The sequence below is a fragment of the Chiloscyllium plagiosum genome, chromosome 37 (genome assembly GCF_004010195.1).
Source record: "Chiloscyllium plagiosum isolate BGI_BamShark_2017 chromosome 37, ASM401019v2, whole genome shotgun sequence".
Lineage (NCBI taxonomy): Eukaryota > Metazoa > Chordata > Chondrichthyes > Orectolobiformes > Hemiscylliidae > Chiloscyllium > Chiloscyllium plagiosum.
This window is the reverse complement of record NC_057746.1, coordinates 10,247,806-10,311,079: the sequence shown is the minus strand read 5'-3', so window position 1 is coordinate 10,311,079 and position 63,274 is coordinate 10,247,806. Positions and strand designations below refer to the sequence as shown.

Here is a 63,274-nt window from a genome sequence, read left to right as displayed (position 1 = left end):
ACCTTCATTCCCCTACGCTCTCGGATCAACGAGTTCAACACGCGGCGTGACATCAAACAATTCTTCCGCCGCCTTTGCCTCCGTGCCTACTTCTTCAACCAAGATTCTCGCCCACCCTCTGATGACCCCTTCTCCCGCCTCCAACACACACCATCCACCTGGACACCCCGTGCTGGCCTCTTACCCTCCCTCGACCTCTTCATAGCCAAGTGCCGCCGTGACATTAACCACCTCAACTTCTCCACCCCTCTCACCCATTCCAAACTCTCACCCTTGAAATGTGCAGCCCTCCACTCCCTCCGTTCCAACCCCAACCTCACTATCAAACCAGCAAACAAGGGAGGCGTGGTAGTAGTTTAGCGCACTGACCTTTACACCACTGAGGCTAAATGCCAGCTCGCGGGGACCTCCTCCTACTGCCCCCTTGACCATGACCCCACCTCCCACCACCAAACCATCATCTCCCAGACAATCCAGAACCTCATCACCTCAGGGGATCTCCCATCCACCGTCTCCAACCTCATAGTCCCACTACCCCGCAACGCCCGTTTCGACCTCCTGCCCAAAATCCACAAACCTGACTGTCCCGGCCGACCCATTGTCTCAGCCTGCTCCTGCCCCACCGAACTCATCTCTGCATACCTCGACACGGTCCTGACCCCCTTAGTCCAAGAACTCCCCACCTACATTCGGGACACCACCCATGCCCTCCACCCACCATGGACATCCAATCCCTGTACACTTCCATCCCCCATCACGAAGGACTTAAAGCCCTCTGCTTCTTCCATTACCGCCGTACCAACCAGTACCCTTCTACTGACACCCTCCTTCGACTGACTGAACTGGTCCTCACCCTGAACAACTTCTCTTTCCAATCCTCCCATTTCCTCCAAACCAAAGGAGTAGCCATGGGCACCCGCATGGGCCCCAGCTATTCCTGCCTCTTCGTAGGATATGTGGAACAGTCCATCTTCCGCAGCTACACTGGCATCACCCTCCACCTTTACCTCCGCTACATCAATGACTGTATCGGCGCCGCCTCGTGCTCCCACGAGAAGGTTGAACAGTTCATCCACTTTACCAACACCTTCCACCCTGACCTCAAATTCACCTGGACCGTCTCAGACTCCTCTCTCCCCTTCCTAGACCTTTCCATTTCGATCTCGGGTGACCGAATCGACACAGACATCGACTATAAACCAACCGACTCCCACAGCTACTGAGACTACACCTCCTCCCACCCTGCCCCGTGTAAAAACGCCATACCATATTCCCAATTCCTTCGTCTCCGCCGCATCTGCTCCCAGGAGGACCAGTTCCAAAACCGTACAACCTAGATGGCCTCCTTCTTCAAAGACCACAATTTCCCCCCAGACGTGATCTCCATAGTGAGCCATTTTTCACAAGCAATCTTGGCCCAATGTATGATGTCCAGCCGTACTTACAGACCTGCTTTTGCAACTGGTCTATAATCTTATTACGGCGCTTTATTCGAGCATTTTTAACGAACAGGCAGCAATCTGAGATGTGTGAAATGGTTTTTATTGCCATCTCACACCTTCGGCAACTTTTGATCCTGTTTGGCCTTCCCCTTGATAGGGTGGCTCTTATTGGATATAGATTACTCCGCAGGAACAAGCTGTTTATGAGCTGTGAGGATTTTAGTTCAATTGCTGGTTTCAACCCAGAGTTTGACATCCTGTCATCTCTGTAATACTGAATGCCTTGCCCTGTGACATTCAAGCCTTCGCCACTTTTCGAACTCCCGCTCTCTCCATCCTGCATACCTGTTGGGGTGGTTTCTGTCGCCTGGCACCCACCTCCTGAAGTGGTCTGGATGTGAGCCATTGGGTCCATTTCCCCTTCGCTGCCGCTTTGGCTGCCAGGCAAGAAATCTTTGATTTCTTTGAGGACTGTGAATTCTCGCAGTCCTGCAACGGTGCCTCTGTTGCATTGTCCTCTATATTGAAAGGAGGCCAGTATGATCACATCCTTGGACATCTCTAGTGCCTGGTGTTTGTGGACAATCACAGATGGAATCTGCACTTCTGGCTTTGGCACGGCCAGACTGCCGTTGTTGCTGGCATACAGGATTCCATCATTGGTATGAGGTGGAAGGAGGAGGAATTATTTCGTGGCGTTGCGTATGATCTGGTCCAGCTTTATGAGTGTGCTTTGAGATGCTTCGGGCAGGATCAGATGAAAATACAATCTGGGAATGACATGAGTTTTTAGGATCTCTAGGCCTTGTCTCAGTTGGAGACAAGTTGCCTGTATTCCTCTCACCCAGGTCTTAAGCTTCTCCTTCCATTCTCCTTCAGACACACCTATCCAAGTTTCCATACAGGCACCCAGGTATTTCTCAGTATAACCTGGGGGTATATAGGGTATAGATTTGTTACGCAGCTTCCAGTTAACAAAGTGATTATGCAGGAAGGTCTTCCTCTTGAATGTAAAGTGGAAGACCTTTGACTTTGCGATGTTAATATTGAGGCTCGTACGGTCACAATATGACTGGAGCAGCTTCAGGTTCCTCCCCATATTGATGTGAGAGTCACTCAGAAGGGTGATGTCATCCAAGAAAGCCAAAGTAGAGCAGTTGACTATTCTGCCACCCAGGGGTATGGCAATCCCTGAGTTGACCTTGACCTCCCTCCACATATCGCATTTCCAAAGCCCCTCCCCCAAGTCCCTCCTCCCTACCTTTTATCTTAGCCTGCTGGACACACTTTCCTCATTCCTGAAGAAGGGCATATGCCCGAAATGTTGATTCTCATGTTCCTTGGATGCTGCCTGACCTGCTGCGCTTTTCCAGCAACAGATTTTCAGCTCTGATCTCCAGCATCTGCAGCCCTCACTTTCTCTCAATTGAAAATCAAAAAGACATCCAAGTGTAGAACATCTTGCGCTGGATGAGATATGAAATGAATATTTCATGTCAATATTTATTGTGGAGAAGAATTTGGAAGCTGGAGAACTTGCAGAAATAAACAATGATATTTTGAAATATTAAGAAGAGATGGTGCTGGACATATTAGAATGTATAAAAATGGATTAATCACTAGAAATTTATCAGGCGTACCCAGACATCTGTGGGAGGCTAGGGACATAATTTCTGGGCTCATTGCTGAGATATTTGTAGCATTGAAAGTGATCGGAGTGGTCATGTAAGACTAGAGGGTGGCTAATGTAGCGTTATTTTTTTAAAAAATGGTAAGGAAAAGCCAGGGAATCATTGATCAGGCAGTCTGATGTCAATAGTGGGTAATTTGTTGAAGAGCATTCTGAGGTGCAGGATATACGTGCACTAGGTATAGCAAGGACTCGTTCAGGATGGGCCGCATGGCTTTGTTCTTGGAAAATCATGTCTCCTTAACTTGATTGAGTTTTTGGAAGAGTTGACAAAGAAGATTGATGAAACTAGTGGATGGTGTCGACACGGATTTCAGGAAGACATTCGACATCGTTCCACATAGTAGACTGGTTAGCAAGATTAGATGACATAGAATCGAGGAAGCGATTTCCAATTAGATGCAAAGTTGGCTTGATCGTAGGATGCAACAGGTGATGGTGGAGGGTTGTTGCTCAGACTAGAGACATCTGACCAATAATGTGCAAGAAGAATGGGTCCACTGCTGTATATTAATGATGTGGATGTGAAGAATGGAAATAGTTAGTAAGTTTGCCGATTATGTCAAAATTGATGGTGCAGTGGACAGTGAAGCAGGTTATTGCAGAGTAAAACTGGACTTTATTCAAGTGGGCTCATTGGCTGAGGAGTGGAAAGTGGATTTCAACTTAGATAAATGAGGTAGGGCAAATCAGGGCAGGTCTTATACACGAATGATAAGGTACTGCAGAGTGTTGGTGAGCAAAAAGACCTTGCAGTGCAGGTTCATAGTTCATTGAAGATGGAGTCACAGGGAGACAGGATCATGAAGGCAGAGTTTGGCACACTTACATTAATTGGTCATTGAATTGAGTTTAGGATTTCGGATGTGATGTTGCAGCTGAACAGAACATTGGTTCGGCCAATTTTGGAACACTATTGTCAGCTTTTATCACCTTCCTATTGGAGAAATGTTGTGAAATTTGAAAGGTTTCAGAAAAGATATACAAGGATGTTGCTGTATTTGAAGGAATTCAGCTATAGGGAGAAGCTGCATATGGTGGGGCTATTTTCCCTGGAGCATTGGAAGTTGAGGTGTGTTCTTATACAGTTTTATAAAATCATGAGGGAGATGGATAGGGTGAATAGACAACGTTTTCTTTTTTCGCCAAGTTGGGAAATCCAAAACTAAAGGGCATGCATTCAAGGTGAAAGGGAAAAGATTTTAACAAGGTCTAACCTGCGATACTTTCATGGAGACGGTGGTGCGAATATGAAATGAGCTTCCAGAGGTTTTGGTGGATGCTGGTACAATTATAACATTCAAAAGGCATCTGCATAGGTTCATGGATCGGACTGGTTTACAATGATATGGACCAAATGCTGAAAAATAGTGCTCAACTATTTTAGGTCTGCCTGCACAATGGTCTGTTTCCTTGCTGTACAACTATATGACTGCAAGAATCTTCTCCTATAATTTACTGACCACTGATATGAGGATCACTGGATTATCCCTGTTGCCTTTCTTAAACAAAGGAACAATATTGTGTATTCTTCAATCTTCTGGGAACTCACCTTGGCTAAAGTCAATACAAAGATCTCGGTCAACACTCCAGCAGTTTCCCCCACTGCCTCCCTCAATATCCTGGTCGAGGTTACACCAGGCCCTGAGAACGTATCTACGTTAAATGTTTCTCAAGACCTCCAAAACTACCTCCTTCCTAATGTGGAAATGCCCAAGAGTAACAATGTAACCTCTCCGTAATCAATTAGTGATGAGAGACAATACAAGTGGAAAGGTACAGTTTTAAAGGTGGTGAATAAAGGACAGTTTGTTGTTTCTTTTAGTCACTTCAGGCAAAACTGAACATTCGATAAAGCATATGGGATTTTGGCTTTATAAATAGATTTATTCGGAACAGATGAAAGGAAGTTACACCAACCCTATATATAGTTGCCGCAGTTACTTCCCTCCCGATACCACAACACCTCTCTATTCCATTTTCCTCCATTAAGCTTCAAAGTATTGCGCTGTCTGACCAAGATTCTGCTGTAACGTCGCTCTCAGTGACTTCAGCCAAACTCAAGGCTGCAGAGCTCATTTTAAAAACCTGAAAGCATTTAAAGCAACGCCATCACGTTAAGAAATTCTTGTGCTTGGATCAAACAAATATTTCGATACTTTAATGTTGTGAAATGAATATTCAGCTTTTCCTTAAATAATGGCAAAGGAAGAGCACCATCACCACACAGGTTAAGAAAAAAAACGCTTTCATCATTTTCCCAAAGGAGAACTGGGCAATAACCACTTTATACTGGGTTTGCTTTTCCACAAATCAAAACTGAAATTTCAACAAGCCCTGAACATGCAAAGTTAATTAAAAGGCCATAAAGAAATTTCAGCTCCTACAATTTGACTTCTTTTACATCTAATGATCACTGTCTGTTGAACAACCTCATGGACCTTAGAACTTGCTTAGCTTTATAACCTGATTAGGAATTATTGGGTTTGCTTCATCTCCAGCTCATCAAAAGGAGCCACTTATGCCATAATGTTTTCAAGGCAATAAACAAAGCCTGAAGACAAATGAAGAAATGTTATGGCAGATGGCAGAAAGTTGAGCCAAAGGGGAAAGTTTGGAGACGTGTTTTAAGGAAATGGCAGCTACCTCTCCATCTGCACTGTAGCACAAACTGCTGTAACTAAATTGAGATAGAAATTGGATAAACACACGGAGGAGACAAAAAGAAATGTAATTACTTCGAAAGAACCTCATCTACAAATCATTATACACTCTGGCAGAAACTGATTCTTATTTGGACGTCTTGCAATTTTTTTTAGATTACTTACGGTATGAAAACAGGTCCTTCGGCTCAAGAAGTCCACACTGACCCTTCGAAGACCAACCCACCCAGACCCATTCCCCTACAGTTACCCCTTCGCCTAACACTACGGGCAATTTAGCATGGCCAATTCACCTAACCTGCATATTTTTGGATTGTGGGAGGAAACGGAAGCAACCGGGAAACTGTGCTCTGTGTACAAGGTCTGAAATAAATAAAAACAACATGTTGAAGACTTCTGAAATCTGGAATAGCATATTAAAAAATCAGAAGAACAGTAGAACACCATGACACTCAACATTCTCATGTCTAATCTTCAATCTCCAAACTGTTTTCCAGTTTCCTGCCTGCTCTTGATGTCCGAAGCATTCAGAAATCTATCCATCTCAGCCTTCAATATTGTCAATTACCTTCCATCCAGAAGTCTTTAAGATAGAAAATGCCAAAACTTTATCACTCATTGAGTGAAGTAGTTTTCTCATCTGGTTCCGAAATAATTGCTTTTGATCCTGAAGCTGTCACTTCTTGAACCAAGGCACAAAATCATATTGCGCATCCTCTCAGTATTACTCTGCAAAGCAGCTTCAGAATCTTATATATTTCCGTCAGGCGACCTCTTATTTTTCTAAACTACAGATGCCCAATTTATTGAGCATCTCCTCATAAAAAGAATTTTCTTGTTCCATTGTCCAATCTGTTGAATCTTCACTGCAGTGCCTCGAATTAGAATACATACTTCCTAAATATGAACAGCAAAACAGTACGTCCCTTTCCAATTATGATGTCATGCAAGCCCCATCAGCTGCAGAATTTACTTATGAAAAATGAAGATTAACATGCATTTTTCTTATTGCTTGGTGCACCTTCGTGATAACATTTCAATGCTTCGTATGCATAACATTTGGAAGATTGTCAGCTTTGAAAAAAAAACTTCAGCTTTCTATTTTTGTCAGCAGTGAATAATATAATATATTATTTGTCACACTGTTGCTCATTTAATTAAAACTCACACAGCTTCCTGAAGAAGGAGCAGCGCTCCAAAAACATACACTTTCAAATAAACCTGTACGACTATAACCTGATGTTGCGCGATTTTTAACTTTGTTCACCCCCATCCAACATCACCACCTCCACATCATGGCTCACTTAATTAAATTGTGTCCTTGCCAAAATTAAAACAATTATTTATTTTCTTTTACATAAGTAATGAACATAGATTCCAAATAGCAAAGGCCGCAAAGTTCCTCCTTGCAGGACTCCATTAACCACAGCCTGCCAACTCAGAAATACCCATTTAACTCTAATTTCAGGTTCTGTCTGGTAACTAATTCTTGATCTTTTCTAACACAAGGAGCTCTAAACTTTGTGTATAATCCTTTTCTGTGACAATCTATCAATATATTTTTGACGTCTTTTAATATACCATTTGCTATTCTCACAGGGTCTGAACAGATTCCTGAGACATAATCGAAAAGGGTCAGAGAAGTGTGCAGGCAGAAAGGCTTTACTGAAAACCAAACTCTCAGAAAGAAATCAGTTCGTGTTAATGTGTAATAACATGCTATCAGAAAATAGCTTAAAGAATGGAAAATAAGGCTTATTAAATGAGAGAAAGGCTTAAAAAATGAAGCTTCCAGGGAAGTTTTCTGGTAAATACAGAAAAATCATAATTGCACATCATGGAACTACACATTTCAGGTGGCTAAAGGTTGTTTGGTATCAATTACAAATTTTTAAGGTTTTGAAGAAATTATAGAAAGTAACAAGGATTCAGGCACTTCAAAAACAAATACCTAACAGGGAGAAGGCTTCAACTGCTAAAATTGACAGTTTGTTTAATAACAGATTAGTTTTCACAGTCAATATGAGGCTATTCGATCGAAAAGAAGATGACCAAAAAGGGTATTAAACGGCCAATATTTACCAGGTGTGGCTAGTAAATTGAGGAATTTGATCATTATAAGTAGAAGACGGAAGTCCACAGGACGAATACTGTACACAGGATGAGGGCCAGGAGGTTGGACCCTTGGAGTGGGAACATGAAGTACAAAGATGAAAGGCAGGAAAATGTGGGTAAGATCAAACACTGTACTTGGTAAAACATGCTCTTTAAAGTGATCACGAATTGGTAAAGAAATTCAAAGATGGAGCAGTCAAACAGTCGTGCACAAAAAGTTAGAGGTAATGGTGTAGTTTAACAATGAAATAAAAATGAAGATTGATGTTGCAGTTTCAACACAGATGCTCACGAATGGAGAAATCTCCAAACTGTAATGGGCGCATAGCAGCACTTGGCCATCTCATTTTCTTTTTACAAAGAAAGGAGTTACTTTTATATTCCACTCCCTTTGCAATAACGTGAAGCTTTGCCATCTGTGTGACCTGGTGAACTTGGATTCTACTTTATTTTGTAATTCATGCATGAGGACTCCCAGACGCATCTGATTTGAAACTTGCTGCAGTTTTTCTCCATTTAAGTAACATTCACCTCCTCCATTCTTCCTGCCAAACAGCATAACCTCGCATTTCCACACATTACATTCCATCTGATAAATTTTTCATACTCACTTAGCCTGTATAAATGCCTCTCCACACCTTTTGCATCCTCACCATTTTACTTCCTACCTATTTAGCTTACCTGCAAATTAGTTATGGCACATTCATTTTCTTCAGTCAAGTTATTGTTATTTATCGTCATAAACTATGTACCCCACCCACTCCATGGAATGCAGTTTGCTATTGTAATTATACCCCATTTGTACCAATTCGGAAGAGGCCGAGTGTTATACTCACTGGACCATTATTTTGAGATAATGTTCGAAGCCTGGTTTGGATACAACCAAGGCTCACAGTGAAATTTTACTTTAATGAATTCTGGAATGATAGACTACTCCTATCCGTGTCTTCTTTCCCTTTTTATTCCTTTCCTTCATCCATATCGATTTAATGTGCACCAATCCAGGATTATTCCTTGGTCCCGTATTTATTCCATTCTGTACGAAACATGCTACCCTACTTCTCTTTCCTTCATACATGGTTTTGCCTAAAAGTCACATTAATCTGATTGTTTAATTCCCATTGTTGATCTGTTCCAAACAACAGTGATTACCTTTCAGTTTCTATTTCTTCACATTATTCTGAGGTTGCCATCGTCCTTTAGCAGAATCACATTCTTTGTCCGACATACTATATATATCTGTATAGGGCTAAGAGTGAGAGAACAAAACTATATGTTAATAAGTATTAAATGGAGATTTCTATTTACACCGCAAGAAAATCCCCAATTTCATCAATTGCCACACGGGTGTTAGAATTGGAGCATTTTTGAAAGGAGTCATAAATGAACAAGTATCAGTCAGATAATAAAAAGGAAAAGGGCAAACAGAGCCAAGCGAAGATATGTTTAAAGAATCCCTAACTGGGTGACTAATTTTGTAAACAGAGTATGCATCTGTTTCTTACATTTATTCGAAACAAGATCAAAACTTGGATAATTGGATATCTGTGCATTATAACTTGGTGTGAAGAGGCATTTGTCTGTATTCAGGTAAGTTTTCAATCCAGCCAGTCAAGAAATGAAACGGTTGCATAAATGATGGATAAGTTAGACTCAAGACTTCAGTAGTGAATAATTAGATGTACCGTCCTGAATCTTGCATTGGGCAACAAAGATGCCTGAGGGAACTTGCTCAATTACAGAAAAAGGAAACGATAACATTACGAAAACGAAAATGCTGAAAATGCACAACAACTTCTGCGGGTGCGGAAACACCTTTTGTGGCTGATCACAATAAATCCGACGATTGCGAAGAGCCAACCAGTAATCGCAAGTTCAATACCCACGATGCTCTGTGATTGAGTAAGTACTCTGCCCAAACATTTGAGTTTGATGGTGCCGAAAGGGCGCATGCCCACCAGGACGGGCAGCGGGGCATTCTGGATGCTCCTTTGTCTCAAGCCAGATGCGGTTGACAGGAGAAAAGGGATCCATGGTTGGTGGCGAGAGTACAGCTGACGCACGAGAGCGCCAAGTGAATGATAACCTTGCTCCCTTTGGACGCAGACGCTAAATGGCCAGGCGGAGAAACTCTGATTCGACCTCCGAGACCCGCTATCATCACCTCTAAAACACACTCACTGCTATCCCCTCCCCTCAAATACCGACCCGAGTCAATTTCCGGTAGGCCGAATGTGCATGCTCGTCTATGGGCCCTTCTTCCCGAGATAAAGCAGGGCTTTATGCGCCTGTGCTTTGCCGCCCTCCTGCTGTTTGTATTCTGCAGCGTCCGGAATCGTAGAGTGCACCATTATCCTGCAACATTAAAAAAATCGCCGAAAATAGCCATCCCCCGTCTTCTGTGTATGTGCAAATAGTTTTTGATTCTTTCTCACATTATCTCTCATTGAAACTATTCCAGTTTGAAAGGTAAATCGGTCTACGTTTCTGATTCAGTGCTCTTAGGAATCACCTTGGAAGACTCGAGCTCATTCAGGCGCCATGCAAATACTCCCAGGGAGCGAGGTCATGAGCATTGATTTGGCCAGGATAAAAGCTGAATGGTGCAACAGTCTGAATGGCTTCCTCTGTTTTTCTTACAGACTTGGCTTTTATGATCAGAATTTATTGAGTAATTGCAAGCCAGTTTTTGATTTACTTAATGGTATATGGGCATTTCTGTCAAGGCCATTACATGTTGGCCATCCTTAATTTCGTTTGAGAAAGCAGATTACATTTGTCCTGTCTGTCTGACTCAGTTTTACACTGGACAGGGATTTATTTTTATTCACTTGACATATCTAATTTCTAGCAGGTATATTGTAAGTGTCAGGCGTCAGCTAATGAAAGCGGAATAGTCTGTTGACTCACATTTCCGATTATCACACAGATAGATTGGGCACAGAATCTCATACGGAAGATAAAGTGTCATGCACAGAACTTGACATAACCAGATTAAGAATATTTGGGGGAGCCAGCAAGTGGACAAATGAATAGATCCAGACACAGTCCATAAGGGAAAAAGGGAAATTCAACCAAAAGAGAAATAGGTTTTGGATGCAGTGATAGGTTTGGATGTTGACATCGAGTAGAGGCAGATTTGATTTGATTTGATTTGATTTATCATTGTCACATGTGTTGAAGTACAGTTAACAGTGTTACCTTACATGCTTTGCAGCCAGACCATTCTGTACAAATGCACTGGGATAACAATAGAATGCAGGATATAGTATTCCACCTGCTGAGATGGTGCAGAGAGAGATCAACACGAACACTAAACAGGTCAATTCAAAAGTATGGTAATGACAGGGAAAAAACTGTTTTTCCAATACAAACAAAGTTTGTATGAATTGTATATATTCTGCCTGACGGAAGAGGGTCGAACAGAAAATGTTCAGAGTGGGAGGGGCCTTGATTATTTTTCTGCTTTTCCAAAGCATCAGAAAGTACAGATGAAGTCAATGGATAGGAAAATGGTTTGCAAGATAGATTGGGCTGTTCATTAATCCATAATGTCTTTTGGTCTTGGGAAGAGCAGTTGCTGTATCATGCTGGGATGCAGACAGATAGAATGAGTGAATGGGAAGTAAATGTTGAGCTGAAAGTAAACAAGTTGGAACTATAAATGCACAATTAAACTTCACTCTGTTGTAACACTGATAACCTTTATGATTTCCTTTAACAGGGCATTGGAAAAAGAACGTTTGCAGATGGGCAATTCAAACAAATATCATATCAAGATCTGACAGAATCAATCAGTTCATCAGAACCCATATGCCATCTACCTTTGTATGTGGAAGGACATCATTTTTCTCAGTTCTGTTTGTGAGAAACACCGGAGAAGCACCAACACACAGAAACTCAAATGAGTCTATTCCAGTAGATTGACTGTGAAATAGCGTTTTATAATTTATGCAGCCTCAAAAATAGAATTTACGATGCAGAATAATTATTCAACTGTTTTGTGTGTAGATGAGATTCAATTGATTATCCAAGCAAGAGAGATGCAATGACATATACACAATGGAGAAGCCTTGGAAATGTTGGGGCTGTAGGAAAGGATTCAGTTATCCATCCAAACTGGAAATTCATCAACGCAGCCATTCACCTGCTCTGTGGTAAAGGTTTCAATTACCCATCTGAACTGAAAAATCATTGACGCAGCCACACTGGGGCGAGGTCATTCACCTGCTCTGTATGTAGGAAAGGATTCGGTCAATTCTCGATCCTCCAGACACATCAGCGGGTTCACACTGATGAGAGACCATTCACTTGCATTCACTGTGGGAAGGGATTCGGACAGTCACCTCATATAATTGCACACCAGAGAATTCACACAGCGGAAAGCCCGTATACATGCTCTATGTATGGGAAGAAATTCACCCCGTGTATCCCACCAGCTGACGACCAGCGCGTACACAGTGGGGAGCGGCCTTTTACCTGCCCTGTGCGTGAGAAGAGAGTTACACCGGCATCTGAGCTTTTGACACATCAGCGGGTTCACACTGGAGAAAGGCCATTCATCTGCACAGTGCGTGAGAAGGGATTTAATCGATCTTCGAATTTACAGAGACACCAGCAAGTTCACGTGAGTTTGAAGGGGTTTGAATCTTCTATTATTGCTAGTGTTAATTATGCACAAGACTGCATCATATGAATTCAATCAGTACTTGTTTTGGCTTCTGTTCATACTGGGGCCTCTGTTTGGAATACTGGATCATTGGTTGCTTTAATTCTCAGAACTTCAGTATCCCTTTCAGAGGCCCTGTTCAACAGAGAAACACGTCAACAGGAGATTTATAAATGCATTTTTGATAAAGAAAAAGGGATCTAAAACTAATCCAATAAATTACGTATAAGGAACTATATAATAGTGATGTGAAATCTATATTCAAATAGAGAATTGACTCCAAGAACCAGAAATTAGTATTTAAAATAAAACCGGCAGTGCTTATTTCAAAACGGAAAGTGCCCAGTCTTAATACTTTGAAGAGTAACAGGAAAGGTAGATAAAGGTAACGCAGTAGATGTAATATGTTTGTGTTTTTAAAAGCTCTTCAGTCAGTTAGAATATAATACATTCATGACGAAAGTCAGAGCATGTGAAGTGAAGGAGCAGGTTTAATTGACAAGAAGCTCTCTGTACAGCAGAATATTCATGAAGGTGGGAAGCTTTGTTCCATATAGTTTGACCCGAGGAACGTTGTTACTCACTGTTTATGTAAGGGATTTAGACTTTTGAATCATAAATTAAATTTTATAATTTAAAGAATAAAGTAAAATGGAAGTAATGTTTGATATTAGTGAAGAGAATTTGATCTCATTTTTCTAGAATAATTCACTTGTTTTAAGTGAACAAAAATTGTTTAGTACATTTGTCCCCTTGAAAATGTGCAGCCTTTTAATGAGATCCTATCTGATCTGATTGTGAAACCGTAGGTGGTATGGTGGCACAGTGGTTAGCACTGCTGCCTCACAGCACCAGAGACCCGGGTTCAATTCCTGCCTCAGTCGACTGACTGTGTGGAGTTTGCACGTTCTCCCCATGTCTGAGTGGGTTTGCTCCGGTTTCTTCCCACAGTTCAAAGATGTGCAGGTCAGGTGAATTGGCCATAATAAATTGCCCGGGGTGTTAGGTTAGCGGTACGTGTGGGTTGCGCTTCGGCATAGTCGGTGTGGACTTGGCCGAAGGGCCTGTTTCCACACTGTAAGTAATCTACTCTAAAATCCTGCGTTTAATCTTGTCCTCGTGTAAGGAAAGGATATCTTTTTCTGGGACCACCATTACACACTTTGAGGAGAAATTTTCAAAGATTATGAACTCTTGGACAAAAATAATTCTCTCCATCTCTATTTGAAATTCGACACCTTTTGTTTTTGAACTGCATGGTAATGTCTCTCACAAAGTCAAAGAACATTTCATCATCCCCTCTCAAGGCCCCTAAGTTTGTTTGTTAAATGCAGTAATGGAGTGCTCCCTGAGTTTATATATTTTAGCAGAACAAATAAGTGACTCTGTCCTCACTTTTCTAACCTTCAAATATTTTGGATATAATGCTGGAAAATAGTAATTGTGTGCAAAGCTTTTCCGTATATGAGTTGCCCACAGAACTGTGAAGATACCTGAATTGTGCAAACGTCATTTAGCTTTCTGAGAATTAAGACTTCACCTTTAACAGATGAAAATGTTTGATCCTTAACCAAGATTTTTAAAAAATTGTTGGAAGATTGTCTAAATATTTTGCATTCAGCCCAACTATTAACACAATGTAGAGGCATTTGACAGTAGGGGTTGATTCTGCTGATAGTACTTTCGTTAAACACATCCAGGACTCTACTATAATAATGAGCTGTGCACAAGTTCTTGCAATCATACTGAATTTTATACATTGGCTCTCTGGCTCAAGATTCCATTTAATCATAGTACATAATTTCTGTTCACGTGATAGAAGAATTCAGTGGCAGTGCCAGTATTCCCTGTGGAACAGAATTTTCCCTGTCTTTAGTACGGGAACCTCTTGTATTTTGTAAGTCAATATGACCTTCGGTTTATGGAGTGTATAATGGGAAACAACAGTTGAGGGATTTTACAGCAGATGGAGTCATACAGCAAGAAAACAGGTATTTCTGCCGACGTTATCTAAACTGACCAGGTTTCAGAAACTGCACTAGTCCCATTTGATTGTATTTGGCCGATATCCCGCTAAAACATTCCTATCCATGCAGCTGATGGAATGTCTATTAACATTTGCAACTGTACCCGCCTCCACCAATTCCATTGACACCTTGATCCAGACACGCACCACCATATGTGTGAAAATTTGTCCCTTCGTTCGCTTTTAAATCTTTCCACTCAGATTAAACCAATGCCCTGTAGGTTTGGAGTCCCATACCGGAGTGAAACGACCTTGTCTATTCACCTTACCTATCTTCCTCAATTTAATAAAACTCCACACGATCACCTGTCGGCCTCCTACGCTCTTCGGGAAAACGTCCCAGACTCGTCAACCTCTGCTTATAATTCAAGACTTCCAGTCTCAGTAACATCCTTGTAAATCAATTTGTTTTGCACACTGTCCAATGTAATATCATCCTTCCTACAGTACTCCAAATATTGCCTCACCAATGTCTTTTACAGCTGTAACATGACATCTCAACTCCTCGACTGAAGACTTTGTTTGATGAAGGCATGTGTGCTCAGTGCCATCTTCAACAGCCTTTCTACCTGTATCACCACTTCAAAGAAACTACGTCCCAATCACCCAAGAGTGATTTGACAACACTCCTCAGGGCCCTACCATTAACTACAAGTCCTGTCCTGGTGTGTCTTCACAAAATGCAATGTCAGAAATTTATATGCATTAAACTTCATCTGCTATTCCTCTGCCCACTGCTCTAGTTCATCTAGATTCTGTTATACTCCGAGGTGATCTTCTTTATTGTTCACTATGCAGCCAATTATGGTGTCATCCACTAATTTACTAATCATGTCTCCTACATTCTCGTCAAAATCGGTGGTATAATTCATGAACAACAACAAACCCAGCATTGATCCTTGTCGCACACTGCTGGTCACAGGCCTCAAGTCTAAATAATAATCTTCACTCTGTCACCTACCTTCAAATCAAGTTTGTATCCAACTGGCTATCTGTCCATGGATCCTATGTGATCTAACCCTATTAATCAGTCTACCATCTGGAATCTTGTCAAAGATGTCAGTAAAGTCCATGTCGGCAAAATCTACCGCTGTGCCTTCATCTAGATATTTTGACACCTCTTAAAAAGAATCAGTCAAATGTTTGAGAAATGATTTCTGAATACAAAGCTATGATGACTATTTCATAATTAGTCCTTGCCTTTCCAAATGCTTGTCAATGCCATCTCTAATAATCCCTTCTAATAATTTATAACCACTGACAATATTTTCACCAGTCTGTAGTGCCATGTTTTTTCCTTGCTAACTTTCTTCTAAAATTACACAACTTTAGCCACCCTGCATTCTTCTAGCACATCACCTGTGGATATTAATGATACAAATGTCTCTGGCAGGGGCCCAGCAATTTCTTCGTTAGCTTCCCACATTGTCCTGAGATATACCTGACCATGTTCAAGAATTTATCCGCCTTGATGCATTTTATGACTTCCAGCAACTGACGTTCTGCAATGTGGACTCTTTTCATGGCATTACTATTTATTTCCTAGAATTCCCTAATTTCCATATCTTTCTCCATGATAAATACGGACAAGAACTATTCATTTAGGATATTCCCTGTTTCATGTGGCATCACAAATAGACGACCTCATTGCTCTTTAAGGGGTCCTATTCTGTCCCTGATTACACTTTTGCAGGGGTAGTCTCATGCAGCTGAACGATGTGGAGATGTATTGGAAGAGAATAGTGCGATGAATTCTTTCCAAATCCGAAGATAGATTAAGAAATTGAATCAATCAGACGGTTCTGCTGATTTTGACAACAGATATTTTGGTACTGAGACAGAGATAGAAATATGATTGGAAAAGTTTGAGTGTGGCTTTTTAGGAAAGGAGGTTCGAAAAAGTGTTGAATATAAGATGGAGGTTTGTAACGGTAGTGAGTTTCAGGCTTATTCTTTTGGGACATTCAAAATAGTGGCAATTTTGGGGGTGAGAATGAGAGCACAGTTAACAGACTGCAGCGTATGCAACGGCTTTGCGTGGTCAACCAAGGAGCAGGAGAATCGGTGTTTCCAGCATAAGCTCGACATCAGAAATTTCTGAAGAAAAGCTTATGCTCGAAACGTCAATTCTCCTGCTCCTCGTATGCTGCCTGGCCTGCTGTGCTTGTCCAACATCACATTTCAATTCTTATACAGAAAGGCTGGATGGTCTGGGACATTTTACACTGGTGTGTAAGAGGTTGAGAGGCGACCTGACAGGAGTTTATAAAATAATGAGAGGTCGAGATAAAGTGAATGATGGTTGGCTTTTCTGAACGATTGGGGATTTAAAGATGATAATTTTAAGGTGAGAGGGAAGAGAACTAAAAATGGCATAAGGGGGAATTATTTTTATGCAGAGCGTGGTTCTTGTGTGGAATGAACTTCCTGAGGAAGTGATGGATGTTAGCACAATTATCATGTTTAATTGACATGTTAATAGATATAGAAATAGGAATGGTTTGGAAGGAAATGGTCTCGGAGCAACTAGTTTGGGATTAGTTTAGTTTGGGATTATATTCGGCATGACTGTTGGGACTGAAGGGTGTTTCCATGGAGTGTATCTGTGCTCTGGAGAATGTAGATGTGATGGGGATATGTATGGGGATATAAACATGAGATTGTGTCCAGGGATTGAATTGTGTGCAATAGTTTAAGATGCAATCTCTTAAAGGGGCAAGCACATTTCGTCACAACAGAATATAGATTGATACAGATTCAGAAAATGCTTGAGAAACATTTGAAATGTTTGAGTCTGGTGTGATTGAAATCAGATGTGAAAAGTTCTTATTGGACTCAAAATGTTATCTCTTTCTTTCTCTCCAAATGCTGCCAGACGTGTTGGGTTTCTCCAGCATTCTGTTTCAGATTTTGAAAAGTCACAGCATTATGCGAATATTAGATGTTGGAGAATGCTCATAGTGTAATTGCCTCATGGAGCAAGTGCACGTGTTCTCAATCCCCACGCATCCTGGCCAATCATACCATTCCAGTTAGTGAATTTGCAAATGTTTTTTTTTCACTTTAGCGAGGTCATTGCACGATTGGTTAGGCCCTTTTTTGGAATATCGTGTGCGGTTCTAACTACTTCCCATAGGAGGGATGTTCTGAAACTTGAAAGGGTTAAGAAATGTTTTACAAGGATGTTGCCAGGGTTGGAGGATTTGAGCGAAAGGGAGAAGCTGAAGAGGCTGGGGCTGTTATCCCTCAAGCGTATGAGGCTGAGGCATGACCTTATAGAGGATTATAAAATCATGAGGGGCATGGATAGGGTAAATACACAGAGTCATTTCCCTGGGGTGGGGGAGTCCAGAATTAGAGGGCATTGGTATAGGGTGAGAGGGGAAAGATTTAAAAGGGACCCAAGAGGCAATGTTTTCAAGCAGAGGATGGTGCACATAAGGAATGTTTCCAAAGGAACTTGTGGAGGCTGGTGCACTGACAACTTTTTAAAGGCATTCAGATGAATATCTGAATAGGAAGCATTTGGAGGGATATGGTCTGAATGCTGGCAAATGATTGGCATAGACGAGTTGGACCCAAGGGTCTGTTCCCACGTTGTGTAACTCTGTGATCCTACGAATTGCAGCTGGTGTGGGGAATCCAGACAAGTGCCAAACCAAGTGTTAATTGAAAACAAAACAGGGACTGTTGGCCGGTGGTGTCACCATGAGCGTCTCCTGGATTCCATGGAGTAGCCACATTCAGGGTCTTTCTGTTGGACTCAGACATCCCCAGGCCCAGAGCTCAGGATGCCCTTGGCGAACAGAGGTGATCTCCACTAAAATCAAGAAAATGCTGTGCAGTTGACAATATCTTTAGAGAACTGATGTGGTGGGTGTGGGGTGAGTTGTAAATAAAGGGGGAGGCAGGGGCATGGTGCTGAAGTGCGGTTACGTGCAGATAGGTCGAGGGTATGACCTGTTTGGTCAATGGGAGGAATGGATCCAATTGGTGGCATGGAGCAGTGATAGTGAGGCGGAGGGCCTGAGAAGGGAATTGGGGGATGGGGTGGGATGTTATTTTAAATTGGAGAATGCAATTTTGAGTCTTCAGGGCTGTAGGGTGCCCAGGCAGAAGATAAGTTTTGTTCCTCAAATGCGCACTATGGTTTGTTTTGGCAATAGAGGAGGCCAAGGATAGTCATGTTGGAAAGTGAGTGGTTGGGGGAATTGATTTAGGTGGTGACTGATATGTCCGGCTGGCCCGTGCACACCTGGCTGTGATTCCCGGTGAGTCATTGCCTAAGTTTATATTCGGGTTTCCTGATGTAGAGAAGACCACATTGGGATACCTATGCAATAACGTAGGTTGGAAGAGAGGCAGGTGAACCTCTATGTTACCTGAAAGGACTTTTTGGGGCCCTGGATGGAGGAGAGGCGGGTGGTGTACGAGTAGGCTTTGCATTTTTTCTGGGTGCCATGAACCATGAACTGTCGAAGGGAACATAGCTTGTGGAAGGCAGAGTGGGATGGGGAGGGGAAGATGTTCTTGGTGGTGGCATCTTGGAGTTGTCGGAAATGTTTGTGGATGATGTGTTGGATGCGGACTCTGGTGGGGTCATTGGAGGAGGTAAGGGGGACTCTGTCCTTACTGTGCCGTGAAGCAGATTTTAGAGTGGTGGAAAAGAGAATGGAGTTGGTGTGGCGGAGGGCTGTCTCGAAGGTTGAGGGAGGAAATGCAGTTGCTCAAAATAGTTCGATATCTGGAATGCTCGGGAGTGGAATGTCTACTCGTCCAAGCAGATGTGGTGGAGGAGGAGAAATTGGGCAAATGGAGTGGGGTTTTTACAGGTTACTGGGTGGGAGGAGGTGTAGTCCAGGTAGTTATAGGAGTCTGTAGGTTTGTAGTAGATGCCCGTCTGCAGGCGCTTGCCACAGATGGTAATGTTGAGATTAAGGAAGGGGAGGGAGACGTTTGAGGTGGAGTACTGAATTTGACGGTGGGGTGGAAGTTGTGGGCGAGGTCAATAAACTGCTCCATTTCAGCCTGGGGGCAGGACACTGGCCTGGTGCAATGCTTGATGTAATGGTGAAAGAGTTGAGGGACTGTTCGATCTGGCCAACAGAGGCTGGGACCCATCCGGGTACCCTTGGACAGCTCCTTGATTTGGAGGAAATGGGAGAAGTTAACAGAAATGGTATTAAGGGTGAGGACCAGTTTAGTGAAGCTGAGGAGGGTGTTGTTGGAGAGGGGCTGGATGGGTCTCTTGGAGAGGAAGAAGCCGAGTGCATGGTGGCTGTCCTTGTTGGGTATGGACGTGTATAATAACTGCACTTACATAATAAAGTGAAAGCGCCGTGGATCTGGAAACTGAAAGTTGTTGAAGATATGAAGGGCGTGGGTGGTGTCACGGATGTCAGTAGGAAGGACCTGAACATGTGGGGAGAGAATGGAGTCACGGTAGGTCAAGATGAGTTCGGTGGGCAGCAGCATATGAGATAACAGGTCGGCCAGTGTAGTTGGGCTTGTGGATCTTAGGAAGCACTTGGAAATGTCAGGGAGCGGCTTGGGGGTGGGGGCTGGGGTTTTTGGAGTGGCGCTATGAGTTTGAAGGCAGCACTGGGGAGATCTTCAGCGGCACTGAGGACACGGACGTGTCTTGGATTTGGCCATAATGGTTTATGGGCAAGGGGGAGGGTGGATATGGTGTTGGAGAGTAGGCATTTGGCCTCTGCGATCTACAGGTCTATCCTCCAGACTACCACCAGTCAGCTGGTTTGATGGTGCACCGGGGGTTGCAGTGGAGCGAGTGGAGTGCTGCACGTTCGGAGGATTGCTATCTCGCCTTTCTCAGCAAAGTTCGTGGAAGAGAGTGAGGACCTCAGATGCTGGAGAGTCAAGAGTCGATAAAGTGTGCCTCTGGAAAATATACAACAGGATGCTGTCTTACCTGCTGTGCTTTTTCCAGTGCCACACTTGATCGACTTTTTCCAGTGCCACACTTGATCCCTCTCCAGCTTTTCGGTTTCCTCAGTATCAATGTTCAATGTCTTCCTCCCTGTCAAACACTGACGACTGTGTTCGTTCCTGCACGCCTATTCACAGAAGTGGACTATCAGTCCCTGACTTTACATCGAGCTAAATTCTTCAGAGGATTCACGGAAGGAAATCCGGACATTCATGGATGCTTTTTTACTTTGCCTTTCTTTCTCTTTACCTTTGATTCCTTTCTCCTATTTTCTTTTTGTTTTGCTTTCGGCAATGGATCTGTGAAATGCCAATCGAAGTAAGTGAATAGATGATTGAGCATTCATCCTCTTACACCCTATTATAATGTAATTTGCTCAAACCTGTAATGAAAAGGATAGCTTTGTATGATCAGACTGCTGTGGAAAAGTTGATTTTAAATTGTCAAACGTTTGATTTTTCTTTATATTTTGATGCAATAACACATTAGCCACAACAATGTAGCACGCAAGTTCCCTGTCTGGGAATCAAACCCGGACAGTGGTGGTGAAAACGCCGAATTTTAATCACTTGACCACCAATGAGAGCTCATTCGCCACTCACCGACTGGCAAAGTTAAATGCATAATGCATATTTCTGTATAATTTATTTTTGTGGAATGGGTGCAAATTAATTTCCTGACTTCGACTGTTATGGGACACTTTTGCATATATTTCCAATCATTGTTTTCGGATCGACTGCATCAGATTTCATTCGAAACAATTTTGTTACTTCTTTATTTTTGAATATCGTTTCAATCACTAAAGATATTGATACTCAATTCAGCTGCATTCATGCGTTTAGAGGAACTCACTCACACCGCAATCTGTTTACAAAACTATTAACCATAAATATTTATACGTTTCGAACTGGATGCAATCAAATTCCGGTGTGTTGCACGAGAATGCACTTGGAGATGCCATTTTGATTCCAACAGCTTTATTTGAAACCCTTAGCTCTCCGAGCCCCCGTTCCCCCGGCAGACAGTTAGTGAGAGAGGATGCATCCGGCAAAGAATTTGTAAGTTAAAATAAAAAAGGATCTTACCACTTAAGCGAATGTCCCGATCAAACTTCAGTGGCTATTACGTATGTAATCCGTTAAAATGGAGGTGCAGGTTTCGGGAAAATAATATGTAAATCCCAGAATTTATTTTAAGTCACTGTCCTAAGATAACTCCACCCAAATTAAGGGTGACATCTCAGACAGACAATGCATTTTAGTTCTGACGTCACGTTTCATATCTGGGCGAAACTGAGGATTGCAGATGCTGTAGTTTAGAGTGGACAGTGTGGTGATGGAAAAGCCCAGCAGGTTAAGCAGCATCCAAAGAGCAGGAGAATCGACGTTTCAGGTACGTCTGTTTGTATCTGAAGCAGAAGCCAGACTGGTTTTATTGACAAAGTAGATTTTTTAAGCCCCCGAGACTGTCTAAAAATCGTGTGGTTTTTGAACAAAATAAAATGTGTCTGCAAATACAAATTCACTCCAAACAGTTATGTGCGTGTGTGCACGTGCATGTGTATGAGTATGTGTGAAAGAGAGAGAGTGTGTGTGAGTGAGATTACGTGTTTCTTTGAGGGAGAGACGGAGAGAGAGTGTGGGTGTTTGCGCTCTTCAGTGTGTGTATGCTTGAGATCGTGTGTGCGTGAGTGTGAGGGATTACAGAATAACACTGTGAGAGAGTATAAGTACGACCGTGTGTGTTTGAGGAAGGGTCTCTGCGTGTGTGTGTGTGTGAGAGTGTGTGTGTGTGTGTGTGAAAGTGTGTTCACTGTCATGTGACTAGTATGGTGCAGTCACCCTGTTGCTGCGTGTCCCGAACTTTGCCTTGGATGATGTTTACTTGCAGATCCAAGGGAGAATTTGGGTGATTGCTTTCCTGTCAGAATCATACAACACAGAAAAGGCCCATTGAATCTGTAGCCAACTTTTCTTCAGATGAATAAAATAGAGAAAAGCAAGTCATGTTATTGCATTCTGTTGAGCAAAATGCCACCTCAGGCATGATACATCCCAAATCTCTTCGGTTGAAAATACTGGGTCGTGAACAGTATGTGTCATAATTGACTGGATTCAAACATCCGCAAGGAAGCACCAATTGATTTCTCACCCATCGCCTTCACCACTCAGCCATGAGCAAATTAAAACCCAACCAACTTCAGCCGTGTCTTTCTCTAGTTATACACGTAAATCTCGTTTGGTTCTTTTGTGAAGTGTTCTCCTGCCGCTGAGCAACAATTATATCAAAACGCATCGGCATTACCTTCCAGTTATAAGACGGAAGCATCCCGTAATTCGATTCCGCCAATAAGCAAAACGTCCAAGGGGAGTCATCCGAAAGTGAAAATGAGTGCAGCTCAAGTGCACGCCATTGAATGAGAGAACATTCATTCATCTGAGTTGCCACGTTAGTCTTCTTTGGAGCAGTCTTCTTCAATATTTGTATCTTTTTGCTTCCTTTAACATTTAATGAATTACAAAGAATGCCCGTCGGCGAGTGAAACAACAGCAACAAAAGGGAAGGACGAGGTAAAGAGGGAGGAGATTGAATGAAAATGAAGTTGGAGGTGAAGGAATTGGCTTGCAACCTCGCCACATATCAGATGTAAGGGAAGACTAAGTTTTCCGATGATCCATTACAGACTTTGATTTCACAGGATTGAACAACTCATTACATTAATCTGTGTGCAATAAACATGAGGGAAGCAAAAGCATGATGGTTGTCTGACTGACTACTTTGCACCGGGACAGAGTGAGATTAGAATCAAAGACAATCGTTGTCAACATTTTTTCCTGGTCTGAGGCGGTCAGTGAGCAGCCATGAATTCTGGTATACCAAGTCGCATTTTAATTGCGCTCTGTTCGTGATATATCTCCGGCAAGCTCGGATGGTGCTCTTATTTTTAACCTTATAATTTCTTCCTGTGGACTTTTTTAAAAACGTGCACCAGAATGTAAACCCAAGTAGCAACGTACTCGTCGAGAATTGCACCCTGGTCTCCCGCGTGACAGGCGGGGATACTAACCTCTATACTAATGAGCAAAAGACAAAGTTCACATTAATATAGTACAAAACAAATAAAAACACAAAATGTTCTGCTGTTTGATTGAATTTTACATGCAATATTTTCATGGAATCAGAATAAAAATCTATGCGGCGAAAGAAGGAAGGAGTTAAGACAGGGCCAGGGACAAATTGTTGAAGGAGGTCCACATTCACCTTAACAGCAGGTACTTTCGTGTGTGCAATAAGGCTACGTCACAAAATGCCCTGTTTCTCGGAGAAGAAAACTTGAAGCTCCAAATGCCCTAATGAAAGTCCAAAAATAAAAGAATCACAGGAAAATCAGAAAAAGAACAGGGCACCAAATAATCCAAGGATACGTGCTTAGATACAAAGTCCAGATGGCAGTTAGGATGGACGGAAAACTGATTGACTCAAAGTTAGATCCCCGAGAATTTGAATGCTTCAGCAAGTTCATGCTCCTTTCTTGTTGGTCAAGAATTGCGAATATTCAATACTTCGTCCGAAGTTCTGCTGACACTATTGAACAACAACCGTCAATGAGTTAAGTTGCGTTCAAAATTGACGAAGAAAGACGACATGTGATTGATTAGTTTTGCCATTACCTGGTATGGAACATCAGATGGCCGCGTAATACTTGCCGGAAGGACATTTTGCCAAAGGTTGGGGAGTGATTAGCTGAGGCGGAGGGAGGGAACGGATGAAGGCACGTGGGACTAGTCTATTCATTCGAGAGTTATTTCGGACAATTAACGAAAGAGTTAGAACCAGAAAAATTAAAGAAAGATTGTGCAGAATTGGGACAGAATTTGTCTTGGCGCATTAAATGTCGAGTTTGATGGAGGAGAGTTATCTGAGCAAGTTGGAAGAAAGTGGTTGAGTCAGGAGTAACTTCAAGGCACAGGGTTAACGAGCAGGAGGTCATGCAGGATGTGTATGAAACATTTTTAAGGACGAACCTAGAATATTGCGTGCAGATCTGGAATACACATTGCATGAGGGATATTTTAGAAATTGAAATATTGCCGGGGTGATTGATCAGGTCATGGACTGGGCTAGAAAGTTTCAATTATAAAGAGAGATTGGATAAACTAGCGTTGTCTTCCAGAGAGCAGAGGAATTTGAAACAGGACATGCTTAATATGCATAAAATAGTAAGGGGTTCGATCGGGCCGACAGGAAGAGACGTTTCACCGGTATGGAGTCCTCGAACCCCAAGGAGCACAGACTTAAATTCCGGGGCAGAAGTTTTTGGAGATGCAAGGAAAATCATTTTCCCTCAGAGAGTGATGGGAATCTGGAACTCCTTGATAATCAGTGTGGTTGAGGCAGACGTTTTCATAAAATTTCACAAAACAAATCATTTGCCCACTTGCATATAAGCATAGGATCCAAATGCTGGAATGAATCGAATTGCTTCAAGCTTAGCATATGGAGCAGGGTGAGTTGGATCATTTACTTGACACTTCTGGCTGAAGATCATTGTGAATGCTTTTGACTTATCTTTTGGAAAGATGTGCTGAGATCTTCTATCATTGAAGATGAGGTGTTTGTGGAACATCCTCCTCGAGTGAATTGTTTATCAACAATCACAACTGGATGTGGCAGGACTGAAGAATTCACATCTGATCTGTATTTTATGGCATCGCTTATCCCTGTCTATTACTTTTTTTTGTGCTGTTTCGTAGCTTCACCACTTTGACACCTCAGTTTTAGAAATGCCTGGTACTGCTACTGGCGTCACTTCCTCCATTCTCCAGTGAACCACCTTTGATTTTCTGACTTGATAGTAATGGTTAAGTGGAGGATATGTCGGTCCATGATTGTGCTGGAGTATGATTCCATTGATTCTGATTGTCATAGCATCTCAAGGATACCCAGACTTCAGTTGCTAGATGTGTTCAAAATCTATCTCCTTTAGCATTGTGATAGTGCTAAAGAACAGGATGGATCACGTTTTAAATGGAAATAATCTGCCATGCTAAGATTCCACCCCCGCTCCGCCCCCCATGTTGTCTTTGCATTACCAAGGTTATTTAATAGACAATGCAGTGATAATTCCACTCACATATCACCACACCCAAGTTGATAACGACATTAGACTGTTCTTTTACCTGATTGTGAGACAGCTGTCTCAATTTCAGTGTAAACTCCCAAATGTTGTTCACAACGAAGGATGGTTTGTGCGTAGAATATAGGAATAAAAGTGGGGCAGCCATATAGTTAGGACAGTAATATAGCCGCAAGCGAATGGGCAACTGAGGGGAAGATATACAATCAATTCACGACCACGTGAAAACAAATATTAACAGAGTAATTATTTCAGGTGACTTACACTATCCTAATGTTGGTTGGGATAATCATAAATAATAATATTTCTTGTGAATTATACAGGAGAGGTTTTTTGAAATGACTATGTAAGTTGTTGAACAAGAATTGTGTCATTCTCGATTGAATTTTGGGAAAGGAAACTGCACATACATTTGAGGCAAAAATGGAGGATCATTTTAATGACAACGGTCACAATATGGTTTAAGTTTGCCATCATAAAAGAGAGAACTGATCAGCAAAAAGGGGTTTCAGACTGGCCCAAACAGATTTTCTTAAAACCATTTAGATCTGGCGAAAATGTATAGTTAATGAAATATAGATCTGACTAATGTGAGGCGTTCAAAAATAAACTATTGGAATAAAGGCTGTTGTCCCTTCATGTTAAATGCAGGAACAATAATCTTAGATGCCCATGGAAAATTCGTGATTCATTTAAAAAGGAAAGAGAAGTGTATAACAGGTTCAATGGAAGAAAAACAATGGAAGGCTGACAATGACACAGGAAATGTGGGAGCAATTATGTGAACTAGGCAGGATCCTGATAAAATGGTGGCTGACAGGGAGAGGGAGAATTATGAGAAAATGTGGACTGCAGATGGTAGAGATCAGAGTCGAAAGTGTAGTGCTGAGAAATTATTGAGGTTGAGGAGCAGTTCAGCCAACTGAATGAGAGTATCAGAGAAGGACTATTGGTGGGACCGTCGGAAGAGGAAGAAACGGAGGGCTTGGAGGCCTTCGTCATGGAAGTTAGAAGAGTATAGTGACTGGATGTCCATGGTGAAGGTGTGACTTTGGGGAACAGGGAAATTAACGTCTTGGAGGAAGTGGAGGGCCTGGTTGCAAGGCAAGGTACTTGGGGGTTCGGTGGCGGGGTGGCATGAAACAAGGACTGTCCAAGGGAACGGACATTGTGGAAGACAGAGATGGGTGGGGAGAGGGAGATGTTGTTGGTTGTGGGGTCTATTTTGAGTAGAATGCGGAGAGCAGTGGGGTGCTGGTGGGGACAAAGTGGACTCTTTTCTTATTGCATTGGAAGACAGAGTTTAGAGTGGTGGAACTGGGAATGAAGGTGGTGTGGCAGGATGTTTTCTGGCAGATGGAGGGAAGGAAAACAAATGCTCAAAATGGACTTCTGGGCTGACTGCGAGTGGAATATCTCCTCGTCAATGCAGATGCAGCACAAGTGGAGGAATTGGGCAAATGGGATGTGGATTTTGCAGGTTTCTGAGTGGGAGGAGGTACAGTCCAGGTAGTTATACGAGTCTGCAGATTTGTTGTAGACGTCCGTCTGCAGGTTATTGCCGGAGATCGAAATGGTGAGATCAAGAAAGGGACGGGAGGTGTCCGAGGTGGATTAAGTGAAATTGAAGGTCGAGTTGAAGTTGTTTGTGAAGTTGATCTACTGCTCCAATTCAGCATGGGTGCAGGACACTGCACCGATGCAGTGCTTGATGTAACAGCAAAAGAGTCGAGAGACAGTGCCAACGTACGTGCTGAAGAGGGACTTTTTGATGTGGCAATGAGGCAAGCGTAGCTGGGGCCCATCCGGAGACCCATGGTCCATCCCTTGGTTTGGAGGAAATGGGATTAGTTCACAGAGAAGTTTTGAATGGTGATGACCGGTTTAGTGAGGCGGAAGAGGGTATTGCTGAAGGGGAACTGGATGGGTCTATTGGAGAGGAAGAAGCGGATGGCCTACAGGGCATCTTTGTGGGGTATGGACGTGTATAAGGATGGCACATCCATCATGAAGAGAAAGCGTTATGAACTTTTGTGATGGTCCACACCTCCTAAAGCCTTCTTGTGACAAATTCATTTCTCCAATCTGTATTAAAATTACCATTTTTTAAAATGTAGTCATGGGACATGGGCTTGCTGGCTGGACCAGAATGTATTGCATGTCCCTAGATTTCCATGAGAAGGCGTTAATGAGCCGACTTCTCGAATGCAGTCACGTGCTCTATGCAGACTCACAATGCTGTTAGCAAAGGGATCCTAGGATTTTGACACATTGACAATGAAACAACGGCAATGTTTGCTCAAGTCAGGAATGAGAAGAACTTGCAGATGGTGTAATTCCCATATATGTGCTGGACTTGTCCTTCTACATGGAAATGATCGCGAGTTTAGAGGGAGCTGTCTAAGGATCTTCCATGAATTTCTGCAGTGCATCTCATAGATCGTGTAAATTTTCTGCTCCTTATTGTCGGTGGTGGTGCAAATGGATGTTTATGGAGGTGGTACAATCAAACCAGCTGCATTGTTCTGGATATCGTCAAACGTCCTGAATATTGTCGGAGCTGCAATTATCCAGAAAAGGGGGTAGTATCACAGAAAACTCAGGACAGTGTCCCGAGGAACTCCAGCATCGATATCCTAGAGTTGAGAATGTCTGAACTACAACAGCCACAACCATTTTCCTCTGTGTCAGGTATGATTCCAGTCATTGAAAAATGTGCATCCTATTCACATTGATTCCATTTTCTTATCCCTGTTTGTATCTGATGCAACATTCAATCAAATGACGGCTGAAATGAAGCTCATCTCTGAAATTCAACTTTTCCATCCATGTTTCAACGATGAACATTGAACGCCTATAATGATGTCACAAGCTCAGCAGCTATGGTCGAGCCCAAACTGTGCGTCAGTGAGCAGGCCATTGCTAAGCAGGTGTTGCATAATAGCCCTGCTGATGACGCTTTCCACCGATTTGCTGATGATTGAGAGTTGACTGATTAGTTGCTATTGTTTGGGTTAGAGCTGTCAAACTGTTTGTGCACAAAACATACCTGGCGAGTTCGTCACATTGTTGGATTATTCTCGTGTTGTAGCAGTACAGGAACAGCTTGGCTGGGGAATGATAGATACTGCAATAATTCTATCTTAAAGCTATATTATTTGTGATTTACTTTCGGTCTCTGCGTTTGCTATTTGTCCACGAGGTATTCCCACAGTAATGCGTTTTCTTTGCTCTTTATTAGCACCATCCACGGTAATTCCACATTTTCATTCTTGGAATTGAGATCCTTTCTTGCAAACAAACATTCCATTTATTGGTTCTCCTCTTTCCAAAATGCAAACATAAACCTCGAACATCCTGCTGCCAGCCGTGGTAACTTTAATTCCATTTATCATCACTTTCCTTCCAAAATTCCATGAAATCAGAAAAATATCTTCGAATTTTGTCTTTGTTGCATGCTGCTAGCAATGTTCACATGTGTTGTCCGTGCAATGGATTATTCAAACGGGACTTGAAGAAGAAACACCTTCCCCAACCACTCTAATTCAGCAGACAGAGAAATTCAAATGTTAACGGAGAAATCAAACTGATTAATTGGAAGGATGACTTCTGGGACTGGACCTTAAAAGCACAGATACAGTTGATGGCGTGGGCAAAACGGTTGCAGAACTCGGTTCAATTGCTTTATTTGCAAACCTTTCCCTCGTAAAAGTGACATGTGAGCATTTCCCAAATTCCCACATGACTTAACTCTTTGTATCTCTATTCTTTTGAGAAAAAGTATTATTGGCAGGAATCCACGTGTTTGAGTGAGGGAATTGAAATCTCCTTCCCCTATTTTGTAAGGCTGGCTCTCCCGTATGAACGTTGCTCTAGCAGATCAGAGGAGATCATCTACGGAGTATTTTTGTACTGCTAAATGCTCTTCTCACACGAATACTTGTACTGGCATATCTTCGCTCAGGGAGGGCTTCCAGGTTTATGCTTTTATATCACCTCACTCCAGACTTCACCAAATATTCTGGTGTTACGATAACATCGTCATCTAATGTGAAACCGCCAGCAGTATTCACGATTACCATGGCTGGATATGTGTAAACTGGATGTCTTCGGGCACTTAATTGAAGTCAAAATGGCAGAAAGTGTAATAAAAAAACTCATGAAAATTTGTCACGTCATTGATCTTGGTTTCCACTGTTGTTTGTAGTCAACAGCTGCTGTTTAATTTTGTTTGTCAAACTTCCTGTCAGGCCTGATTTTCTGCTTTGGGTCATTTTAGAATTTTTGTCCGGCAATCACTTGACCACTGTGCCTCCTGTTGACATCTTAAAGTATGCAGTGAAAATGGAATTACAGTCTCGGGTTCTGATCTCATCAGGCATGAATGAATACTCAGACAGATAGACCAAGTGCCAGAGAATCTAGGTTCCCAAATGTACATGGCCAACAATACACAGTATACTAAGTAACTTCCTTTAGCAAATCAACAAGTTGAACTTACCACATGAATTAATAATTATCCACTAATTGCATGCGCTGTGTCAGCTTGAAGCCATTTCATTTATTCATAGCACTTGGTCGAGTAAAAGTCATACCGTGCAACCATTCAAATTATCCTTTTGTGACACAGTTCAAGTTTTTAAAATATCATATTTGAATATTAATCCATATTTCTTTTTCCAGCGGATGAAATTAACTGTGAGGATGATTAGATATAACGAAGTAAAGCTGGAGGCACAGTGCAGGCAGGTGTGACAGGCAACAGATACATGGGTGTATCTGCGCTTTTAAGGTACAGTCCCAGAAGTCATCCTACCAATTAATCAGTGTGATATCTCCGCTAACATTTGAATTTCTGTGTCTGCTGTATTACAGTAGTTAAAAATCTTATGCACATTTCTCAATTGTGTCACGACCTGCCACATGTTTTGTTATGGACCAGGCCAGATCCCTCAGAGTATTTCAAGAAGGTATCACAGAACCTAACTTTGCTATTTGATTTAAGCAAGTGTACAGTGGATATTCTAGAAGAGAAACAGCTGATCAAACTACTTAGTTTTAACAAAACAGAATTTATTTATGAGATTACTGATTGAAACATAAATAACAGACAACAGAATATCAAACAACTTATCATACACAAAAAGCCCAACAGACTATCCTAACATAATGATGCTGCTGCAAAATACTTGCAACAATCCCCATTAACATCCCTTGACACAAAAGGAAAGATCAAACAAGTTCTTACAGTAGAGAAGTCAGAGACAGGAGGAGACAGGTGGTCCAGCAGTGTTACTTCACACATACACTGCTGCATTAAAACTAAACTATAGTATTAGCTGAGATGCGAGAACTGACCACTCCCCTTTCATGATACAATTTTTTAACAACTTGAGAGTCTTCTATCTGAGGCAGTATATTTTAACTGTAAACACATGGACCATAAAATCTATCCGAATTCAGAGTTTTTGGAACCTGTTTTGTTTGCAACCTCTATGGAAAAAAAAGAAGGAACGCCTAAACTTGTTAAAGGAACAGCTTTGTCACAGTTTCCTGGTAAAACGATTTGAAGCCCATATTATTTGACTTCCAATAATCCCATAAAGTTTGTCTGAGTTTGCTACTGATAATAATAACGTTTCACACCGCTGGTGGATATGTGCGAGTTTGATTTGTCCTACCGGAACTGATATGTGTGGCTTAATAGAAATGATTGTGCGTTGCCTGTTACTTACGAAAGTCTCGCATGGGTGTTGTTTCAAGATTTTGTGCTGCAGCATTCTCTCTTCTCCCCATAGAAAACACGGGTTATGTCAGTATCCGGATCTCTACAGAACGTTTTAAACGGATGTTTGGACAGAAACTGCCCAAAATATTTTCAATTCACACATTAAATGGCAGCACAAAACTATTTACTTTAGTCTAGCGAAATTTATCTAGTGATACCTAAAAGACATCCCTTTTCCCCAAAAGCACGGAGAAGACAGAGATCCATATGCATTCAATACTCCGTCTCAGATATTGCCAACATTTTCCCCATCACAGAAAATTAGCCGAATATGATTGGACGTTGTGATTTCGATCCTGAATAGCATCCCCATAGCTTTTCACCCATAAAATCGTCATTAAATAAAATCTTGGTCAGTTAATGTAAATTTGGAAGATCGGTGTATTTCATCCTTTTAAACAATACTTCATCCGTTCGTCGTTGATTCAAGATGGAAACTGGCCTTGCTTAGCAAGTTCGAAGTTTGATCATCCACTGTCCACAGATTCTGCACAGGGTTCTATTCGTCTGCCTCTGTGATTATCTATCCTTCCCTGGATGATATTGTATATGCTCTTCTAGCAGCATTAGTATGTATTGGTCCACCTGATTTTCGTTTGGATCTCCCTAGGACTATGATCTATCTGCCTGCCCACTCTCCGTCACTTTGCTGACTGTCCAGACTAATTATATTCGGTGTCTGTGTAACTTTATTGGTTAACTGGTTGAGTTCATTATCCAAATTACCTGCGATGTGGGTAGTTTGACAATCTGCACCCTAAGTTATTATCAAATCATTGTGTGGCCTGCTTCTTGATCTCTCTGTGTCAATCAGTTTTTTTTCTGTCAATCCATCAAATACAAGTGTAACCCATAACGTTGGGGAGGGAACCACTCTGGCAGCTGAATTCCAGACATCTAACACATCATTTCCATTTCGTTGCGTATGTTTTCACATCTGGTTTTGTCTGTGTGTATTTAAACATATCCCATCTTGCAGTTTTGTTATAGTCCTCGGACCAACGTGTAGGCCTGCACATTTGGTTAGGTGCCCATTTCCAATTTCGTGCAAACACTGTCACACAATTTCTAGCCCTTTCTCTTGACCGATAGCCACATAACCTTTTTCCATGTATCTGTCTGTGGAAAGACCCTGGCAGTCTCCTCAGGTAACAATCCTCTGAGCTCCAACTTGTCTTCCAATACACAACCATTGGTTGTACCTCTCAAAAATTGAGGAGTTATTGCGATGAATCAAAAGGCCCCATCCTCACATTCGACTGCTTTCAGTGGGGCAAACCACTTCCAGACTGCGATGTATGCTTTCAACAATCACAACCTGACAATTCACGTGACAATGCAGCATATCATCACCCTGGAGAAGGGTGACAAGGGATATCTGTTATTATCCTTAGATAATATCTGACCTCGTTTAGATACCTACGCAGGCTTCTGTACTTGTAGACATATTTTACAATTCCTTCTACCATTGGCATGTGCACGACCAATTTCCTTCCAAAGATTGCTTTAACTGATTTCTCCACATTCCTCTTGCATCAGTCAATTGCCTGTGTCTCAGGCCTCCCATTACGCCCAAAATGGTTTATCCAAGCAAATAAATCCTCGACTTAGTGGCCCACAGACCATAATCAGTGAGAAAAAATCTCCTCCAAAATAACCCTCAACACCAGTGCTCTTCACGCCTGCATACTCACACTCTTACTGTACTGCCTATGCAGTCAGGATTGTGTGGCCAAATTTTGCCCTAACTCTACTTATACATTCTCGGCTGACACGACCTGAAGTCCAGATCTCATATAATAATGGGACAGTATAAAGGAAAGTGATAGAGTAATTGGTGGCATGGTGTAAAGATTTTGAAAAAAAAACCCTCAACGTGAGCAAAACGAAAACAAATCTGGTCATTGACTTCGGGAAGCATGATGGAGGGCCCATTCCTGTCTGTGGAATGATGATTATGAACAATGTGTTGTGGTCCATCCACATTGAGGCGATGTCCAAGAATCACCACTATGCCTCCATGTCTTCAGGATGCGAAAGAAATTCAGCATTTCCATGACGACTTTTCATATGTTTTGTATATCTGCACCATAGAAAACATTTAATCCGGAGGCATATATAACATTCTATGGCAAGTGCTCTGCCCAGGACCATAAGAAACAACAGGAGTTTTGAACACAGCCCAGTCAATCACTCAAGCCAACCATCTATCCATTGACTCCATCGATACTTCTTATTGCCTAATAAAGGCTGTCAAAATAATCAAAGGCCCCTCCATCTCCGGTTACAAACTGTTGCTCCCTCTTTGTGCCGGGCATAAGATACGCTAGCTTATACACATATACCAAACGAGTCAGGAACAGTTCATTCCCCGCTGTAATTAGTCTTCCGAATGTACCTCACAAATGTTGAATTTCATGTTGGTCTGCCTCTTTGAGCACCTTCTCTGCAGCATTAATATTTGCATTCTTTGACCTATTCCATTACCCTCGTGCACTTTATATGATTTGTCTGCACTGCACGAAACAAAAATCACTTTTCACTGTAACCAGGTACATGTGAAAATAATAAATCAAAACTAATCATCTAAAATGGAGTACCTGGGGAGATTTTACCTGCGCATGTTTGTATGTCAGGGGTTACCTCAAGCCTGATATTTGTAATCGACATTAAGGACGAAGTAGCAGGCCAGTGCATTATTTTTTGACTATAAGATGAAAAATGGATAGAAAATAAAAATGATTTGCATATGGATCATAATGTACCGTCTGACAGCCACGGCCAGAATGCACTGACACTCCTGTTTAAATTAGTAGCCGAACATTATTACAATATACTTGGAGTTGGGATTAGTTGTGCACCAGCGCTGGATTGTACTGCAGGGTGTGTGTGTATGTGTGTGTGTGAGCGTGTGTGTGTGTGTTTGTCAGAGAGTGAGAGACAGGAAGGAACATTGCGAATTGATTAGTCCACCCGGGTGGAGCGGCTCTGCCTGCCAGGGATTTGCGCTTCCACCAGGTCACGATAAGATCATTGGAATGACTGCTTCTGTCGCTGATCTAGAGCGCCGAATAGGACACTTTCTTGAATAGAATGGCTCCAGATATCCCTTTCCCTGATGGGACTGCTGCATGCAATGGTTTGCATTCTATGGCAGGAACAGATGGAGCGAACTGCTGTTCAGTCCCCAAGGCTGAGGCGTCAGAATGAATGTTGTCCAGTATCCTGAACCGAATAGGTAATTGGGGCAAGTCTTTTACCGGGGTCAGAATTTAGATTGTGTATGGTTTGAGGACTAGACCGTGATCCAAACCAATATTCGGATTTGGGTCCACTGCTGGTGTCCACTGGAAACATATGGAGTTTGGTGGCTATTGCTTTGGGTTCCGTCACCCTTTGGCCAATGAACTTGGTTTTAGCTGTATTGAGCAAAAATCTGCAAACAGACTGACTGGCCTTAACCCCGTCCCTCCATAACCCCAATCCCCAGATCCCACCAAGTAGGAACCTGAATATCTAAGGCAAAGGAATAATCCAAGCTGCAAAATGTGTTACATCGGATCTTATATTACACATAGCTTCCCATGAAGTAAACCCTTGCTCACGTTTTTCTGTTTTACCATTCTGATAACCGCTCCTTAAATGCAGTCTTTACGTTTCGAATCGAATTTGTACTGTTAAGTCTGTGCCTATTAATGGTTCAATATCTCGAATCAGGTATGTACTCATTAGAACGTGGGACGAATCACACTGACTTTGAGGGTGACCTTCTAATGAGAGTGATGACAAAGGATGTAACTGCATTCTAGGTCGAGTAATTTTGCAAAAAAGAAATTAATGGAAAGACTCAGTAGGCCTAGCAGCATCTGTGGAAAGAAATCAGAGTTTTTGGTTCGCATATGGTAAGGTGTATTCAGAATATGTTTCTGATTTTGTTTAAAATCTACTGGAGCTCCTACGTCCATTCTCCCTTAAAAAATCCTCAATATATGTTAGAAAGGGAGCTACACATTTGGCAACGTTACAACTAGTCACTATAGGACACAAAAAGGCCAGATCTGTGGAAGGATTAATTAGTGTTGGCAGCAAAAGCGAAAACACCCAAGTGGATTTGTCAGGCATCTGTGGAGACATTTTCACCGGAGTCTTCAGTAACGTCAATCAGATTATGTTGAGAGTATTGAGAGTGCAAATCAAGGCAAATTAGACCCACACGATTGTTTTGCAAGGCACTGAGGCAGCGAATAAATCTGGCAAAAAAGAAGATTCCACAGATTAACAGCATGTGTTGCCGATCCACGACTGAAATCATGTGATTTATCAATAGCACACAAGTAGGGTCATCGAGGGACAGAGCCACGACTGACAGTATTAATTGACTCATCTTCTTTCAACTATTTGAATTCTGGTCATGCGGTAGTGCAGCTGCACTCGTCAATCAGGCTCAGGTGGGATGTCTAAGAATTCAAAGTGGAAAGAGTTAGGCTTTGGACTTTGAAAACAGTCCAGGGACGCCAATGGTGTCCGTGCGTTGGTCACTACAGATAGTTTATGTATTAAAACAGTTCACCCAAGTGATTTTGTCAGTGACGAGGCCATAGGGAAGCCGAATTCATTTTGCAGTTCAACCCTACCTTCTTAACAAAATATTCCTTCTTAAATGAACCATGTGAGCATTTCCCAAATTCCCACTGCATTCACTCTTTGTCTAGCTCTATCCGTCTGAGAAAGAGAATTACTCCAAACGATCCAAGTGTTTCAGCTCGGCCATTTACATCTCCTTCCTCTCCAAAGTGAACCCCGTTGCTCAGGGTCGATATTCTCCTTGGACTCAGATTGCCCCACCGTTTTCTGTTATGAATATTACGATGAGTCTTCAAGCTGGAGAGGAGGGGATTGAAGCAGGGGTGAATAGGAGGATTGGCTTCCCCGTGTGACTTATTAACTACTCTGCGCCAGACCTTCATGAATGTTCTGTAGCCTTTGGAAAATGGGTAATGATGTCTTCTTAAAACATGCAATAGACTCATGCCAACACCATTAACTGTTACTATTCTGTGGAAACATACAATGCATGCCCTCAGGCACTGGCTGAAACTCAGGGCGATTGAAGCATCTCCAACTTACAACCCTTGGTAATCCCTAAGTTTTTATGACCCATTTGAACTAAGTTTCCGCTTTTCTCTGAAGCTGATATCTCCTCGCTGCAAGTTTTCACTCAGGCCGAATTTTGCCCTTCTGTTCATCAATTTAGAATTTCAAATTTTGGGCCTCTGGTTCTTTCATCGACATTGTGTTCTCGTGCAATCTAGTTCATTTTTCCAAATTTCTCCAAACGTAAGTGAAAAGAAGAACGTAGTCATTTAATTAAATAGACTTGCCGCAGCGACCACAAGGGAGGCTGAGGACTTCCAAACAGCAGGTCTTCCTCTTTCTCCGGGGTGCATGAATTGAAAACCTTTCTTTTTTCAAACACCAGTCTTTGAGCCAAATAACTAAGTAAATAAACCTAACCAATTAACTCAATTTTTGCTTCCGAATCATCAATCCTTTTGCATATGCAACATGCATACTCCTTTCGTTTATTTTATTCTGAGCTTGAAACGCTATGCTTCATTTCAGTTGTATTTCTTGCTCAACACTTGATTTCTACTTTTACTTCCCGTGAACCAGAGCTCCCACTCTTGCTGCAGCTCCAGATTAAGCTCTCCAAACTATTTTATTCTGAGCTTGAAACGCTATGCTTCATTTCAGTTGTATTGCTTGCTCAACACTTGATTTCTACTTTTGCTTCCCGTGAACCAGAGCTCCCAATCTTGCTGCAGCTCCAGATTAAGCTCTCCAAACTATATCTGCAAATGTCCACGTGGGCATGCTAAAGCCAGTCTAGCCAAGATACAAGCCAACCGTATTTTATAAGTCTTTATTTCTCATATATATGTCAATAGGTCACAGAGGCCCAGCATGTTTTATGTGAAATTGTCAGAGCATTACCAGGGTCAATGGAACTCAACTATTAGCGAAGGTGACTCAGACAATATGGTGCTCCTTTTTCCATCCTCAGCAGAAGTCACGAAAATAGTGACTTTAAGAGACTTGTAATGTCAACAAAACCAGCTCAGTGTTCCGAAATAATAAGTTGTTGTGCGGATTTGCCTATATCACGACAAGTATAGTTGTTCTCCACTCTTTGTTCATGTTTAACAGATGATCATTGCTCGGCTTATGGAGACACTACAGTCCAAGAAAAAGTTCCCTGTTAAGATCTAAGCTTCAGGATTTTCACACAATCAGGATGAATGTATCGTGTGCGAGGAGAAAGTGAGGACTGCAGATGCTGGAGATTCGAGTCAGAACGTGTGATGCTGACAAAGCACTGTCGGCCAGGCAGCATCCAAGGAGCAGGAGAATCGACGAATCGAGCATGAGCTTTTCATCAGGATTGTGGTTCGTTTTCTAAATTAGGGTGATGTCTATTTTTAGAGGGACATTAGACTGCTCCACTTGTCTGTTTATGAGATCGGAGAAATCGTAGTTGCCCGTGAAACTTTGTGAAATACTTCAGTTTCTCCTGTGGATAGGAAACATTAACAATGCAGCGCCAGTGATGGAAGGAACAATTATTAAACTAGTCAATGCTGCTAAAGTGAGCGCCTTTGTTCTGATGGTTTCGAGAATTCAGATATCATTATGATTGCATACGTACAGGCAGGCAGAAAGTATCGAATGTTACTCCCGCATTCTGTTTTTCCTGCTTTAGATTACTGAGCTCACAGCAAGTACCAAGTGCATTGCACTCATCTCTGCAGCCTCATAGTCAGCATTTTGCAGTTTAATTTACTGCTTACAATTTTGGAGAAGATTTGTAGATCAGGTTGAGGTTCAGGTTGTACGTTTTGTCGCTAAGCTGGAAGGTTTGTTGTCAGATGTTTCATCACCATGCTAGGTAACATAATCGGCGAGCCTCCAGTGAACAAATGTTGTAATGTCCCACATTCTATTTATGTGTCTTGAACTCTTAAAGTGAGTAACACCATTTCGGGTTATTTTTCTCAGAGGTTGGTAAATGGGGTCCAAATCGATGTGTTTATCAATGCAGTTCCGGTTGGATGCGAGCCACTAGGAATTTGTGTGTGTGTGTCCCTGTTTAGCCTCTCCTCGGATGGATGTGTTGTCCCAGTAGAAGTGGTGCCCTTCTTCACCTGCATGAAAAGATGCTAGTGATAGTTGGTCATGTCCTTTGGTGGCTAGTTGTTGCTCCTGTAGCCTGGTGGCTGGGTTTCTGTCTGTCCGATGTAGTGTTTCGTTCAGTCCTTGCATTTCATTTGGTAAATTACATGGGTTTTGGTGTTTGTTGTGTAGGCTCCTTCATGTTAATCAGCCACTGTTTAAATGTGTTGGTCATCAGCCGATGTTTAAGTATGTTGATAGGTTTTTGAGCTACCATGTGGTCAGGGGACGAAGTTTCAGTAGAGATGTCATTGATGTGTGTTAATGTGGTTAGAGTACCTGGATGTACTTTGAGTTCTTGTTTGGGTTTGTTGTTTAAGAATCAGATGACTGTGCTAATTGGGTGCCCGTTCTTCTTGAATAGGTATTTTTCTTCTGGTCGTAGTTCGTGGGTACTGCAGTGTGCTGTGGCCTGTTTAAATAATATCCTGATGCAGCTCCGTTTGAGTATTTTGGGATGATTGCTTCTATAGCTAAGCATCTCGTCTGTGTGTGTGGCTTCCTGGAAACTCTGGTCGGACGTTCTTCATTAACTGTTCGTTCATTTACTGTGTTGTAACTGTGATTCCAATGTTAATTTTAGGATCACTTCACAGTTAAAGTTTTTTTTTATTTTTAATGTGCAAAAGCTTTAATAATCTGATACACAACACAATAATAGCTTTCTGTGACGCCAAAGCACTGAGGAAAGATTTTATTGAACATTAAAATTTACCGTTGAAAGCTGCTTGAGTTGACTGACAAGCAGGAAGCCTTCAATATCCATTCAATGAGATGGAGAATTCAAGGGTCTGGATTAGTGATACAATATTAATTACGGTGCCAATTACAGTAATCCACCAATTTACATTCACCTGCTTTCAACGTGCATACAATTATCTTGGTTTCAGTAGTTACCAATTGCATTTGGTACTACGTTTACTCCGGACAAAGTCCAGTCAAATTCAGAATAAGCGATAGAAACAATAGACCTAAATTGATCAGGGAAATTATTTTTGTTCATATTTTATGTGTTTTCTTTAAGAAAATTCTGGTTTTGTTTTCTTGATCACATGCCACGAAGGTTGCTAATCAGAGGATTAGATAGGGAGAATTGGGTGTAGGTTTGCTCGCTGAGCTTGAAGGTTTGTTCTTGACGAATCTACGCACTGTATCTTTTGAAAAAAAATACAGTGCGCATATTCCTCAAGAACAAACCACGACAAGCAGACCAAACACAGCCAGAAAACCTAACTACCTTACTACACATCAAAGAAGTTTCAGAAAGGACAGCCAGACGACTACGACCCCTCGGAATCCTAGTTGCACACAAACCCATCAACACTCTCAAAGAAAAACTAACAAACTTAAAAGACCCAGTACAACCCATGGACAAAACCAACGTCGTCTACAAAATTCCATGCAAGGACTGCCACAAACACTACGTCGGACAAACATGAAGAAAGTTAACCACCAGGATACATGAACACAAGCTAGCCACAAAAAAGACACGACTCTCATTCCCTCGTAGCCCTACACACGGATGAAAAAAAACACCATTTCGAATGGGACAACACATATATCCTGGGACAGGCTAAGCTAAGACATGCCAGAGAATTTCTAGAGGCCTGGCACTCCAACAACAATGCCATAAACAAACACATAGATCTAGATGCCGTCTATCAACCCCTCAGATAACGAACAGGAAATGACATCACCACAAACCCCAGGAGCCTCATCCAGGAGAAAGATATAAATAGAAAGCAGGAGACAACAGCTTCGCTTCACTTGGAGGTCGCCACTGATGATGTTACCTAGCCAGGTAATGAAACGTCTGGATATCATACCCACAGATCAGCGAGCAAACCTACACCCGAGACATGAACTAGCAACAAAAACAATCATGATCCATTCTCACTAGTATCCTTACATACAGATGAGAAATAGCAGTACATCTAGTGGGACAACACACCCATCCTAGGACAAGCCAAACAGAGACATGCACAAGAATTCCAAGAAGCATGACCTTCCATCCGGAACTCTATCAACAATCACATTAACTTCGATCCCATTTACCAGCCCCTGAGAAAAAATAAAGGAAAGGACATCAACACAGGAAATAACGTCATCCCAGGAAATGACACCACCAACCCAAGGAAACCTAAACACATAAATGGAAAGCGGGCCATGCCACTCGTGCCTCCTCCTAAGACTCACAAATGATATTAGCTAGTATGTTGACAAAACGTCTGAAAATGAAATTTCGAGCTCAGCGAGCAAACACAAAACCAGAACCTCAACCTGAGTTACAAAGTTTCTGAAAACTCGCTAATAGGGTGGACAGTAATAGCCCTTTTCCTCGGATGCAGATGGCCGTTGTGATGCAGTGGAGTTTTAAACTGAGCGGTGAGAGCTCGACGACAGATGTCAGAGGTAGTTTCTTTACTCAGACAGTAGTCGGGGCGTAGAACTCTCTGTCTGCAACAATAGTAGACTCATCAACTTTAAGGGCATTTAAATGCTCACTGGATTATCATATGGATGAAAATGGAATGACATAGTATAGATAGGATTCAGATTGTTTCTACACGTCGGTGCAACACCGAGGGCCAAAGGGCCTGTACTGCATTCAATGTTCTATATGTTCTAATGGTTACATAAATAAAAAGCTGGAAAGCTGCGCTGTTGACATTCAAAGGGAGGCTCAAGTTATTTGTTTGGGAGGAACGTTCAGGTATTTATACTAAAACACGTTCGTAATAGAATCTGTACTGTGCTTCTTTTGGTCTGAGCGCTGTCAGGTTTAAACCAGTTATGTTTTGAACCTTTCTTTTAATGCATGAGAAAGGGTCCAACGTATTGTCATTTACCAGACCGATTGATATAAGGTCCGTGAGCTTTGCTTTCCGTTGAAGGTTGCTTTGGGAATGGAGTTGAGTTTTTAGATACCTGAAATTAGAAGGTATAGTTCGCTTTTCATAATCCAGTACAAAGTGATGGAGTAAATATAGACCAAAATCCGGTTGACATATCACACACAAAGATATACTGGGGATTGCGTTTGACTTAACAAGCCATACTTTACTTAAGAGCGAGATTAACTCAACATATACTGGAGAGCAAATATACTGGATATATCTGACAGTTCAGCAGTTAACAGCTACCATTGCAAGAAAGGAAAGAATGGAAATAAAACCTTGAGGGCCAAGAATTAACTTGGAGCAGCATAGATTAGATAATAGACAGCAACCAGAGAATTCGAATACATATGCTAATGTCAACTTGGTAGCCATAATAATGAAGGAGCAAAACTGTTTCGGAGTATTTCTTAAATGGTGAGTATAGGAAATAATGGATATCCTAATAGAATTTCGTTCTCCTTGTTAATAAGTCACTGAAAGCTCGCATGCAGAGGCAGAAAGAAAGGTATGCTCGGCTTTATCACAAGACAATTTTATTACAGAAGGAAAGGATTTTGCTGTATTCGTATAGAGCACTGTCAATACCATTGCTGCAGCACTGTGTGCTTTCTGATCACATTGCTGAAGAAAGGATGCACTGGCCATGAAGGAGGAGTGCAGCAGATGGTCAGCAGACAGATTCATCAGCTGCTGAAATTGCCCTTTAAGGAGATATTGAGACAAATGGAACTTTATTGTTTGGAGATGAGAAGAATGCAAGTCATAATTAGAAACATGCAAAATTTCAAAAGGGCAAGTGATTGTTGAATTTGATGAAAAGTTTCCATTTGCTGTTGACATTCGAATCAATAGAGTTATTTATGTATCAGGAAGATATTTATTTACAAAGTGATAAGTTTTTTTGGAGTTCATTTCCAGAAGCTTATTAATAAATCACTCCAAGATTGATATTTATAGACTTTATATAGTTATTAATGACATCACGCAAATGGGACATGTTTTGAAAACATTGAATTGCGATAGATGGTCAGTTATGATCTAGAACGCATGAAGGAACAGATCAAACCTCTTCAAAATATATTAACAAGACAGCCCAGACCCTGACATTTTACTTATTTTTAAGGTACGTGTGTGGTGCTGTGTTCCAGATGCAATTCTATTGGTCAAACCACTCATCTTTAGCAAAACCTTCCGTATATTTATGTCAAAATATGTGGCAGTGGAAACGTACAGCAGTTCAGGCAGCATCCAAGGAGCAGGAGAGTCGTTCTTTCTCTGACGCCTCTCCACTCCCCCCATCATACCTGATGAAGTGCTTATGCTCGAAACGTCGACTTCCTGCTCCACAGATGCGGCCTAACCTGGTGTATTTTTTACAGGACCACACTTATCCATTATGATCTCCCATCATCTGAAGTCCTCACTTTCTCCTAGACACTTTGCATTTGCAACAAAAGTTAATCGACAACAAGAGAAAGAAACATTTGCAAACGTTAAATCGATTGGAAAACTGAAGTGAATAATAGATTATTTAACTACAAAACAGCAAATATTCAATTGTTGTAACATCCCACAAACACACCCTTGGTAAAGACAAATTGTGCAAAATAAATGGTGTGACATTTAATTCTAGGAGAAAGTGAGGATGCAGATGCTGGAGATCAGAGCTTAAAAATGTGTTGCTCTAAAAGCGCAGCAGGTCAAGCAGCATCAAAGGAGCAGGATAATCGACGTTTAGGGCATAAGCCCTTCTTCAGAAAGGAGGAGGGTGTGCCAAGCAGGCTAAGATAAATGGTAGGGAGGAGGGACTTGGAGGAGGGACTTGGGGGAGGGGCGTTGGGAATACGATAGGTGGAAGGACGTTAAGGTGAGGGTGATAGGCCGGAGAGGGGGTAGGGGCGGAGAGGTCGGGAAGAAGATTGCAGGTCAAGAAGGCGGTGCTGAGTCTGAGGGTTGGGACTGTGAAAAGGTGGGGGAGGGGAAATGATAAAGCTGGAGAAATCTGCATTCATCCCTTGTGGTTGTCGGATTCCTAGGCGGAAGATGAGGCGCTCTTCCTCCATGTAATTCTCGCAACCTGAAGAGAACCCCACAGTTAGCTGGAACAAAAAGAGCAAGACATTTCAGCTTTAACAACTCAAAAATCTAGTGCTGATAGCTAAAGTAACAATCTTGGTTCTTTCGAAGCTTGAACCCGCACATTCAGCCTGCTTCTATTTATCCAACTTTAATTTTCAAAACTCCTAAAGCCTCGTTGACTGTTTTGCTTTATTGGCTTTGAGCATACTGGTCTCTCAATCTGTCTTCACAAAGAAAGAAACAGGAGAAAATACACCACATAATATTATCACAAAGGCTGAATAGGATCTAAGGTTTGAGTACTGTACTCCTGTTTCCATGCTTGGGAGAATTGAATGATGAATCAACGATGAAGTATTTACCTGTAAAAATTGGGAGTTCCATTGAGCCAGAAAGAAAAGAAAATGAAAGGCTTGTTCTGTATTTACAGTCTGCAAAAAGAGTGTTTAGACAATAAATGTTTATGTGTATTTGTAACACGTAAATAATTTAAAACAAAACAATTAAGGTGCAGATGATGTATGGTACATTTAATGCCATATTAATAGCGAGGACAACAAGAATTGAAAGCAAAACTGAGTTGACTATGCCTCTTTACACAAGGAATTGCGGAAGCATATCTAAATTACAGTGTACATGACAGTTCACCTTATTCAATGACGAATGTAAATGTGCTGGAGGCATTTTGATGCCGATTTCTTAGAGTTATGCCTGGATTCGAGTGATTGCTTTTTGATCCAAGCTCGAACAGGGTGGGCTTATATTGTTAACAATAGAGCTGATTGAGGTGTGTCTTGGTTGAAACACGTATGAAGATGAAAGACATTTCAACAAATGGGAACATCTGGAGCGCGAGGGTCGCTGTTTAAAAATGAATTATCATCCATTTAAAAATAATTCTCAACCCAAACTGGAATCAGAGACTTTGTTCCCACACAATTCCACAATTTCTCATGGCCCACAGCAGTCTGCACCACCACCCCAACTATACACTGCAAAGCACATTATGAAGATAACCTCGAAATTAAATTCTTTATTTTTTTTCAATTCGTATAATCGACATCGAAGCTGTAATGAAAACACACTTTATTCTTACCACACAGTTAAAATCCAACAAAAAGACGAATTGGCATAACTTTACCAAATAAAACACTTAACAATGCAATGCATTATTTAAGAAATAATCATCAACTGTTCCACTATAGGCAGCCTTCCACAAACATGCCCTTGTCAAAGGCACTTCAAAAAGTTATTATTCTCACGCACCGTTTTTCTACAGTGTAGCAGAAAGAAACACTGATTGTAGAATTTTTAACGCTTATGATTTTTAAGTGAAAACTTCAGTGACCATATTATCAGTTTAACAAGTGCATTCTGTCTTTGAATTATTTCAAAGGGATCGTAAAGGTAAAGGTGCTGATATGGCTGGACATGGCGAACAGAAGTTGCCTATGTCAACAATCAGAGGAGCCCTTTCGGTTTAAAAATAACATTTGTACAATTAAAAGGAAGCGGCCAGTCTCCCAGATCAGATTTATCCTCATTTGGTTTTATTTTAGCAAGAAGACAAGAAAACTGCTGGTAGCAGAGAAGCAGCTGCAGTGAATAGAGGGATTCCATGCTTCAACAGACGTCTTGCCATAAGTTTCTTTCTGAAACCTGTTCTACCTGTAAAAGCTGTGTTTGAATTTTCTATTTGCCAAGAGGTGTGTTTATATGATGTTTCTGGAATTAGAACAGTCATTAAGTTGTGATAGGTTCGGTCGGGGGTTTTCAAATAAGTACATTTATACTAATTGCTTTCTTCGAATTCCAAACGCAGTGTGTAAATAAAAACCGTTTTGCTTCAAGCCAAGTATTTTGACCAGCTGTAACACGCCTGGAATATTCACTCTGCATCTGTCATTAAAATTTTAAAAAATGTCCGTTGGTGTCTGGGCTATCTTCTTAAAATATTTTGAGGGGATCTGGCCTGGTGCAAAACACTTCGCTGCATAAGACGTTACTGTTGCAGCAGATAACTCAAGCCTTCTCGTCCCGCAGCCAGGATAAGTCCTACTCAACTAATTGAAAGAAGAACTGAAGTCAAGACCTGTGTCTGCCTTACCCTGCCACTCAAACCTCTTTTCTCATTCTTTAAGATATTCACCAGGGAGAACCCAAAGCTGTTTACCGTTTGATTGATGAATGAGGCATTTTTTCACCACTGTGACAGCACCTCTTCGGAGGAGAAACAGAACAGAGCATATCTCTTCAAGGCACAGTATCATCATAGTTGAAATGATATTATTTCATTCAGTAGAAGTCTTTGTAAATCGTTCTTGCAACGGTTAATGAAATGGAACCCTTTAACATTTCTTAAGGCAGCATTTGATATGTTCTTGTTTGGCAAGGATGTGATGTTTTATCAGGGCTTGGCAGAGATGCAGCTGTGGGGTTGCAATGACCTTCGTTCTGATCTTATAAGATAACAGAGCAGGGTCGAAAGTCTGAATCTTATTCTTGTGCATAATTCTATGTATGTTTGCAATGTTTTCTCAAATGTTAACAAAGCGACCCTATTGCATTTTCAGATCCCAATACATTGAACAATTGTTGGTTTCTTCCTTGGGGACTGTGCTTATATCCTTCGGCAGGTAATCAATATCTGCGCACAAAAATCCACTATGGCCTCAGAAATGCTTCTGTAACTAACTTACTTGCAAATTCAATTCCCGCCTCAGGCGACTGACTGTGTGGAGTTTGCACGTTCTCCCCGTGTCTGCGTGGGTTTCCTCCGGGTGCTCCGGTTTCCTCCCACAGTTCAAAGATGTGCGGGTCAGGTGAATTGACCATGCTAAATTGCCCGTACTGTTAGGTAAGGGGTAAATGTAGGGGTATGGATGTGTTGCGCTTCGGTGGGGCGGTGTGGACTTGTTGGGCCGAAGGGCCTGTTTCCACAATGTCAGTAATTTAATCTAATCTAAAATTCCTCTAACAAACGTTGAGATGCCTTTTGACTTCCTACCTGGTGGTTCTGTTTGCACATTAACATTCTCGTTTATGCCAAAGCAGCAGGACAACTCTGAACACGATCAATTCATCGACTGTAAATATTCAACAGTATCCAATGGTCTTTTAGATTTGCTGTGGATGTGAATAACCTCATTACTCATTCTAGAGTTGACATCTAAACGTGCTGAAATCGGTTTTTGTCCCAATTCTGGTTTATTTCCCCATCACACCTTGTGTAATATATCAATCGAAAATCGCATTAAGGATTAATTTAATATGAGTAAAATGTACTTGATGGAAAAAATGTGTGAGTACAAGTTCGTTGAAAGACGATAGACTTGGTGCGACAAAAGCCTGTTTTGCAGTGAAACCTGGACTTATGTTTTGGCCATCAAGCACAGAGGAAAGTCTGAGAAACATACTCAGAAGACGCAATTCAGCGTGCAACAACTAATCCAATATGTTATTAATATTAGGGACTTCTCAGAGATTGCTGAACTTCACCTTTGGACTGGATTCACGGCTGGTACCATGGAAGTGGAAATTAAGATCCAGCTTCAGTTGCCAGGACTCAGTGAAATGCAAATTGATGTTTTGAAAACAGTTCACATAACAGAAGAGGTATCGCAGAATGTATTAAAAATATAAACGTGGAGAAAACTCTGGGATCTGGTCGAGTGTATCTCAGGACATTGTGAGAAGAAACGGAGGAAATTTCAGGGCCCCCTGCAGAAATAATTGTATCATCTATAATTATCAGTGAGATGTCGGATGATTGGAGAGTTACTAATGCTGTGGCTTTGTTAAAGAAATAATGGAAGGAGAAGCCTGGGAAATATAGAACTTTCGGCCTGACTTCGGTGTTGGAGCTTATTCTGAAAGATAGGATTTATATCCATTTGGAGACGAAATTTAAGATTAGGGATAAGTCAGCATGGCTTTGTACGAGGAAAGTCGTGTCTCAAAATTGAGTGGGGTTTTTGAGGAAGCAAAAAAGAAGATTGATGACTGCAGAGTGATAGACATTCAGAAGGCCATCATATACTTAAAAGACATCTTGATCAGTTGGGTCAATGGGATTAAAACTGGCAAATGACATTTAATTTAGATAAATGCAAGGTATGATATTTTCGTAAAACAGGCATGGATACAATTAAAAACAGGGTCTTGGGCAGTGTCGTCGAAGAGAAACCTAAGGGTTCCAGTACATTATTCCTCGAAATTTATGACCGACTTAGGCATAGTGGTTTAGAAGGCATTTAGCAAGTTTGCTTCAGTTGCTCAGAACTTTGAGTACAAGAGTTGGAACGTTTTGTTGGGATTGGAAAGGACGCTGATGAGGCCTCTTGTGGAGCACTGTGTCCAGTTGTGGTCATCCTGTAATAGTAATGATTTAATTACGTTGTACAGTTTTTAAATATGTTGCCAAAAATGGACTGTTTGAGTTATACGGAGAAATTAAATAGGTTGGGACCTAAGAGGGGCTTACAAAATCATGAGGGCTGTAAATAATATAAATGGCAGGGTTTTTGTTTTCCTCACGTTTGGGACTTCAAGAGTAGGTGTATTTTTTTTAATGATTCGAGGAGAAAGATTCAGAAAGCACTTGAAAGGCTTTTTTTTACACAGAGGGTGATTCGCGCTTGGAATGATCTTACATTGTTTGTGGATATAGTTGAAATCTTAAAAAGAACTTGGAAAAGTACTTGAATATGAAATGTGGAAAGGGATATTGTTCAAGGGCAGGGAATGATTTGACCGAAGGGGCTGTTCTCGTGCTGTATAATTCTATGACTGTATGTCACTGAATGGTTGAGCCTGTGTCTGTGACAGGTACAATAAGGAGACTGATTTAACAAATGGAAATTATGGCTACTCTTGCTTGGCCATCAAATACAAAATGATCTGCTTTCTAACCACAAGACCAAACGTGTGAATTAATGTACCAGTAGAATTTGGTGTTGATGCATTTGGAAGATGTTTTTGTATTCAATGTTATTGTAGATATTTCACTTTTAATCCTCGCCCATAATACGTCACACAGTTACAATAAAGTTATCTTTTTTTTTCTGAAAAGCATATCATTCGTTTATTAGTGTAATTGTTTCTTTATCTTTACATGCTCCACAGTTTTAAAAAAGATACGATATTATTGAAAGCATGCTAGCAATGATTATTGTGTAGGATTACTGAGGTGGAATGTTCTGTTTGAAATGTACAGTCAAAGTTGGAGCCTGAACTGACCAATATTAATTAAAATGAATGTATTATACGTAAAATGTGTGCGTTGAACACATTTTTCTAGTGTGTACCCGATAATACAAGGACCCCTGCCTTGAATCTAAAATGCAAATACACACTCCGACTGGTCTGACTTTGGATTTTAAATGGCAATAGGAAGCATTTATCTGCAGCACAATTGTAGCATGCCTACCTGTGAGACGGAACATCCAGGTTTTAAGAATAAACTGTCCATCATTTGTCAAAAAGGATAAACGTGCATTTAAATGATTTGATGACGCATTGATGGGTTCTAGCTGGTCTAGAATTTTAAAGTTCAATCGACCAAGATTTGTATTGTAATATCACTGAATGCATAAAAACAAAACAAGCCACTGAATGTAGTTTACTTCACAGGCGTGACCATCCCATTGATTTTGGAGGACGAGAAAATTGAGCAAATTGTGAGACCATCTCAGGATGAGTAAATGCCAGTTTTTGCAAAACTGCCCTATCTACAACCATATCTTCCTTGTGCATGGAGAAACGGAAAACCAAAATTAAAGAGTTTAATAGAATTCAACAAAATTGTCCTTTTTTTCTTTGCATTCGTGGCACTTGTGTATCTCAGGGCGCTTGTCTTGTACATTTCCTTGCGACATAATAGCGAAAGTCCAGTAGTCAAAACACATGAGATGGACCCTCAAGAAATTACTGTAAAAGGCAATCCCTGGCTCCACGTGGCCTAACTGTACAGAGGTGGGGGTGAACAAATGTGTAGTCTTTTTTAGAGGTCGAGTTTTCTTTCATTAAAATGATAGACAGTCGTTATTATATGGCAATCAAAGTATCTCCTGGAAAAATATCTTTGCCACACTTACAGCAGGATGAGAGATGTGAAAGAACACCTGCAAGCATTCTAATGAGATAGCGTGATCAGCAGAGGTCGTAGTTTCCATTGGTATGCACAATATAGGCAGGATGTGAGACGTGGTCCTGAAAAAAAAACTTCCAGCAGGCCAGGAAAGTGACTAGAAAGCAGAACTACTAAAGTAGGAATTTCTACAGTACTCTCAGTGATCACACTTGCAAGCAAGTCCAGAAATAGGAAGGTAAGATCGATGAATGTGGGGTTGGTAGGATGGTGCAAGAATAAAGTCTTTAAATTTTGGGATATTATGACTGACTCTTCGTGAAATGGCACCTCTACAAGCTGGACGGTGTTAATCGAACAGAAGCAAATACATAAAATACTGAAAAACCCAGCAGGTCTGGCAGCAGCTGTGGTGAGAGTATTAACGTTTCCAAAACAATATGACTCTTCTCCTACTGACATGCCGGAATATGAACCAAAGACAATGCTACGAACGTGTCTAAGAATGGATATGACTGACCATAAAATACGTAAGTGTCCAGCTAGTCAAAAAAGACATCGAGAAATAAAGGAAAATTTGGTGGTAATACAGATAAGGATCGATATTGTATCCAAATACAGAGAACGTATCCCTGATCTAAAACAGAGGTTATTTTTGATTGGAGTTTAGAAGTAAAAAAAATGATCTCACTACGAGGGTTATTCAATATTTCACTCTCTCCTTATTCTCTCTCGCTCTCTCTACACACACACACACACACACACACACACACACACACACACACACACACACACACACACACACACACACACCAGTCTGTGTGCATCTGCATGGATATACATATTTGTGTGTGTGTGTTTGTATTTAGCCTGTTAGTACTAAACAGAGTTAGGAAGGTAAATGGAGGGAGACCGGAAGACAAGAAGACAGAGAAAAAAAAACAAGGTGCTCAATAAAATATGGAAGACCCATTTACCAACGATATTGATGGAGTCATTGTTCCATATTGGATTGGGTATCAACTATAGAATAAGGCGAGTGAAGAATTATGAAATTAACATCAAGTGAACTTCATTCATCTGTATGGTCTCAGTTCAGTACCATGAGGCATGACTGAATCTGCTGTTGGGAAAGGAGTTGAACTAATTGGATCAGGTTTCTGAGGGATAATACATTGTAAGAGCAAATTACTGCAGAAGCTGGATCTGTGCGGAAAACAAAAACTGCTGAACTTCGGAACGCGTCAGGCAGCATTCATGCAGTAAAGCAGCTAGTGTTTCGAGTTAGTTGACTCTTCATTAGAGCTAGCGTGAAGTGTGGAGGGGTCAGTAGTTGTGCAATAGTGGGTGTGGGAATAGAGAAGGAAGAGCACTAGAAGAGAAAAGATTTTGAATGTTCAGATTAAGTGATCAGAACGTGAGAACGTTAGAACAACGGTGTATCTACCTGCGAGACTGTAAAGAACAGGCAGTCCCACTGGGGTGGGAGAGCAAAAAGAGGACGGACATGGTGACAGAAAATGTAAAACGTTAAGCTCAAAAGGAACAGAAGGAATTCCAGTGAGTTGACAATTTGAAGGCGCTGAACTCAATATTAAATTCAAAACGTTTTACAGTGCCTAGTTTGAAGATGAGACGTTATTCCTTCATTTTGCACTGTGATTCACTGGAGCATTGCAGCATGCCAAAGGCAGACAATTGGGCATGCAAGCAGGATGCTTTGTTAAAGTGACTGGCTGTGGGAAAGTAGCGGTTCTGCTTGTGAACTGACTGAAAGTATTCTGCAAAGCAATCACCCAGTCTACATTCAGTTACACCAATGCAGCAAATACAACACAGACGATTGGAGGAAATAGGTGAAACGTTGTTTCACTTGTAGAGACTGTTTCGACCCTTGGATGATGAGCAGGGCGGAGATGAAGGGGCAAGCAGTGCACCTTCTCCGGATGTATGGGAAGGTGTCGTGGTAAGGAGGTGCGCCATTTGTGGTTGAGGAATGGCCTAGGATGACCCAGAGGGAAAGATTCCTGTGAAGTGCAGATAGGTGGAATGAAGGTACGTTGTGCTTCGTGGTGGCGTTCGTCTGAACTTTTCTGAAATGGCAGAGAATGATTCTTTGAAGAGACTGGTGCAATGTAAAGTGAAGAAAAGAGGGATCAAATCATGATGATGGAAAGAGGCACGGGCAGAAGCACGGGTGATAGTTTTGCAGGTGGGAGGGAAAGCCCAGTTATGGAAGAAGAAATCCATGATAGAAGCAGGATCAACTGAACAGATACCACACAGGCAAGGAATAGGGAGAATGGGATGTAATCCTTGCAGGGGTTGGGAGAGGTGGGTTTTTTGTGTGAACCGGAAGCGGCAGGGACAGGCCACTATAAATGCCGGAGGAAACACCACAGAAGCGCTTCACAGGAGGCTCCCAAGCACTGAGGAGTCACCTAGACAGTGGACGAAACGTTTGCAACAAAAATTTCCAGCTCGGCGAACAGAACCACAACAACGAGCACCCGAGCTACAAATCTTCACCCAAACTTTGAAAAGAAAGATGCATTTCAATAATAGCAGAATTTTGGGAGAAATAATGACCGGTGACGTTTGGACAAGAGAAATTGAAAATGTAAAACTACCATAAAAGAGGAAAGACAGTGCAAGTTAAGTTAGCTATCAAGTGATAACAATATCAAGTGCAATCGGTTGAGAGGGGATTTGAAGATAATATTACTAATGACAAAGAAAGAATGGTCTTCAACATAAAAGAGAGAGATTTGCCAGCCCAGAAACTAAACTTGGAATGATACAGAAAACATGATAGGCAAATTCTTGAAACATTCCATATATTTTTTTTTAAAAGCGAATAAAAATGCTCCCAAAGAATGACAATGAGTTGTGGGTAATAAGATGCTGAATGGTCTTATTGATATTTAAATGGAGCTAGACAATAATGGCAAAAGGCGAGGTTTGGATCTTTAACTAACATGTAGTTTCGTATTTGTACTTACTAAAAAAGATGAATTTGACAAAATTTTAGGATTGATAATTTGAAAACTAATAGGAGCTATGAGACGTACGGAGCCTTCATTTGCCATTTGGTCTTCATAGTTTCCATTCCAGGTTGTTACAGCCAGTTAAAAAGGTCGCATTGTAGGTTTTTATTGCAATTTTTCAAACTTTCTCAAATGAACGTAATGTTCCAGGCAATTGGAAAGGGGCAAGTATGAAACATCAAACATATTTCTACGAGGAGTATTTGAACAAATAGAAATCATTTCATTTGAAACCATTAGAAATGACAATATTGAAAAGAATAAGCAGTACAAAGCAGAAAAGAAATCCAGGCGCTTGTTGACGTTTTCGTTGTTCAATTATAGCCCTCAGAAATTAGTGAAGTACCGATCAAGCTTGGCTCATAGAAGTGCAAGTTTTTTTGAAAAAAATAACAGAGAAAACTTGGGAAAGGTGGGTGTTGATAATCTGATGAATGTTGCCTACATGGTTACGAAAAAAAAAATCATCTGACAAAGTTCCATGTAACAGATTGATGAACAAAATTGTGGCTAATGGAGTACGAAAATAATTTTAAATTGGATGAAATGGAAATGTGTTATGGGCAGAAAATGGTACGTAACAGTATTTTTTTTATTTACAGAACGGTCCACGTGACATTCCCAGCGAGTCAACAAAATGTCATTACAATCTTTGGAAAAATGGCAAATATTTGGGATGTAACAAATATTAAACTTTCAGAATTGAAAGCTCAATGACAGACTGGAAGATTTTCGATTCAGGAAGAAAACGTAGCGCATCAATCACAGATCATTTAGTCAAGTTTATTAAGTGTTTCTGAAGCAGCAGTTTCTGTAAGATGCATCAGCATTACAATTAAGGAAATCACAAGAGTTGAGGACGATTTCATATTACCAGCTGTCAAACAAATGGTTGGGACAACGTGGGTTCTTCTCAGTCATATGAGATGGCATAATCCCGATGACAACCCAATACATGAGACAACAGGTATACTGCTTGGCATATTGGCCCTGTTCGAAAAATCATAACCACGGCTGTGTCCACGTAATTGTATGCTGGAATTATAACAAATGGCACACTGTATTACAGTTAATTCATAACAACTTGTTATGATTGGTATTTTCTGACGATTTATATTTTGATCTTCTGTAATATTTTCACTTTCAGAGCAGAAAAGGAAACGAAGACTAGGCCCGACGTCCCATCATCAAATTTAGCAAAGATAAACATTGAACAAATGATCCGTGAAAAGCAAGTATCTGATTTAATGGGAATTTCAGCAATAAAGCAATGATTGAGACATGAGTTCAAGGAAATCAATCTTCGCCTCGTGACCACCATTGCCTCTTTTTTAAAACAAAAAAGTAAAGGACATTTCAACTTATCACATTATGTTATTAAATTGACAACATAAAACATAGTGAGGTGAATGGACAAAGAAATAATTGAAATCTTAATGAAGCAGTCGCAATTGGGGTGGCACAGTGTCTCAGTGGTACGTACTGCTGCCTCACAGCACCAGTGACCCAGTTTCGATGCCAGATTTGGGTGACTGCCTGTGTGGAGTTTGCATGCATATTCTCCCAGTGTCTACGTGGGTTTTCTCCGGGCGCTACGGTTTCATTTCACAGTTCAAAGGTGTGCTGGTCAGGTGAATTGGCAGTTCTAATTTGCCCGTAGTGTTAGGTGTTTTATTCAGAGAGGATTAATCTTCAGAGGGTTGGTGCAGACTTCTTAGGCTGAAGGGCTTGTTACCACATTGTAAGGAATCTAATCTAATACAGTATTGGTGGCGTTCCTCACTGTTCAGCAAGGTTAATATAATCTGAGATTAATTATCCTTTTCTTGAACAATTAACTATAAGATCCATGTAGCCTAGATAAATCAATATATCATGCTGCAATTGATTAATCTGTAGTTAATGTTTTTAAAAGATTTTGAAATCAACAACGTTTGCTGATCAACGTTCCTGCTCTTCAGACGCTGCTTGATCTGATGTGCTTTTTTCAGCGTCACACATTTTGACTACTGACCAAAGAATTTGATAAAATTATAGAGTCATAGAAATGTTCGGAATGGAAACTAAGCCATTGGTCCAACTCGTCCATGCCGACCAGATATCCCAACCCAATCTAGCCCAGCTGCCAGCACGCTGCTCATATCTTTCCAAACCCATCCTATTCATATGCTCATCCAGATGCCTTTTAAATGTTGCAATTGTACTAGCCTTCACCACTTCCTCTGGCAACCCATTCCAAACACACGCCACACACTGTGTGAAAAAGCTGCCTCTTAGGTCTCATTTATATTTTTCTCCTCTCACCCTTAATCTATGCCCTCTTGTTCCGGACGCCCCCACCCCAGGGAAAAGTGCATATCTTTTTACCCTATCCATGACCCTCGTAATTTTAAAAAACTCTATAAGGTCATCCCAGAGCCTTCAACTATCCAGGGAAAACACCCCTCGCCTATTCAACCTCTGCCTCCAGCTCAAATCCTCCAACCCTGACAACATCCTTGTAAATCTTTTCTGAACCCTTTCAAGATTCACAATCCTCTTCTGATAGGAAGGAGATCCGATTTGCACACAATATTCCAAAAGTTGCCGAACCAATGTCCTGTACAGCTGCAACATGACCTCCCAACTCCTGTGCTCAATATTCTGACTAATAAAGCAAAACATATCTAACGCCTTCTTCACCATCCTATTTACCTGAAACTCTACTTTTAAGGAGCTAACAACATGGTCTCCAAGATTTCTTTGTTCAGCAACTCTCCTGAGGACCTCACTGTTAACTCCATAAGTCCTGCTAAGGTGTACTTTCCTAAAATTCAGCACCTTGCATTTATCTAAATTAAACTCCATCCGCCACTCCTCAGCCCATTAGCACATCTGATCAAGTTTGAAGATATGGTCCTCATAATCAGTGGTGGAAGGTTTTCGAGGCATCGGAAAGAGGCGAAGGACCCTAAATTGCACGGGAAATCAAGAATTGTGATTTCCCCAGTTCAATAGATGTTACTTATAATATGCGTAAAGTTTCCTGAGTTATGCCCGTATGCCATTAATTAAAAGTTTCAAATGAGTAAATTAATCTTCAAAGTACTTGTGTCTCTCGAACCTAATAACTATCAGTCAAAAAGAAAAATCTTTGTAAATCTTGTTGCGGTCATGCTGAAGAGTAAATATTCATATCATCATGATGCAGTTCAATTCATAGAGGTCTGGGGCTAAATATATATTTTACGTATTGTTAATGCTGGAATCCGCCTCTGGGCTATCGTCAGTGCTTAAGACGATTGATTAGTGGAGTGAGAGATGTAACTGGATATATCACCAAACTTTTGAATTCATGTCTGAACTTGGACTGAGTAACCGCATAAATAAATGTGTTTGTACAGCAATTTAAACTTCGCAACATAATTCCAACTTGACGAAAGATGTATAAGGTATAACTGTAATTTGAGGGATCTATTTCTGTGATGTTGTAATATAGAAATTCTATGACATCTATAAGCCATAGAAGTATGAAGCTGCTAGATATGGCAAAGAGTAAAATCACAGACTTCCTTCTGGTGTCCATCTCTGGATCATTGCAATTCGTTCCGTTACTTTGACACCTTAGCTTCTTACGAACTCTGCTTGCCACTAAAATATGTTTGACTGTCAGAGTATTGAGCAGCAAAATGAAAGCAAATGGAACTAATGGGTTTACCACTGTATCAAACCAATTAAATCCTATCCACCCAGGCTCTGTGAAATAGCTTGGTTTAGTGAAACAGAACCATGGTATGTTGCCGATCATCTCAGTAGATTCGAGTGTAAAGTAGAAGGGAACATTTTTTAAACAGAACAAAATGCAAGTTGCAGTGAGAACAATGACAGCATTTTTCTCTGTGCAAAATTTTAGCTTCATCTTTTGGCAACAAATAGCAATAAATCGATCAAATGCAAAAGTAACAGTGAACCAGACAGAACAGTCAGTGGCTGCACAACCAAGGAAGAAGATAGTGCTGCATACAAAAGTGATTTCCAGAAACGATCCTGGGAAGAAATAATAACTAATTCGCCAAAGTAGGACCTCAGCAATTATTACCATCAGATCTGCAACAGCCATGGCCACGAGATAACGGGTGGTGCAGGTGGAGAGACCGCATTTATTCCGGGACAATATTATAATCGCCATTAAATTAACTGCAACCAAGACAAAAAGGACTGAAGTTAACCAACCATAATCGTTTTGATTTGAGTGGTAACAGACATTACAATTTTGAAAAAGCATGCCATGATTTCAAATTCAAACAATCACAAACTTTTTACCGTTCAGATCCAGGACATTTGATTTATCCAATTTGGAAGGTTTGAGGTGAACAACTTTCATTCTCACCAACGTTAGCTGAGAAAACTGGAACCAAGTTTTGATCCACAATAATTAGAATTACTAACATATTCAGTAAAGTTAAGCTTGAAGACTCAATATAACCGCATCATTCTCCTCCTTTGTTGAGCTGAAGATTGAAGTTGAACAGAAGGCACTGGTTAAATAGCACAGTGGGAGATGCGGATTGTGAATCCAGAATAGGATGCAAGATGAAATGGATGCCTGCCTGTATTATATGACTCACTGTGACTTCAACGGAATTGCTGAAATGCTGGATCTTCCAGCAGAATAGAATCGACAGAAACGATAAAAATGCAAATAAACTTCTGGAGCTTTATGTAAAAAACAACGAAATTGGCATCCTCATTGTGGGCATTGGTGGCTCAATTCATAATAGAAAATGAATGAAAATTGAGATCCTAAATAAAGGAATGAAGTCGAGAAATGAAATCTAAACCAGCAAACATATTAATACATTAAACAATTGTAGAGATATGAAATAGAGCGGCGAAAATAGATGTCAGATGAATAACAGTGGGAATAAAACTTTTAATTCAAATAGAATAAATCCATGTATGTGAGTACAAAAGACAAATTTATAAACTGATGAAAATAAAATAAGAAAAACAAGTCTGGCACCTGTGTTAAAAAAAATTAAACGTGCAGCATGTCCAAAGAATCATAAATCAGTTGACGGATCTTTCATGGCTGAAGTGCAGAAGCATTTTTTTATTTAATAGAAACTGATGACGTTTTTAAGGAACCAAAACTGACGAATAATTTCTATAAATTGACTTGTGCATTCGTGTATTTAGTTATCAAAACAGTTCTCAATGGCATAAATGCAGGTATCATTGAAAATAAAAGTGGGGGGAAATTGAAATATATTGAGACTTTCCCATACCTTAGTACACAACGTTGGGAAAAAGCATTCAGGTATTTGACGACGTGAAACACTGGACGTTATTAATTCAGGTTTCTGCAAATGACGTTAGTGATTCATTGACAGGACTGACTTCCTATCGTCAACAAAAATCTTAGCTCATAAAACTTGTCATTGCATTGCTTTTTTGCCAAATGACGATTGTTCTACAAATCCCATTCGGACAGAATGTATCATATAGTCCAGACTCAACGGATGAGCACATGATGTCCTTCTTGAAGCCAAGCATTTAGGTCTATCACCCCCGCAATCATCTTCGATTGTTTTACCATTGCTGGAATGGCTCAAATGCACCTCTTCTGCAAGCTTTTGATGTGTCACTTCAAAAGTAATCAGCATTCCAGGGGGAGAGTTGGAAAGCACCGAGCAACGCACATAATCATTCCTTGATGAAATCCCGTGGCATTGACAAATCACTGGGAGGATCTGGCTATCAATCTTTCAGAACGGTGAACTTGTCTATGGAGCTGCGCTGTGCTCACATTCATAACGTCATCACAATAAAGCAGGCACATACTCAACGTTAAACAATAAATTCTGCATTTCCGATCCTGCCATCTTAAATGGGGTCTTGCTTCATGTGTGAAAAAATACGCTGTTCATATATTGAATTATTTTTAGCCAATGGATGAACACACAATATTGAGTTGTTTTCAAATCGATACATCGTCAAGGATGAGGAAGAGACGCTATATCGTCTGGATGACCATAAGCTAATTAGTTCCAGTATTAGCGTTTAAATACCAAATTCTGCATGTATCAGACAGACCATGAAAAGACAATATCCAAATCTGATGCTTTCTTACAGTTAAGTTGCAGTTTGGTTTTTAATAGCCGCCAAACCAAAAAACTACTTAAAGGTAGTATACTTAAAATAAGAATAAGCATTTACACAGCAATTTAAATGAAATCATGTACTGTCCTGTTTGTTACCTATTACTAAACATAACATTTATTTATCTTGCTACAGATTATTAGCAACTAACTCAATATTAATCGGTATCAGACTTCTTCAATTTAACACAAAATGTCATCATCTGTCAACAAAAATATTCCCTCGCTTTTGTTTGTTCCATGGAATAGTGACATCAGATGTCCAGGAAGAACATTTAGTGAAGTACCAGCAATTCTTAGTTTGATTTCGGAAGTAGAAACAATGCAAACTGAGCACGTTACAATTTTACAGAGTTAGATATTCCCAATACTCAGTGAGGTGAGGGTTCCTCTCCTGCTCTACTCATTATAATCTTAGAAGGAACTATATTTATACGAACATCAATTCTCAGGCAGTTATCTGATATGCGGACTATTTAGAAAGGATGCAATTTTGTATGACAGAAGAGTTCTTGAAACTCAGAGAGACTGTGCCACAGCCAACGATTCTTTTGAGGCAACTAACCTGTACTGCAAACCGTAATTGTTGTCTTATCAAACCGTAGACTTACCTTGTATGTGTATAGCAGTCAAGACTGACCAGCGCAGAAATCTTAGAGTCACAGCAGTAAACAAGCCACTAGGAAAAACAAATGGATAGACAGTAGAAGCAATTACAGTCACTTACCAGGGATACCAATAATGGCAACAATTAGGTAGTATATTTTCCGGATACTGTAAAACATTTTCTGTCTGAGTCAATCGACCGTTTTGTGAAGCAAGCTACCTCTCAGACTTAAACACTTTTCGAGACCTTAATTTATACACTGTGGAGTCTGTGGGGACTTTGGGATTGCAACATCGTTTCCATTTTAACAATGAAGCAGTCTAGAAGTACGGTCTTCATCCCTGTAACAATAGATGCATCTTATATTATAAAATTACAGTCAGTGAAAAATACTGATCACATTCTGAAAGATCCTGAACCCACCAAGATTTTAGTCTTTTAATCGTCCTTCGATAGCTTGATCATTTAAAAACAGTATGCCCAATCGATACTTGTATTTTAATATTGGTAATATATTTCACTGAATGTTGCTGCATTCATGCAGCATTTTAGCTCAATATTTGAAAGCCTTGGCAGGACTGCACTCTGAGATGTGGATGCCCCACATAATGTACCAATTCAATTATGCAATTCTTAACGTTTATGCACCCCGTCTGTGGTGTTCTATTACACTCTAGAATTTTTACATTCTTTAATTCAAGTCACCTCACTGACAAAAAGAAAGAGCAAAGTTTTTTCTCTGTAAATCATAGCATTACTCGCGCTTAATATTTATATTACTGTTTACAACTTACTCAAGGTAAAATATCAAAGAAACTTATACGTTTAATTTTCTCTACAAATGGAATAATTGTGACTAATTATTAAAATGTCTCTGGGTTTAATTTGGAAATGAGTATAAAATTAGGCAGAATAAATTATTTTAACTGAAGTACTTGGAAATAATGTAACTCACACAACACATAAAATAGGTCAAACGAACAGTGTTTACAATAGCATATTAAACTCTAAAGGTGACTCTTTAACGACAATCATTTCAAATAACATGTTATTTCAAAACAATGCATAAGCTGCAGCTGAGAAGCACATGGATCTAATATTCCATTTGAAAAACAACTGTCCTTAAATTTGAATTAGTAATGAACAAAATATCGCGAAATTTGCTGCAGTCGACTAAGGAGGCAACATAACAGAAATATAGGGAGTTTAACAACTGATCATTTTCAGGTGGATGACATACAGATAAATACTGAATGCCAAAATTCTGAAGAAGAAATGTTAACCAACACAACGGCTATAACCTGGTGATTCTGAAATGCAAGAGTGACATAAGCATGGCATATACTGCAGATACTGGAGATCAGGGTCTCGATTACAGTGGTGCTGGACAAGCATAGCAGGTCAGGCAGCATCTGAGGAGCAGGAAAATCGACGTTTCGGGATGTCTGCCTTGACGTTAAGGCAGCACTTGATCTCAGTCAGAGGAGATCAGTGCAGGAACTCCTCAGGTGGTCTCTTAGGCCCAAATATTTGGAACTGCTTCGTGAATAACCCATCAAAAGGTAGTTTTAGGAATATCTGCAGATCTTTGCCTAACGATGTGTAACCATACTCAATCTCTTAAGTATTACAACAGTTTGATTCTCATCATACACAATACTGGAATACAGATCATTTAGGCAAAAAATTGCAAGTGTCACTCTGGTAAGTACTGCATGATTGTCATCTCCAGGAACAGATTATCTATATCAAACCATTAAAAATTATAAAAGGAAAAGGTATGTTGGAGCTGCACAGAACTTAGTTTCAGCCACAGCTGTGGTACTGTGTCAAGTTCTCATCACCACTGGAAGGATGGGACTACACCTGAGAGCGTTCAGAGAAGATTCAGGGGGATATTGCCTGGAAAGGAGGCTTTCAGTTGTGAAGAGTAACTGGATAAGCTCGTGCTGTTTTTCCTTGAACGCAGACGTTTGTGGTGGAAATAATAGAGGCATGTAGATGATCAAGGTCATGGACATCATGAATTAAAAACTGCTTCCACACCCCTCTCATTTTGTCCAAGTTTCATGAACAAGGTGACAAACTTTTAAGATAACAGCCAGAAATTTCAGGGGGAATTTGAAGATTTTCTTTCGTATTAAGTGTGGTTTGGGTCTTGAATATATTGCATGGAAGGGTAGTTAATGTGCCTAACCTCACAACTTTTTCGAAGCACTTTGATGAATACTTGAAGTATCATAACGTTCAAAGTTATGGACGTTGTGCAAGAATGTGGGAGCAATATTAGCAGAAGCTGTGACAATGCCACTCTTTTAACAATGTTATGCTATCCTCAGATGTTCTTTTATCGAGATTGTAAAAGACACAGATTCTGAAAACTCTAATTTGAAGAGTTTTAGGGCTAAGTTGATTATTGCTAACACATACGGCCGCGGACAAAACGCTTTCAAGTTTTAAAAAAGAAATAGCTTTTACATTGAAAGTGTAGTGGCCAGTTCTCCCAGTTCCACTTTTGTTTGGTTTGGATTGGTTTTACCACAGTATTGTGCTGATGCTGCTGAACCCGACGAAGCAGGTCCATCCTGGTACTCACTCTCTACCTTCTCTCCTGTAAGAACCTACATGTGATTTTACCTTTCTGTCAATGGGTGTTTATGGAGATTGTTGCAAGTATTTGGAACAGCATCATTAATTTGGGATGCTGTTTGGATTTTCAGATAGGTTAAGTTATTCCGTATTTTTTATTTTTGTGTTTCATTGGACAAACCTGTAAATAAATTCTGTTTTGCTTAAAACTACGTGGTTGACCAACTGCATCCCTCCTGACATATCTGCGACACACCTGCTTAAAACAACCAGCAAAGTTAAGGTCTGGGCAACTTTCTTCAAATGATTTGAGGGGTGTGGGCTGGTCCTTAACTCAGTGCATTGTTGGCGCTAAAGACTCATGGGCCACAAAGATCTTCTGTGCTGCATGATGCGATGATTTATTGATTCTATGAACAATTTTCTCTTGATGTAAAATGTTATTGCGAACATTTAATCTCGCACCATCAACAATTTTGAACAAGTATTGCCTAAATCTTGATGGTTATGCACTCAGATGATGCGCTACACATTGTGTCATGAGTTAATTATTCTGGATGCACACAGCGTCTCCAAATCTATAATGCACAACGATGATGGAAGAGCATCCACTTTCCTGGATGAGTGCAATTCAACACTCAGGAGGCTTCACTCCATTTGTTAGTCTCCGGCTAATAAGGGGCAAGAATGATTCTCACAAGTATCATGTTATCACCATCTCCAAGGCGTAAATGTTTGCATCTAATGAATGGTAGCACAATGAAAACCATAAACATTCACTCCTATGCCAATTCAGACAACTGTACCGTGTACGATATATAACATTCGCTGGAGCACCGACCAAGGGTGGCAAAAGGAAAGAAACACTATCACCTTCAAAATATCTTGAAGATAAACGCCAGTCTGTTTTGGAAATATAACATAACTTCACTGTATTGCATCAAAATCATTGAAACCGTCTTTCTATCAAAGTTAAAAATCGCATAACAGCAGGTTATGTTTCAACAAGTTTAATTGGAAACACACCAGCTTTCGGAGTGTCGCTGCTTCATCAGGTGAGAGTGGAGGGCTCAATCCTAACATACAGAATTCATAGGAAAATATTACAGTGTGA

The 63,274-nt window shown here is 40.9% G+C and overlaps 1 protein-coding gene across 1 annotated transcript; it reads left to right on the top strand.

Annotated features, from left to right (window-relative positions):
* The first annotated feature begins 12,312 nt into the window (after window positions 1-12,312).
* Window positions 12,313-37,750, top strand: LOC122541215 (early growth response protein 1-like). The gene is made up of 4 exons (XM_043677838.1): window positions 12,313-12,537; window positions 27,247-27,438; window positions 36,193-36,387; window positions 37,688-37,750. Exons 1-4 carry the CDS (start codon window positions 12,313-12,315, stop codon window positions 37,748-37,750), a joined length of 675 nt encoding a protein of 224 aa, XP_043533773.1.
* The last annotated feature ends 25,524 nt before the right edge of the window (window positions 37,751-63,274 follow it).

Excerpts from the sequence above, each read along its gene's own strand:
- LOC122541215 (XM_043677838.1), top strand. The coding sequence starts at position 12,313 with ATGTATGGGAAGAAATTCACCCCGTGTATCCCACCAGCTGACGACCAG. Across the intron at positions 27,439-36,192 it reads AGTCGAGAGACAGTGCCAAC|CTCTATCCGTCTGAGAAAGA; the intron begins GTACGTGCTGAA and ends CTCTTTGTCTAG. Across the intron at positions 36,388-37,687 it reads AGGAGGGGATTGAAGCAGGG|ATGATCATTGCTCGGCTTAT; the intron begins GTGAATAGGAGG and ends CATGTTTAACAG.